Source organism: Trachypithecus francoisi, unplaced genomic scaffold (assembly GCF_009764315.1).
Source record: "Trachypithecus francoisi isolate TF-2019V2 unplaced genomic scaffold, Tfra_2.0 Lachesis_group10, whole genome shotgun sequence".
Lineage (NCBI taxonomy): Eukaryota > Metazoa > Chordata > Mammalia > Primates > Cercopithecidae > Trachypithecus > Trachypithecus francoisi.
Window position 1 is genome coordinate 106875586 of NW_022681455.1, and position 71369 is coordinate 106946954.

Here is a 71369-nt window from a genome sequence, read left to right on the forward strand (position 1 = left end):
CCAGCCTGTGCAGTCAGTCCCATCCAATCGGACTTGAGTTTTTCCTAGCAGCTTCCTTCCCCAGGACCAGCTCAGATGCCTCCTCCCCTAGCTAGGTTTTGCCCAGGGGACTCGACTCAGGCCACAGAGTGCAGTATGCACTGAAGGATACAGAGATGGCCTAGAGAAGAGACCCAGAGAGGCAGGAGGCAGATGGCCTGGGCTTGCCTGGTTCTGGGCCTGCTGCCACACTGCCCAGCTGAGGGCTGCTGCCAGAGCTGTGTCTGCTTGCCCCATCAAGAGGTGGGAGGGACTGACCCACCTTCCTGCCCCACAGATGGCGCAGCCTCCAACCTATTGTTTTCCAGGATGCTTCGATGGAGGGCACAAAGAATGTAGGTTCTAGAAACAGGAAGCCCTGGCTTCCGCTGGACGAAGTTTCCTCCAGACTCAGGCCTGCCCTCCAGACAGCGAGGCAGGGCCCTTGGTCCCACCCTGCCCTGCCTGGCTCACTGAGCCACCCCAAGGAAGGCCTTGCCCTCTCTGGGCCTCTACAGGCGATGGATACACAGAAGGCTTGGGCAGTGGGGTGACCAATGACTCCAGACAATGGAGGAGGAAGATGCTGCCCAAGACCTCGACCTGACTGCACCTCTCAGCCCACTCATGCACCACGAACACAGCACATGCAGTCACATCCATGTGGACGCCTTGCACACTCCATGTGTGTTCTTGCATATTCACGTGTAACCACACGATTGCCAAACACCGTGCACATGCCATGCCCATGCTAACACACTCACATGTATACACGGTCGTACTCACACACTCACAGGTGCCCCCACCATTAACCTATCTGTGGCATCACTGTCATGACAAACATGCATTGAGCACCCACTGTATACCAGAGACTATTCTATGCACTTTACATGCATCTTCTCGATGAGTCCTTTCAGCAACACTGGGAGGAAGGCAAGCCATCATTCCCATTTTACAGAAGGGAAAACTGAGGTACCAAAGACCATGTGGCTGGTCCAGGATCAGCCAGACCATAAGTAGCAGATTTGCCCCAGCACGTAACCATGGGGCACCACTTTCTCTCCACCCCTGGGAGCACCACTTCCCTAACAGCCTTTTCAGGATGTTGTGAGAGAAAAGTGAGAAACATCTGGGGAAGCACTCTGGGCAGCCTTCCTCCCTCCCAGCAGCTGCAGTAAGGTATTGTTCTCACTGTCGGGAATTCAAACCCTGTTCAATCGGCCTTTCCTGGCCAAAGAGAGGCTGCACTTAGCCCTTTCCTCACCCGGCTCCAGTGGCTGAATTCTGAGCCGCAATCACTTGCAGTTCCCCAATCGGTGGCCTCTCCTTGGCCTGACCACAGCCCACAGGAGGTGGCCCTGCCAACAGGCAGCTGCATGAGGACACGGTGCACTGAAGAGGGGGGCACCTCTCCTAAAATCCAGGGATCCTTGGGTCCCTGACTGGCATGAGGCCCCCAGTGGTGCCCTGCCTGAGCTCCTCAGTGTGGTGTGACAGGCGCTCCACCACCTGGCCTCCTCCCCAGCCAGTCCCTCTTCCCCTCTCAGTACGTCAGTGTTCCCCTACCCCTTGAAATGCCTTCTCCTTCCCTAAGAGGCCTCCTTGCCTTTGACCCTGCCATTCTGTCTGCAGAGCCCTTCCTGCACTCCGCCTTTGGCGACCTCCTGCTCATTCTTTCAGATCAGCTTGGGGATGCAGTCCTCCGGCAGTTCCCAGGCCACCTCCTCCAGGCACCCTCATCTCAGGGTGCACACCTCTGTCACCAACCCAGCCCCACCCAGTGTGTTTCGTGCATGTCTTGGTGTCTGTCTCTCCCACCAGACCGGGACACATCAAAGACAAGGACCCAGCCCAAGTCACCTCCACGTCTCCATGCCTAGCACAGGGCTAGGCAAAGCCTGGGCACCAAATGTATTTTTTAAATAACAAATGTGGCGAGTGCCTGTAATCCCAGCTACTCGGGAGGCAGAGGCAGGAGAATGGCATGAACTCGGGAGGTGGAGCTTGCAGTGAGCCAAGATCACGCCACTGCACTCCAGCCTAGGGGACAGAGCGAGACTCCATCTCAAAAAATAAATAAATAAGCCACTGCACTCCAGCCTAGGGGACAGAGCGAGACTCCATCTCAAAAAATAAATAAACAAATAAATAAGTAACAAATGAACATAAAACATTGGTGAACAATGGCAAGTTCTCAGAAGTGTGGTGCTATAGAGTGAGCATTAAACTGGGAACAGAAATGTAAGCGCTGAAATCCTGGCTCTACCCAGACGCTTTGTGACCTCAAGCAAGTTACTCAGCCTCTCTGAGCCTCAGCTCTTTCATCAGGGAAATGGGAATACAAATAGCACTTACTTCTTTCAGGGCTATTGCAAAGCATCATTACATGAGAAAATGGAGGTGGAATGCATAGACAGACAGAGTGTGGCAGAAGCTTCGCGGGGATAAGATGCTTTTCAGAACAGGAGTCTGGAAGCTGCATGGGGGCCGGCGTGTTTGATCTGAGCACTGATGGGCTGGGAGATTTGGGTTGTAGAGGGAGGAAGGAAAACGTAGGGGAGGACAGCATGGGAAAAGCTTGAAGGAGGGAAGCAAGCCTCAGATCGAATCTCAAGTATTCAGCAAGGTTCAGCAGACACACACAAGCCTGGTGTGAACCAGGCAGTGCCATACTGGGCTGTTACTGAATTCTGTAAAATGGGCAGATTCTCAACCCTCTCAAGGAACCCGTGAAGTATTAGAAATAAGAGACAGAGGCTGAGACAGGGATGACACATAGGAGGAGCTCAAGGTGGTTCTGGTGACTTTAACTCCAGCCCAGCCTCAGAGCTTGTTGCAGGACTGTCTCTTTTAATTCCCTGGATCCCCATCCCCAGCCTGGCGCAGAGCTGGGCACCAACCAGGACTGAGAGACTGGTTGATGGATTGATTGACTGATTTGAGGACTCCTTGAAGCCTCAGGGAAAAGGACCCACTGTCCATCAGAGCATACCACAGAACACAGGCACACACCCAACCCCGGACCTCGTGTCTGCCTCAACATACCAGTGTTTCATCCACTCATTCATTCACTACTCACACATTCATTCATTCATTCACTCAAAAAGTGGGCTCCTCATCCCTGCCCAATGGCTACCTTGAGCTCAGATCCAGGCACCCCAAAGTGAGCTTGGCCCAGTTCCTGCTCGGAGGAGTTCTCAGCTGGGCCTGCAGCCCTCATCACAAGCGTTCTGTTCCTTATAAATCACAGCTGTGGATAAGATCCCTCCCTGCTCCTCCTTCCTGCTCTTCCTCCTTCTGAGCCATTCTGAGACTACCTCAGGTGAGCCCTATTCTATGTTCCCTGGAGGTGAGTCTGCCCCTCAGCACAGCACAGCCAGCTGGGCAAAAGGGTTTTTCCCTTGCCCGTAACAAGCCTTGGGCCATCAGACCATCACCTGCCTTGGAACACAAAACACTCGACTCTCCCCGCCGGTCCCTCCAACCCAGGGAGCAGTGGGCTGACTGCCGGTTCTAACGAGTGCACAGTTTCAAGTTCACATTTGGGGAGCACTCAACTATTACCAGGTGCCAGGCATAAGCACCCAAATAGGATACAATCCCGCTGGGAAAGGAGAGGAAGGTTGTGAATGAGGTCTGTATAAAGTGCCCTGGGAGCTCAGAATAGGGAGTGGAGCATAGAGAGAATGAGATCTGTGTGGCTTTGATGGGGCTCTGTGCGCAGGTGAGGAAGGAAAGAGAAGGAAACACACAAGGTGGAACAGCATGGGCAAAGTCCTGAGGCATGAGGCTGCAAGGCTTCACCATGACCGTGCCTGCCGAAGCTGATGGCATCGTTTTCCTGCCCCATCTTTGGGTGTCTCACGCTGTGGGAAGGAAGGAAAGGGAAGTCTCATTTGGGGAACCCCTGCTGTGTCCCGACTCAACTACAGCAGGGCGGGAAAGCTCCCTGGGTAAGGAACTGGGCTCTGGAAACAGAAGCGTGACTTGGAATTTCCACCCCACCACTGACAAACTGAACTCAGAAAGCCTTTCACTCCCAGGCTCTGTTTTCCCATCTATATAATGGGCCTAACAGTAGTACCGCGCCCCGCCCAGGGTTGTCCTGAGGTTTGAATGAGGAGTCCCAAGCAGAGCTTAGTGCATTAGCAGCACACACAAAGGCTGTGGTCCTCAAATGTAACAACACAAACATGTTGCCTGGGGAGCTACAAACACGTAAGTCCTGGGATTCTATCACCAGCCATTCTGACCCCATCAGCCTGGAGTGGGGTCCAAGGAATCTGCATATTCAATCCCCCTCTCCCAGAATGGATGGCTTGAAGACCACACTTTGAGAAACAGCCACTCAATAAGGCTTGCTGGTCCTGTCATTTATTTTCATTGTCTCATTTCATCTTCCAGACAGCCTGCAAAGTCTAAACAGGTAACTCATTTCCCAGGTGAGGAAAGAGGCTCAGAGAGGCAAGTCAGCTGCCCAGGTCATACAGGCAGCAACGGGTCATGCTAGGATCCAAACCTGGGTCTGCAACCCTCACACCTGTACTTCCCCAAGCAGCGCTCCCTGCCGGGTCAGCCTTTATCCTGGCAGGGGCCAGGTGGTCATCCCCGGGCCTTGTCATCCCATCCCCCATCCCACTCCCACTGCCTCCACTGTTGCTTCCTCCTCTGCTGCTAATCTGGTCTCACAGACCATCCCATTTCCTGCCGGCCCACCGCCGCCTTCCTTGCTCCCAATGTCACTTCCTGGCCTTGTGCCCTCCTGTTACCTCCTTTGCCTCCAGAGAGGTTGGAGCAGAGGCTGGGCAGTGCCAGAAATCAAGCATGAAATCCTCAGGGGGACCAAGGAGGCACCAGCCTCCCTCCTATAGTCTCAACTACCTCTGCTATGGTGACCCCCATCCCCACCCCTGGGGCCCACAGCTCATGCCTGGCTCACCATTCCTTTGTTTATGGACCACAGGAACAGTAGTTTTCAGGGCAGAGTCAACTTCCTCATGGACTGGGAGTACAAAGGGAATTGGCAGATGGTGCCAGGACAGGCCCTGTCCCCATCTGCCACCAGCCCCAAGTCTGAGACCCAGCAGGAAGCAATGCGCAGGCCAGTGTGTCCCCATGGGCATGTAGACCATGAGGACAGGCGGTCAACACGGGCGGGGCTGAGGGGGATGTGGACTAGTACCCAGCGGACAGAGCACTGTCCTGGCTCATCTGCGGCCAGCCCACCCTCTGGGCAGGAGAAAGCAGAGTTAATCCTGTTGGAGAAGGAAGTGCTGAACTGTTGTTTGTTCATTCCACAATCGGCCGTTGAATGTGCTGGATCCCACTCAGAATCCCGCCCCAAGGACTGTTCTCCTTCCAGCAGGTCGCTCCTCATGCTCCAGCATCATCTGTCTTCCCGTCTGCTGGATCCTCCCTGGGGATATGAGCGTGCTGCCATAGTTTAAAAAAAAAAAAAACCCTCCCATTTCTCTGCTCCCATTCACTGTAAGAGTTGGGGAAGGAGCTACAGTCACACATGACTCCATGTCCCCATCCCCCTTTCTCTAGCCCCTCCAATCTGTCTTGGCTATCTTTTCCTGTTGAACCTGTTCTCGTCACAGTCATTGACGACCTCATCTTCCAAATCCAAAGTGAAGTCTCAGCTCATGCTCCCCAGGCTGACGCACTGACCACTCCCTCCCTGCCCTCCTCCTCTGCCCTCTCCTGGCATTCCTCCTTCACCGCGGGACCCTTTTCTAATGGATCCCCAAATGTCAGAGGGTCCAGGCTGACCCACTGACCACTCCCTGCCCTCCTCCTCTGCCCTCTCCTGGCATTCCTCCTTCACCGGGACCCTTTTCTAATGGATCCCCAAATGTCAGAGGGTCCGAGGCCTCCCTCCTGCCAAGCTCATCCATGCCCATGGCCTCAGATGCCAGCCATAAGCTCATGGGTTCCAAACCTCGACTCCAGGCTGGACTCACCCATCTCCCGCCCCAACCTGACACCTCTACCTGGGTATCTAATGAGCATCTCAAACTCAACCTGCCTGAGACAGAGGAATCACTATCCCCTCCTCCTCCAAAAATATCCTTCCATCTCACTCCCCATCTCGTGCTCTGATTTACTAAATGGCCCTGGGTCCCGTCTTTCTCAGGGCCTCTGCTTGCCCAGCTTTATAATAAAACAAGTTTGGGACTTCCCAACCATTCACCCATGGAAAAACAGAAGCAAGTCTTCAAAGGACAGATTCCCAGGGTCTGCCCTAGGAGATTCCAAATCAGCTGATCTGGGGTGAGCCCAGTCCTCCGTAATTTTGAGAAGCTCCTCCTATGTCTCTCCTGGTCAGCAGAATCTTGGCCCCTCCCTTTCCCCAGCCTCTTGGTTCTGCTGGGCTCTGATCCAGCCTCAGCGTCACTGTCTTCCACGCCCCTCTTTGACTCTCGTTTATGTCAAAAGCCTTGTGAGGATGAGGCTGTGATTATCCCCATTTTACAGATGAGGAAACTGTGGCTCCAGGATGACACGACTGGCCTAAGGTCACATCAGAAGCAGAGCTGGGTCACTTGACTCCACCCAATATCCCTAAATGAAAATGTCCCCTACAGACCAAGGCTGGTGCCTTAGAGCTGGAGTCCATGCCCACCCCGACCGGGAGAAGCCAACCTGGTCCTCCAGAGCCAAGAGCTGCTGTCCTTTCCATCTCCTGAAGCCTCCTATCACCTTGAAAGTCCATTCCCACAAAGACATCATGGGGTCACCACAGAAAATCAAATTCCGGGGCTAGGCTGACCCCAACTAGATTTTTGGCTCTGTTACACCCCAGCTGGGTAGACAAGCACCTTAAACCCGCTGAGCCTCAACTTCTCAGGCTATAAAATGGGGGTGATGACACCTGCCTGCAGCATCCCAAGGCAGGTTAAATGTGATGCTGCACCCACGGGTCCCCACAGTCAGGCTCTTGGCAGGTGCTGGGCTCAGAGTCCCAGAACCCCAGGCATTGGGGTTCAAGTGGGGTGCCCCAGGCGGGGTCCAGGGCCAGCCCTCTGTGGAGACAGCCATCCGGGGCCGAGGCGGCCGCCCACTGGGGGACCTGCCTATCTGCAGCCAGCCCAGCCCTCACAAAGGAACAATAACAGGAAACCATCCCGGGGGGAAGTGGGCCAGGGCCAGCTGGAAAACCTGAAGGGGAGGCAGCCAGACCTCCCTCACCAGCGGGGTGTGGCTCCCCTCCAGAGACGGTTGGCTGACGGGCTCCACAGAGTTCCACTCACGCTCAGCCCTGGACGGACAGGCAGTCCAACGGAACAGAAACATCCCTCAGCCCACAGGCACGGTGAGTGGGGGCTCCCACACTCCCCTCCACCCCAGACCCACCACCCTGCGCCCAAGATGGGAGGGTCCTCAGCTTCCCCATCTGTAGAATGGGCACCGTCCCGCTCCCAGGGCAGAGAGGCTCCTCAAGGGCATGCTGGGCCTCCTTGAGGCTCAGAGCAGGGCCGGGGAAGGTACACCCAGAAGTGGTGCCAAGGGCACAAATGGCCATCTTGGGGCTGAGGGGGGAAGGGCAAGGGCTCGGCTCTCCCACAACTGCACTCTCCAACTCAAAAAGGCCCACTGGCCTTCCTCCGTGCCAGGCTCAGAGAAGGCAGGATTCTGCCCCAGTTGCCCAGCATGCCAGGGCAGAGGACTGGCACCCAGGCCTTGGCCTCCCCTCCGTGCCCTTACCCTTACTGGAGAGGATTTACAAAGGCCTGACACCACCCTCCTCAGCCCCCCACCCATACGCCACTAAAGCTCTATGCTGGGATCTGGGGAGGGGCCCTGAAAGGGGAGTTCAGAGCCTCAGCCCCTCTCTATCAAGCCAGTGCTCCCATTTCAGGATAAGCAAGCTGAGCACTGGCTCTGGGCACCTGAGGTCCTGCCTTTCCCTGCCCAAACACCATCAGGGCCCGCTATGTGTCGAGGGAGCTGTAGTCTGGACAGCGGCCCACCATTCCTCCCCCAGGCACCCTTTCAAAGGCTAGGGCCCAAGAGCCCCAAGGCCCTCACAGCTCAGGAAGTGCCCTGGAAGCAGGAGGTCTGGGCCAAGAGCCTGGCCTGGAGACTGCTGCCCTGGGTACAGATCCCAGCTCTGCCATTTGCTCTGGGGTGACCTTGGGAAGGTTACCCAGAGTTTCCAAACCACAGTGGGGAACAAGGGATGATGTGGAGTTCATTATTTTACCATTAACAACTCCACAAGGTAGATATATTATTTCTTTATATTTCAGTGAAAGCAACTGAGCTTTGGAAACATAGGAGCCGGTGTGGGGATTTGAACCAGGATCTCGTACTCCAAAGCCCAGGTTCTTTCCCCAGATCTCAAGTGTCTCGTCTGTGAAATGGGGAGACAGTGTTTCCTCAGTCAATTAAGTGAGGTGATCTAAATCCCTGGTGCTGGGAATGGCACATAACATGGGATCTTTAAGGAATAGTGGCTGGATTTGCCAGCTAGCCCAGAGCCGATCCTGGCTGTGAATGTCATAAAGGTTTCGACCCTTGGGGTATGGTAACACCCCATCAGGGAGGGGTCCTCAGGTACCCAGCAGGTACGAGGAAGGGGGTGCAAGTGAGAGGACATTGCGAGCACCTCTGGGCACCTACTTCATGCCAGGCTCCCTCCCCAGCGTGGACGTTTCTCATGTGTGATGGGCAGATAGGATTCTGACCAGAGAGGAAGGCCATTCCCAGGGAGGCAGCTCTGAGGAGTTGAGGGTGTACCTGGAAGGCTTTTTCGCCACAGGCCACTGGAGCCAGGGCCAGGAGCCCTGGTCCATCCTCAGGTGGTGGGGAGCCTGGGACTCTCCTCTGCCTGCCCTGGAGGGCAGCGAGTATCCTCCAAGGGGCCCAAGAGCTGCGGAGTCCCTGAGCAGCCCTACCAATTTCAGCTTACGGTGAGGATCCGTAGGGGAGGTGTACTGGCCTGGAAGGGGTTAAGCTGCCCGCCTGCAGCCTCAGTCTGAGCTATTGTGTTGCTAAACAAGGGCCGGACATGAGGGCAGGAAGCCAGAGGGGGCCACACATTTTCTGCAAAGTTGGATGATTCACTGCTGACTCGGGGACACCCAGGGGACACAGCGGACACCGTCCCAGGAAGAATCTTGGGCCTTTTTGCCCACATGGACCCATGCCTGTTCCCTGCATCCTCTCTCTGCATCCCCTCAGTCACGCTGAAGCGACTAGAATTCCCATTTGACAGATGGGACCACCAAGGCTGAGGGAAGCTGTGCAGCCAGTCCAGGGTCACATAACCAACACAAGGTAGAAGCAGGGTGTGAGTGCGGTCCCTTCTGACCCACAGTCCATGCCACACTCCACAGTGAAGCTCAGAGAGGGGAAAAGCAGAGCACGCCAGGTCACAGAGGCAGGCACAGGGACAAGCCAGGAGCCCAGTGATACCAGGGGAAGGAATGTTCTAGGAGGCAGGTTCTCCCTCAAGAGCTTCACCTCTGGCTGAGGAGATACTAAAAAGTCTATCCTGATCCAGGTTTGAGCTAGTGTTAAGTGGGTAAATCATGGAGGGCTTGCTGGAGGAAGAGTGGGAATCCCAGGTGGTAGGAGGCCTTGGGCAGCCCCTCTGCAGCCTGGGCCTCAGTCTTCCCATCTCTTGAGAGTAGGGGATGGTCCCTAAACTAATTCAGGGACTTCCAGATTGTCTGCCTTGGACCACAGCAAAACAGTCAGATCCTGGCAGGTCCAGATACTGGAAGGAGGAGGAAGTGGGACCCAGGGGCAGGCGAGGCGGGTGGTGAATGAGATTTCCTTCTGCAGAGGAACAGAAAGAGTAGGAGGTGGGCCCAGAGTAGAGCCAGGAAATGAGGTTAAGTGTAAGTCATCCAGTCAAAACCACACCCACCAGGCTGGAGAGGGCGGGTAGATAGGAGTCAAGACACCCACACCCTTACTGGGCACCTACTGTGTGCCAGGCTTTACACTCATGATCTCATTTAATCGTCCTCCCCAGGGAAGCGGCTACTGTTGCCTCCATTACAGATAAGGAAGCTGAGGCTCAGCAATCAAGAGATGAACCCAAGGTCACACAGCTCCCGAGCAGCTGGGCAGGTTCAAATAGGCAGGTGCAGGGGCCTCATTCTGTTCCCCACACTGCCCTCACAGTCCCAGACAAAGTCAGGAAGCCCAAAGGAGGCTGGAAGCCTCCTTAGCATGGGAAGTTTGGAGCTGTCCCTTTAGAAGGCAAGGGGATAGACTAGATGACCCAGAGCCCAGAGATTCCAGCACAAATTTGTTTCACATCACAAAATAGGTCTGGCCAACTGATACCCTCTACCTTCATTCAGTGCGAATGAACTTGAACTCAGCCCCTGAATCCTCAACACAGTCTATGAGGATCCTCAATACAGTCTTTGGGTGATTGATTTGTGATGTCTGCCATAGGTGTGGAAAGGGGCATGTGGCAAGCTGAATTCTGCTCTGCCAGCCCTGTCTTAAGAGGTGCCCTGCTCAGGGGTGTTTGCATACTCACTGGGGACTCTTTTTTTTTTTTTTTTTTTTTTTTTGAGACAGAGTTCTGCTCCTGTTGTCCAGGCTGGAGCGCAATCGCACGATCTCGGCTCACTGCAACCTCTGCCTCCCAGATTCAAGCGATTCTCCTGCCTCAATCTCCCAAGTAGCTAAGATTACAGGCATGTGCTACCATGCCCAGCTAATTTTGTATTTTTAGTAGAGATGGGGTTTCACCGTGTTGGCCAGGCTGGTTTTGAACTCCTGACCTCAGGTTATCCTCTGGCCTCGGCCTCCCAAAGTGATGGGATTTACAGGTGTGAGCCACCACACCCGGCCAGGGACTCTTAAGAAGGATAATTTTGTTGTCCCTAAAGGATCAAAACCCTATCGGTGGTCTTTTGGGCAGTCCCATGGCAGCCCATCCCATGCGCCATCAGAGGAGCTATCTGGGAGCAAGGAAGAGCTTCTTTGAGTTATACCAACAATGGTACCTACTCTGACCACCCTACATGTTGTCTGAAAATATACAGATTTGTTTCTAAATCCTGTGAGTGGGGAGGGAGTGAGTGGCAAGACCAGAACTGGAGCTGGCACCAGGCTGACAGGCAGCACGTCCAGGTCTGGGGCCTTGAGTTCATGCACCCAGGTATGGCATGAAGTGGACTCTTAGGCCCAGAACCTGCCTGGGCAGAGATAGGCCAGGAGGCAGAGGCTGTGCTGGTGGCAGGTGGCAATCAGAAGACCTCATGGAGTAGGCAGTCTGGGGCTTGAGAAGAAGTAAAGCGTTAACGCAGGAGACAGCAAAGAAGGGCATTCCAGGCAGAAGGAACAGCCTGGGCAAAAAGCCTGCTGCTGAGAGGAAGGGCACTGTGCATTTCAGAAACTTCTAGCTCTCCTCGAGGCTGGAAGGGACAGGGAAGTGGAGGAGAGGAGAGCTGGCAGGGTGGGCAGGGGACAATCATGCTAGGCCTTAAGGGCTGACTGAGGAGTTAGACATCCTCCAGCAGGGAGTGAGGAGGCTATTGGCAGAACCTAATGGGAGGGGAGCAGGTCTGGGACCCACAGGAGCCTATCTCAGGGCCAAACTGAGCCACAAACCAGGAGGAAGCAGAAGGGGCCAGGTCATAGCTGCCTGGCCAAATCCCATTCCCGAGCTTCCCAGGGCCTCACCCTTCATCTTCCCAATGTCTGTGGCTGCCAAGACCCGGCTTTAAATGCCTGAGCTCAAGCAGACCATTTGAGAGTCCCCGGAGAGTTTGGGGGTCACTGGGTCCCAGCCCTGTCCCGAACTGAGATTTGAGCTGTGGAATGGGAAAGCAGTGGGGAGAGCTGCCGAGGGCCACACACGGAGCTGGGTCTTCAGCGCCCCCACTCCAGCAGGCACACCTCCTGTATGTTCTAGGCCGGCTCCTCCCAGTGCCCTGCCCCTCATCCCTGACCCCAGGCCTCTGGGCTGGAGTCCAGAGCCTGCAGGAGGCTGGGCCGGGATCCTAGCTGAAAGTGGGTGTGCTGGGGGTCAGGGAGGAGAGCAGACAGGCCTGCAAAGAGGAGCCCTGCAGGAGTTGGCCTGGGCAGTTGCCTGTGGCCAGGGGTGTGCACTCACGAAGGCATGTTTGAGAGTGTCACAGGTCCATGAGGCCTCCAGATGTCATGTGTGTGTTCTGGACCTGGAGCCTTCCTCTGCCCCAACCCTGAGGCCCTCCAGCCTATTGAAAAACCCCCTTCTGCAAAGCCCAGACTTGGCCCCTGGAATCGAAGGCTTGAGTGGGGCTCTGGTCAGGTCAAGGGGCGGGGATCTTCCTGGTGCTCAGGCACAGGACCAGCCCAGGGGCTGAGGGCTGGACCAGCCCACTGAGGGGCTTCCATCTGGGTCCAGACTTCCTGTGTCCTATTTAGCTACAAAGCCAGGGGTCCCAGGGAGTCCCAAGAAGAGCAGCTCTAGCCCCTCCCCTCCCCTCCCCTGCCCTCCCTTCCCTTCCTCTTCTCTTGTATCCCTAGCCTCTCTTTTTGACACTGTAACTCACACAGAGCTGAGCCAATCTCACAGCCCCTTGGAGGCAGAACCCCAGATAGATGGATGCCCACAAAGGGAAAGGGACCAAAGGGAGCTTTGTGTGATGTCCCGCGGTGGGTCAGTGAGAGGCAGGACTCACTCCTGGGACTGTGGTCCTCAGACCCATCAGGGCCCTCCCAGTCTGTATGCTCCCACAGCCTCCTCTAGTTGTCCATCAAAGCGCATGTCACAATTTCAAACTGCGTTTTTCACCACATGACTGGCATCCCTCTCTCCCATGGAAGTGGAGCCTGTGTTTACTCCAGCATGGAATTAAGTGCTTAGCACATAGTAGATGCTCAATAAATATTTGCTGCATGACTGCATAACCCCAGGACTCTAGAGAGGGCTTCAGAGAAGTGGTGACATGTGTCGTAAATCCAGGCAGAGGAGAGAGGACAGCAAGTGCAACCAAGCCTGGTGGAGTGGGGAGCTTCCCAGAGAGTAAACGTCCTGTGGGCCGGAGTTATGCCTGGAGGCTCACCAGGCACCTGCAGATCCAGACAGGCAGCCGGAGAGGAGCAGAAAGAGTCACAGGAGCCCCATCCTTTTCTCAGGCTGCCCAGGTGACTCAGCCTTCGGAGGACCCCTCAGTCCCCAGGCCTGGCCTCAGTGTCTGGGTTCTGATCCCAATGGCCCCACCCACGGTGGATATAGATATAGATACCTGGACCCAAGAGGCCTCTGAGGTCCTAGCCTCCCATGGGAGCATGGTGGAGCCCAGTTTCCCCTATTCTCCAAGGCTCCCCTGCTGCTTATCCTGGGCTCCATGCCCACTCACCAGGGGACTCGGGCCACTGACTCCATCCTCTCATTTTGGGTCCTCCAGACCTCCCCAGACTGATGGAGGGTACAGACGGCCCATCCTCCTCCAGTTGGAACTGCCCCCAAACCCTCTCACATGGCTCCGGGGACAGCAGCATCAACAAGCATCCTGGATGCCTGGGACACGAGCAGGTACCTGGCCTCGGCGTGCTCAGCACCTACACCTGAGTTGCCAAGCGTGGCCCCTCCCTGCTCAACGCTGTGATCAGGCAGTTGCTGGGCTGCTCAGCTGGGAATTTCTGAACATGGAAATCACTTCCAAAATCCTCAGAGCCTCTGAATGTCTGGGGTGCCCCAAATCTACCTGGCAACAGCTTGAGTCTCTCTGGAAACTGCTGAGAATAACCAAGAGACGTGACTCTTACCTGCCGAAAGGAAACAGGCTAAAATGAAAACAGGGCTATGACCACATCTCCAGAGGCTGCACCCAAGAGAAATTCAGTTTTCAGCTGTGGCTGCAGCAGATCTGACTGGCCCAGTTTCCTCTGCATCAGGATGGGGAGGAACAACTGTCTGACAAGACCCTTCCCTGCAGCCCCCATTGGTTAGCCTTTTTTTTTTTTTTTGGAGACGAAGTCTTGCTCTGTTGCCTGTCACCCAGGCTGGAGTGCAGTGGCAGGATCTCAACTCACTGCAACCCCCGCCTCCCAGGTTCAAGTGATTCTCGTGCCTCAGCCCCTCAAGTAACTGGCACTATAGGCACACACCACCATGCCAGGCTAATTTTTGTATTTTTTAGTAGAGGCAGGGTTTCACCATGTTGCCCAGGCTGGTCTCAGACTCCTGACCTCAAGTGATCCACCCAAAGTTAGTTGGCCAAATTTCTAACACAAAGGGCAAAAGACACAAATGAATGTGGCTTTTCAGTTGGGAAGGTCCCACAGGTGTCTCTGAGATTGAGTATAGAAGGAGCCTAGGATTTAGAAAAAGATCGATCTGGTGAGGGTTCCAGATCCACCATTCATGAGTTGTTTGTCTCTGAGCCTCAGTTTTCTCATCTGAGAAATGGGAATGATAAGTCCTACATCCTGGGGATAGTGTGAAAATTAAATGCGCTGGCATGGATAAAGACCAAGCACTGAGAATAGTTGATTATTATTACATGAGAATGTCCCCACAGAGATAGACAGTGGGTGGCATGATGCAAAAAGCACGATTTTGGGGGAAAGACAGCCTAAGTTCAAATCCTGGCTCCACTTCCTGCGGCTATGGGACCTGAGATAACTTACTCTACATCTCTGAGCCCCCATTTCTTTACCTGCAAAATGGGAATACAGATAACTACCTAGAAGGGTTGTTGCAAGGTTTAAATACAATAACGTGTGCCTCAGGGGGGTGCTCAGGGATGTCAGCCCTCCCCCACTGTCCCAGTCGAGAAAGAACTGTCTTGGGAGGGTGTTCAAGGCTCTGGTATGGGAGTGCAAATGGGATTATGTGATCCCCGGCTCCCAAATGCCCCCAATCCAAGGTCCTGCCCCTCACCAACAGTTGACTGATGAGAGCTGAGCACCCAGACCTCCCTCTGTCCTGGCAAATGACACATAAGTGCTGTGGGGTGACTCTGCGAGAGCCAGTCCCAGCCCTGCCGGAGGGCAGGAGCTTGAGGGTGGCCCATGTGCTCCAAGGGACTTCTCTCCAGAGCTAGCAGCAGGGCCCCTGCTGGACACAGAACAGAATCCAAGGGGTTTTTCTGCACCTTCAGAGAACACTTTGTTATGTGGGGACAGGCAAAGCCCACTGAGGAGTTAATGTCCCCCCAGGAGCCATGTGGTCCCAGCCTGTGATTGGTGGACTCTGCCTTGCTGAAGTCTGGTGTAGGTATAGCCATGCATCTTTTTTTTTTTTTTCCAAATCAAAGAAGGAACTTTGTTGTATTCTGAATGTGTTAGTTTTGACCCCCTTCACCCTGAAATTTTCTTTTTTTAAAAATTTTATTTATTTATTTTGATTACTATACTTTAAGTTCTAGGGTACATGTGCACAATGTGCAGTTTTGTTACATATGTATACATGTGCCATGTTGGTGTGCTGCACCCGTTAACTCGTCGTTTACATTAGGTGTATCTCCTAATGCCATCCCTCCTCCCTCCCCCGAGCCCACAGCAGGCCCGGGTGTGTGATATGCATCTTAATGACTGGGATACGTGCTGAAAAACGAGTTCAGGTGATTTTGCTCTTGTGCAAACATCATAGAGTGTGCTTACACAAACAAATCTGGATCGTATAACCTGCTGCACACCTGGGCTGTATGGTACAGTCTATTGCTGTTAGGCTCCATACCTGTGCAGCATGGTACTGTACTAAATGCTGTAGCCAATTTTAACACGACAGCAAGTATTCATGTATCTAAACATATCTAAATACAGGCAAGATACAGTAAAAATCCCATGTAAAAGATAAAAAAGGAACCTGTAATCCCAGCACTTTGGGAGGCCAACGCAGGAGGATCACTTGAGGCAGAAGTTCAAGACCAGCTTGGGCAACATAGTCAGACCCCCCCCGCCCCCCAACCATCTCTACAACAAATTTAAAAATTAGCCAGATGTGCTGGCATGTACCTCCTCGCGGGGCTGAGATAGGAGAATTGCTTGAGCCCAGGAGTTTGAGGCTGCAGTGAGCCACACACACATTCATATTCCACTCCACACACATTCACACCACACTCCAGCCTGGGTGACAGAGGGAGACTCAATCTAAAAAAAAAAAAAAAAAGATAAAAAACGGTACACCTCTCTATGGTACTTACCATGAGTGGAGCTTCCAGGACTAGAAATTCCTCTGGGTGAGTCAGGAATTGAGTGGCCTAGGACATCACTTCACCCTACCGTAGACTTAATGAACACTGTACCCTAAGCTTCACTAAATTTACTTAAAACTATTTTTCTCTCATCAATAAGAAATTAACTTTAGTTTACTATTAGGGTAGGGCAAAAGTAATTGCTATTTTTACCATTAAAAAAAAAAAAAAGCCACCGGGTGCAGTGGCTCATGCCTGTAATCCCAGCACTTTGGGAGGCTGATGCGGGTGAATCGCCTGAGGTCAGGAGTTTGAGACCAACCTGGCCAACACGGTGAAACCCCGTTTCTACTAAAAATACCAAAAAAAAAAAAAAAAAAAATTAGCCAGGCGTGGTGTCAGGTGTCTGTAAACACAGCTACTTGGGAGACTGAGCCAGGAGAATGACTTGCACCTGGGAGGCAAAGGTTGCAGGGAGCTGAGATCGCACCACTGCACTCCAGAACAAAACTTGTCTCAAAGGAAAAATAATAAATAAATAAGGCAAATTGTGTGCCACCCTAATATAACATTTCTTATAAAGTTGGTCTACATTGGCATCACCCCAAACACACAAGTAATGACTTGTGCTACGACGTCACAATGGCTGCGGTGTCACTAGGGCAGAGGAGTTTTTAGCTCCATTAAAACCTTAGGGGACCACAGTTGTATGTGCAGTCCATTGTTGACCAAAAAGTCATTTTGCAGCACACGACTATATTTATCCATTTGACTGCTGGCTGCGGTCAGCCCTAGGGATCACTAACCTGTCCCAACAGGCCCCAGGAAAGAGAAAACCACATTCCCATTCACTGTATTAGAGATAGGGTTCCCAGCAGGAACCAGAGCGAACCCTGGGAGGCCAATTGAAGAGATTTTATGGAGGGACTGCTACAGAGAGGTGGGCTGCCTTAAGGAAACCAACCACTGCCTGCACAGAGGCAGGCTCGGATGTTGAGGTACCCAGAGACCAGCAACGGCGCTTCTGCCTGGAATTCCCTTCCCTTTCCTGGCAGTCTATGGCTGGCACTCAGATGTGGGCTGAAACGTCAGCTCTCCTAGAGGCCTTCCTGGCCTCACAGGCCCAGTCAGCTGCCCCCTCACTCTGCAGCACCTCCCATTGTAATTCCCTGAACATCTCTGATCGCCAACTGATAGGTTTCCTCATTGACTTACTTATTTTCCTGTTGTTCCCATTATTGCACACTCCCCAAGAGCAGGCTCCATCTGTCTCACTCACTGAGGCACCCCCATTGCCTAGCATGGAGCCCATCATGCAGTAGGCACCCAGCACCTATCAGCTCAGAGCCTAGGCGCTCACCCTGTTCTGTTTGCCCTGAGAACTCTCCCTCTCCCTGTTTCTCGTTTTCACTTCTGTCTGTTTTACTTTGTCATCTTTGAGTCACTTCTCATTTGAGGGAGGAAGAAAGAATCAAGACTTGCACTTCCTTTCTGGACAAAGAAGGAAATGAGCCACAGGGTCTGGACCCAGGGAGGCTGGGGTAGGGGTCATGCCTGCCGCCTCTCCTGAGTCAGGGACCAGCTTCTTGGCCAGGACTCCCAATCTGCCCCCTTTCTTCTCTAAGCCTTTGCTCACCACCTTCCTCCTGCCTAGAGCATCCTTCAAGGGCCTCAAGTCTCTTCCAGGTTGACCCCCTCATTTATGGCTGAGGAAACTGAGGCCCAAAGGGGTCAGGGCATCCCCCAGGCATATGGCACCTGCATTCTGGGGCCTATCCCCACCCTGGGAGTCCACTTCCTCCAGGGCCAGAGACAGGAACCAGAAGGCAGGGGCCATCGATACTAAAATCAGTGGGTCCAGAGGTCAGCTGGCCCAGCACAGACACCCTCAGCCCTCACTGAGGTCAGCCCGGCGCCAGCAAATCAGGGGAAATGTTACTAGAGTTTACAAACCTCTTGTGATGTACAGAGTCCAGCCTCTCCCTGTGGCCAGGAAGGGGACAGTCAAGGGAGGAGGCCATCCCATCCAGCACCTTGTAGATCCTTGTGTGCCTCCAGATGTGAGCCCTGGTTCCCTCTCCCACCCACCTGTTCTTCCTCTACATCATCCCAGGAGCTGCAAGTCAGTAACACAGGGACCCCGGAGGGTGGAGAGACAGTCAGGGCTGAGAGAACATGCTAATGGCCAAGGTCACAGCCTGCACTCCTCATGGGGCAGTAGAGAAAACCCCTGTTCCTGGAATTCAGAATGAAGCCAGGCCTTGATCTCTGGTTAACCCACATCCGTACCCTACAGACCTGCCTTCGAGACTGTGCATCCTGTGCAACTGTACAGGGCTTGCATTTCAAAGGGCCTCATGCTTGGTTTAATGTTCTGTCTCCTTCTTAAAATTCTTTTGCACTGGGCCACACAAATTATGAAGCCATCCATATGAACCCAGACCCTCAACTCACCACCCCACCCACCCCTGCTCTTCTGACAGCAAAGCTGACCACTCACTGTAAGATCTGGAGTGAAGGGCTGGCCCTCAGGGTTAAGAGAATTAGATTTTCCTAAGACCCTTCTGAAGACAGAATCAATGCAAAGTTGTCAAAGGGGCTTTCAGGCAGGAGGACGTCTGCCGAGAGGAGGCTTTAAATCCTACCCCATAGCAGCTGCTGGGACAAGGGAAGGCAGGAGGAAAGGACTTGAACTTCTGAGCCAGACAACCTTGGTTCAAATCCTGGCTGTGCTCCTTACAGTTTAGGTAATTTCAGGAATGTTCCGAAACCTCTCTGTACCTCTTCTGCAAAATGAGGGTTATAATTACACCAACCTGGAGGATGATGGGGACTATTAAATAGATAAGACATATAAAGTGCTTGAAACAGTGCCAGGCAAAAAATAAGTGCTTGATAAAGATTAGCTATCAGACACCTGGGTTCCCATCTGAGTCCCACCAGTTACTACAATGTGAACTTAACATCTGTGTGCCTCAGTTTCCTCATTTGAACAATGAGGATAACCTGACCACCCAATGCCTGGGGACTTAGGAGCTGCCATTGGCATCAGCCTCCCACCCTGTTCCTGGAGACCTTCCCCACAGGCCCTCCTGTGGGCTCGCATATCCCCTGCACTTGCTTCCATCCTAGCACAAGACTCGCATGTAGAAATGGTTTCCACATCTGTTTTCACCCTCCCTGTTCGGAGTTCATCAAGGCATGAAGGGGGTCTGGTTCTTCTGGTGTCAGCAGACAGTGAAGGATGAAGGAGTGAATAGATAAAGGGAGTTCGGTTCCCTATGGGAGCTGCTCACACCCTTAGGCAGTGGCCACTACATGCGGGAGATGGGTCAGAGTGGTGGAAGAAATTATAGGGAAAGGACGCAAACCTTCTTGAAAGGTCAGAAGGTTTTGCATAACTTCGGGGAAGAATAAGCAGAAGGCAGCTGTTCTACCCTGAGGCAGAGGGTGAGAAGTAGGTACAAGGAAGTGTAGGGAAATATATCTTAAATGGGCTTGTTTATTCATGTTGTCCTAAAACCTACCTTTGCTCATCCGAGTGCCTGACTGCTCCCTGAAAGGGGGAACGATAATGTTAATTACCCGCAGATTACGTTTGCCCCAAGCTTTTAGCATTATAGCTAGCTGCTCTCATGCAAAATATCTGTGTCTAAGTACTCCTTTCATCTGTCACTTGGCCAGAGTCTGAAGGTGTCTCCTCTTTCCCCAGATCTGTTCCTCCTGGGAAGATGCAGAGGCTCATGATGCTGGTCGCCACATCGGGCGCCTGCCTGGGCCTGTTGGCAGCGGCAGCAGCAGCAGCAGCAGCAGCGGGTGCTAACCCTGCCCAACGGGACACCCCCAGCCTGCTGCCCACCCACCGGCGCCAAAAGAGAGACTGGATTTGGAACCAGATGCACATTGATGAAGAGAAAAACACCTCACTGCCCCATCATGTAGGCAAGGTAAGGTTCAAGCCCCAGGACAGGAGAAGCCATCAGCAGCTGGCCCATAGTGACAGTGGTGGTGGTGATGGCAATGGTGGCAAAGGTGGTAATAGATATTGTGGTGGTTGTAGGAGTGGAGATGATAAGGGTGAAGGTGGTAACAATAGTGGTAGAAGTCGTGGTGGTGGAAGTAGTGGTGGTAATGGTGGCAGTGGTGGTGGTAGTGATAGTGATGGTGGTGAGGATGGGAAAGGGCAAGGTGGTGGTGATGATGGTGATGGTGGTGATGATAAAGGTGGTGGTTGTGATGGCTGTGATGGTGGTGGTGGTGATAAAGGGGTAGGTGGTGGTTGTGATGGTTGTGATGATGGTGGTGGTGGTGATAAAGGGGTAGGTGGTGGTTGTGATGATGGTGATGTGATGATAAAGGGGTAAGTGGTGGTTTTGATGGTTGTGATGATGGTGATGGTGGTGATAAAGGGGTAGGTGGTGGTTGTGATGATGGTGATGGTGGTGATGAAATATAAATGTTGATGGTGGTGATGATGGAAGTGATGATGATAGTGATGGTGATGGTGGTGAGGATGGGGAAGGACAAGGTGGCAGTGGTGGTGATGGTAGTGATGGTAAAGGGGCAGGTGGTGGTTGTGATAGTGGTGATGATGGTGGTGGTGGTGATAAAGGGGTAGGTGGTGGTGGTGATGATGGTGATGGTAGTGATGATAAAGGGGTAGGTGGTGGTTGTAATGGTGATGATGACGGTAGTGATGATGGAAGTGATGATAGTGATGGTGATGGTGGTGAGGATGGGGAAGGAAAAGGTGGCAGTGGTGGTGATGGTAGTGATGGTAAGGGGGCAGGTGGTGGTTGTGATGGTGGTGATGATGGTGGTGGTAATGGTGATGGTAGTGGTGAAGGATAAGTGTTGATGGAGATGGTGGTGGTGATGATGGTAGTGACAAAAGATAAGTGTTGATAGTGGTGATAATGGAGGTGACGGTGATGGTGGTGGAGCTGGTGGTGAACTTTATGGTTCAATTTCTCCCAGACCTTGGTCTGTAAACTAGATATCACTAACAGAAGGGCCATCCAGTGCCCAAGCTGAGGAGACTCGTCTGGCCTGGGGGTTCAAGGTTTAGGACAGGACCAGCCAACTCTGCCATGAAATTTTCCCATTTGAAAGATCAGAAAAGAACTGTGCAGCCTTCCACAAAATTGTGCTGAAGATGAAGTTAACCATCCAGGCCATATTTTTGTCAACTCCGGTCTAAGCCTTTGGACCTCCTCAAAAAGCCCTTCTCTCAGGCTATCCCTGGTTCCCTGTGACCCCACATAGCTCCCCATATTCCACATCACCCATAATGAGGTACCTGACCCAAGCCTGCCCTCCAGGGCAGGACCTCAGACTCTGATCCTCACTTTGTCCTCCTTTAAAACGTGTCTATCCCAAGCCCATCCTCCTAGAGCTCAGAGCATGTCTGAGTGACTGCTGAATTGCCTCACCATGTCAAATTGTCATTGATGTCAAAGCCATCCAGTCTAATTGAAAGGAATGGTCCTAGTAGTGGAATTTCACACACAATGACAGGTAGATGGACTGTGTGCTTTCAGAGTTTTCAATGAGGAGGAAAGTTTCTTTTGGGTGCATTAAAATCTCACTTTGTCAGCTTCTTGGAATCTAAATGATAGGTGCAAAAAAGAACATGTCAATGTACTGAAGAAAGGAAGGATCATTCCAAGCACTGGACTGGGTGCCAGAAAGATAACAACAGTGAGCTAAGGCAGACATGGTCCCCACCCTCATGGAGATGGCAGTCTAGAGCAGGGATCAGCAAACTACCCCCTGCGGGCCCAATCCAGCCCACTGCCTGGACTTGCAAATACAGTTTTATCGGAACACAGCCACATTTATTCGTTTACAGTTTGCCCACAGCTGCTTTCATGCTACAATGGCAAAGTTGAGTGGTGGTGACAAAGATCAAATGACCCATAAGTCTGCAAATATTTGCTCCCTGCCCTTTACAGAAACAGTTTACCCATCCTGGTCTAGAGGGGCAGCATACTTCAGACAAAGAATCCCACAAATGGTGTGGGGGTGCCCTCTGGCTATAGATAAACAGACTGGAGAGGAACTTTTGATGGGAAGGCCCAGTCTGGCCATGGCACCAGAAATGCCCCAGCAGAGCTTGGTCTGTGGACCCGGTATAGGGCCATCCCATGCTCAGGCTGAGAAGGCCGGCGTGACCTCAGGGTTCAGGGTTTAGGGCAGGGCCAACCATGGCTGCCATGAAGTTTTCCCATTTGGGAAATTAGGAAAGATCTCTGCAGCATTTGACAAAATTGGATGGGAATGGGGCCAGCTGGGGAATCTCCACTCGGAGCCCCACCCACAGCCAGCTGGCTGTGCCCATGGCTCCCAACAATAACTGGGATCTTGAAGTCCTCCAGCATGGCCACTCAGAGGGGGAGACACTTGCCCAGGGTCACACAAGGAGACCAGCACAGAGCCCCAGGGAGAACGCAGCCATAGGAAAACCAGCATTCCTGACTCTCAACACAAATGTGAGCTCTGTGTCATAGAGGAAAATGTCGTCAATCCACCTGCATCCTTCCTGGTGGGATAATTGTGCCTTGAATCAGCCTCTAAAAAGAATGTCTGACCTCAAGGAAAATCTGTGGAGTGAGTCAGGGAAAGTCCATAGAAAGTGGGGGCAACCTTTCAAGGGCTTGCCCACGGGTCTCCAGCAGCAGGAAGAACGCCAGGCCTGCTGTCATTTGCCAACAGCGTTCACTTGGCCCTGGAATGGGGCTGGATCTCCGAGGAAGCACGAGGGGTCATCACACTGGGAAGAAACAAGGGTGTCTGGAAAAGGCAAGGACAGGGCTCCAAGGATCACCTCCAGCTCCTGAGGATGTCATCCGGGGAAGGAAGTCCCTGTTTATCAAGGTCAGAGCCTGGAGCCTTTGTTTACAGACGTGACTGAACAATGGGAGCAAGTCCTGAGCTGCCTTCTGAACCCACAAATATGGGTTTTTGGCATTGAGATGTTATGTTTAAATACAGTGATCTTAGAAAACAGGGGTGGGAGGAGTGGAGGCTCCCAGAAACCCATAACCCTCATCTAATCATGAGAAAAACAGCAGACAAATTCCAACAGAGGGGCATCCTGCAAAATACCTGACTCGTACTCCTCAAAACTGTCAAGGTCATCAGAAACCAATGAAAGTCTAAGAAACTATCACAGCCATGAGGTGCTTAAAGAAACATGACAACTCAGTGGAATGTGGTATCCAGCGTGGAATCCTGGAATAGACAAAAGATATTAGGTAAAAAAAAAAAAAAAACTAAGGAACTCTGCATAAACTATGCCCTCTGGTAAATAATAATGCATCCATATTGGTCCATTAATTGTAACAAATGCACCACACTCATGTAAGACGTTCATACTCCGGGAAAAAGAGGAGCAGGCATCTGGGAACTCTCTGCCCTAGTTTCTCAATTTTTCTGTAAATCTGGAACTGTTCTAAAAAATAAAGCCTAGGGAAGAAAAATTGAAGGGAAGTAAAACAGAAACTGGATACTTACATGAAATTGTATGCAGAACTCCAATCACACAGATCCAAGCTGATTTCCTCCCTCCATCCTCACTGCCCTGGTGGGTCCTAACACATTTACCCAGAGCCCAGTTGGGAGACCACCATCTTATCCTCACCTTGAGCAATTCACACAGGGCCCCAGACTGTCCCCTTCTCTTTGAGTCTCCACTGTCCTCACAGGTCACCGGTTACAGAACTGAGGCACAGCTTCTTGCCTCTCGTCCAGCTGTTCATCATGCATCCCAGCCACTGGGCCTTAGTACCTCCTCATGAACCCACCTGCCCCCTGCACGCCACAGCCCTGCTCCAAGATGCTTGCCGCTGCCCACCTCTCTCCCACCCTGCCCAACCAAGGGGGCGATCCTTACTCCCTGTCTCCACTTCCTCCCCTTCTAGACTTTTCCCTAGGCTGCATCATCTAACTTCCCACCCTGTCACTGCCCTCACTGAGGGCTCCAATGACTGCACTGCTGCTAAACCCTGGAGACACTTTCCAGACCTTATGGGATGTGACCATACCCTTCTGGAATCTCCCTCTTCTTTCTTGACACCCCAGCCTCTTTGAGTTCTCTGGAGGAGTCCAGCCCTTTTTTTTTTTTTTTTTTTGGGTCAGAGTCTTGCTCGGTCACCCAGGCTGGAGTGCAGTTGCATGATCTTGACTCACAGCAGCCTCTGCCTCTGGGGCTCAAATGATCCTCCTTGCTCAGCCTCCCAAGTAGCTGGGACTACAGGCGTGTGCCACCACAGCCAGCTAATTTTTTTTTTTTTTGTATTTTTAATGGAGATGGGGTTTCACCATGTTGGCCAGGCTGGTCTCAAACTCCTGACCTCAAGTGATCCACCCACCTTGGACTCCCAAAGTGCTGGGATTACAGGCGTGAGCCACCGCACCCACCCGAGCCCAGCCTTTCTAAGAGTCCTCACCAGATGCCTTCATGTAAAATCCCTTGCTCTATTTGACCTTAAATCATGTGAGGCAGACTCAGTAGCATATGCCTGTAATCCCAGCATTCTGAGAGACCAAGGCAGGAGAACTGCTTGAGCCCAGGAGTTTGAGAACAGCCTGGACAACATAGTGAGACCCCATCTCTACAAAAAAATACAAAAATTAGCCAAGCTTGGTGGTGCACACCTGTAGTCCCACCTACTCCAGAGGCTGAGGCAGAAGGATCGATTGAGCTCAGGAAGGGGAGGTTGTAGTGAGCCAACACTGTACCACTGTACTCCAACCTGGACTACAGAGTGAAACCCTGTCTCAAAAAAATAAAAAGAGGTTGGGCGTGGTGGCTCACACCTGTAATCACAGTACTTTGGGAGGCTGAGGCGGGCAGATCACTTGAGGTCAGGAGTTTGAGACCAGCATGGCCAACATGGTGAAATTCCGTCTCTACTAAAAATAGAAAAATTAGCCAGGTGTGGTGGCACGTGCCTGTAATTTCAGCTACTGAGGAGGCTGAGGCAAAATAATCATTTGAACCCAGGAGGTGGAGATTGCAGTGAGCCAAGATTGTGCCACTGCAGTCCAGCCTGGGCAACAGAGCTAAACTCCATCTCAAAAAAAAAAAAAAAAAAAGCAATGTTGCACTTCCTCAGCGTGCTGGCCTCTGAGGCTGCAAACCTAGGTCCTGCGAGCCAAATGGGATCTGTGCCCTCGGTACTCCTAGTGGGAGCCTGGCCCCTCCCAGGCACCAGGGTATATTTTTTAATTGAATAGAATTATATTTTGGGGACATACTAATCTTCTATGAGAGTATCATTGTATATGCATAAAATACTATTCTACGGGAACTATACTGTTCCTAATATTTTCTGTTTCTGTGATTCTTTAAATGGAATGTTTAGCAATTCTAGCCTTCTAAGATCCTCTAATCTGTGGCTCTATTATTAATAATTATTAACTAGCATTTATTGAGCCCTGTTTCATGTAAGATGCTTTACATATATTATTTTCCAAATCTTATTCCTTGGGACATGAACAGTACATGTTACACAGAAAAAAGGTTCTGTGGCCTGAGAAGTATGGAAAATCCTGAGTTACACAAAGTTCACTGGAGTTCTTTCCTGCAGAGCTGTACATTGTAAATCTCCAGGAAGAGAATATTTTATATACCATTTCCTGTACTGGGCCCAGGGGTGTGCTGATAAATGTTTGACAACTGGCTATCCAGGGGAAAGGGTTCTGATTTGTAGTACTTGCCAATTTCCACAGTGTAAATACTCTCAACGTGTCTCATTTCAAGCTATCGATGTGATGTCATCGAAGGCCAAGATAAGATGGCAGAAGATACTCATGAGCGCATCATTATTTAGTATTTCCATCATACAGATACCATAAACACAGATAACCTCAAAATGTCGTCAAAGGTAGCAAAATAATTAGGAAGCGATGAATTCTGGGAATTTGTTGTTTTTCACATGATTTATTTAATTGTAAGTTTACATAATTTAACTTGTAATAATGGCTGTATTTAACAATCAGCTCACAAATATTTCTGAAAATTTAAGCTGATTCTCAAAAGCCAAGCTGATACAGTCCAGTGCCAGCACACCACTGGCTAGGACCCATCTTTGTGTGGAACAGCAAAAGAGTTCAGTGTTTCCCAGAACTCATCTTCAAAGGTGCTGTTCTACTCCTCAGGGCAAAGCAACATCAGAAGCAATATTATTTCCGTTTTACAAGTGAGGTAACTAAAACTCAGAGAGGTTAAGTGACTTCTACAGGGCAAAAATATCCTTTGCCTTCCAATGGCACCAAGTCTATTTTTCCACTCAAAAAATGTTTTCTAAGCGCCTACTCTGTTCGAGCACCATTCTAGGCATATTGGGACTCTGCCAGGCGACTCACACCATGAGAACAATTCATTGGTGACTAGTCAGAGGTTCTTTTTGGCTTTTTAAAAATTTTATTTTGGGGGTACATGTCCACGTTTGTTGCATGTATATTGCATACTGGTGGGGATTGGGCTTCTAGTGTACCCATTACCCAAATAGTGAGCATTATGGCCGATAGGTTATTTGTCAACCCTCGCCCTTATCCCAACCTCCCCTCTATTGGAATCCCCAGTGTCTATTATTTCAATTTTTATGGTCATATGTACCAATTGTTTAGCTCTTACTTATAAGTGAGAATACGTGGTGCTGGATTTGTTGCTTCTGGGTTAGTTCACTTAGGTTCATTTAGGATTATGGCCTGCAGCTCTATCCATGTTGCTGCAAAGGACATGATTTTATTCTTTTTTATGGCTCTAAACCTCATTGTCACATTTAGAGACCCTGGCCAGCACCACACACACCACATACACACATGCGCACACATGCACATGCACACTTGTGTACACATTCTCATTCACATGCTCTCACACGCAGCCGCCGCCACCCATTCCCAGTTCACGTCACCTCTTCTTTTCTAGATCAAGTCAAGTGTGAGTCGCAAGAACGCCAAGTACCTGCTCAAAGGAGAATTTGTGGACAAGGTCTTCCGGGTCGATGCAGAGACAGGAGATGTGTTTGCCATCGAGAGGCTGGACCGGGAGAACATCTCAGAGTACCACCTCACTGCTGTCATTGTGGACAAGGACACTGGTGAAAACCTGGAGACTCCTTCAAGCTTCACCATCAAAGTTCATGACGTGAATGACAACTGGCCTGTGTTCACGCGTCGGTTGTTCAATGCGTCCGTGCCTGAGTCATCGGCTGTGGGTACGTTGTATGCCCACTCTGTCCTCCTTCTTCTCCCTCCTCCCTCCCTCATCCCCAACCTGGGGGCACCTCTCACATCAGCCACTTCACTGCCTGGGATAGGAATCCAGTGAGTTCAGGGCAGTGATTGTAAGGCCTGTGTTGCAACTTTATATGATTTGAAAGAAACTCTAGTTCCTAACGAGCTCTGATCTGGCCACAGGCTGAGCTCTGACCCTAGTCCTAGACCTAGCCCTGATCCTAATCATGGACTGAGCCCTGACTACAGTCATAAACTTGGCCCTGATCCTGATCCTGGACTGAGCCCTGATCCTGATCATGGACTGAACCCTGACACTAGTCACAGACTAGGCCCTGATCCTGATCATGGACTGAGCCCTGACTCTAGTCATAGACTGAGCCCTGATCCTGATCATGGACTGAACCCTGACCCTAGTCATAGACTGAGCCCTGATTCTGATCATGGACTGAGTCCTGCCCCTAGTCATAGACCGTGCCCTGATTTTGATCATGAACTCACCCCTGGCCATCAGAGGCAAAATGTATCTCACTACTCTTTGGAACAAACTCCACCCACTGCCTCTGACTCTCAGGACTAGCACACAAAGAGTGTAGCCTTTACATGTGAAGACTGTCATGGCCTGCCACCAAGGCAAAAGGATTCGTCTCTAGGGTCCATGCAGGAGTGGTGTGGGGAACAGAGCACTAGCCCCAAGGTGTGTCACCAGCCTGGGCTCTGGGCTCACGAGGTTATTACTCTACCTCTTCAGAACCCCCCAGACTCCAGGGGGTGCCAGAAAAGAGCTTCCCTCCTCACCCCCTTAGTCCAGAGTCTCCAGCCAGGGCCCTAGGACTAGACCTTTCAGCTGAGTGTGCGATCCTGGAGTTCAAGGGGATGCGAGAAGGGATACCACCCCTTTGGAGGCACCTTTCCAGGAGAGGGAGGAGCAGCTGATTGCTGTCGTCGGTTTCTCTCCCTGACCCCAACCCTCTACCCCCTCCCTCTTTTCCCCAAGAAGCACACAAGCCACCTGATCTCTTTGACCCCTTCAAGGTTGACCTGGCCGGGCTTCCACTGCCACCAGCACTTTGCCCCCATGCAGGCTCCTCAGAAAATAAAACAGCCTTTTCTTCCCAGGACCTGGGGGAAGTGGGGACAGAGCACAGCCTGAACCCCATCTGCTGTCTTCCAGGAATGGGGTAAGGGGCCTTGCAGTCACAAGTCAGTAACCCCAGGATTCTCTCTCTGCAGGGACCTCGGTCATCTCTGTGACAGCAGTGGATGCAGACGACCCCACTGTGGGAGACCACGCCTCTGTCATGTACCAAATCCTGAAGGGGAAAGAGCATTTTGCCATCGATAATTCTGGTCTGTGTGACTAACACTCCTGGACAGTCACTGACTTGGAGGGACGAGGGGAGGTGGATACTCCAGGTGCATGTGCTAAGGGAAGTCCAGGCTGACAGGTTTCACTGCCACTGAACCACATTGTGCCATGGAAGTAGTCAGTATCATGCGTAAAGACAAGACGGCTGGTCAAGGCAGAAGGAAGCAGGCAGGTGCCCAAGACATGGACTCAAGTCCAGGGAACAAAATCAGGATCTTGTTACCCAAGAAGTGATCAAGGGGCAGCAGAGGACGCTGGCTAGCTGCTCTGGGTGCAGGTTCAGACAGATCTGGATTCCAAAGCCAGCTCTGCTATTCACCCCCTCTAGAGACCTTGGACAAATCAACTAACTTCTGCAAGCCTTAGTTCCCTCATCTAGGAAGTGAAAATGCTTATATTTATATTGTATGGTAGCTGTAAAGTTTGAGTTAGATCATATACAAAGGCAGCAAGGCCCATAGTAATTGCTCATGTGGTGACTTAACAAAAAATGTAAGGACTGACTCTTGGGAGCAAGACAGAAGTCCAGTGAAACTGTCTTTCAGAGAGATGGCAAATATATAGCACAGATGCCACTACTATGCTACAGTGCAACAAGGCAGACATCACTAATCTATCACAGCACTCTTTCCCTTTGAGCCTAGATATGGCCTCATGGTCTTTGTCAACACAATATTTCAGGTAGTAAGAACCAATACTGAACCCAACTATTGGGTCAGCTTCGGCCTCACAGTATAGGTCATGGAGGTAGTGGGTTATAGACTCACAGTTCTCAGCCCCAGTTGCACAGTGGAATCACCTGGGAAGCTCTTAAGTCAGGTTCTCTCTGGGCAGGCTCCAGGCGTCAGTATTTTCTAGAAGCTGGTAACATGGCTCCTGCTGGGACTCTTTTTGCAGGACGTATTATCACAATAACCAAAAGCTTGGACCGAGAGAAGCAGGCCAGGTACGAGATCGTGGTGGAAGCGCGAGATGCCCAGGGCCTCCGGGGGGACTCGGGCACGGCCACCGTGCTGGTCACTCTGCAAGACATCAATGACAACTTCCCCTTCTTCACCCAGAGTGAGCCCCTCCTCTAGGGCCCTGGGAAGGGAGGCTGGGATACCCCAGACTCAGTGACTTGGGGCTCTGGGAGAAGAGTTACGAATCCCTTTACCTCTCCCTCTATCCCAGGGTAGGCCTGATGCCCAAAGGAGTCCTTTGGGTGAAGGGAGGGGCCCTGTTTCCATCCCAGTACCACATTCCCAAGGCCATCCTGCTGCCCCCTGCCACAATCCCCTCATAGGCCAGAGGGAAATCCCACTCCCTGCTGGGTGCCACCACTGTACCATGTCCCACCATGAGACACAAGCAGTTTCACCAAGATCCCATGGGCTTGGGAAAATCAAAGCCCTGAGACTCAGGTCCCAGCTAGAAATTCCCACAAGCCAGTGAACATGGGGACAGCAAAGTTCTATATCCAGAGCCAGGGTTGGGCCCTGACCCCACCTACAGACTGATCCTTCCCACAAAGAATGTCTGATGAGAGCTTTTCCCATACCATGGGGCAGATGGCTCTCACTTGCAACTCCCAGTGCTGATGCTATCATTCAGTCATTCAGCTGCCCGAGAGACAGGCCAGTTGTCCTGAAGTAGCTTCCTTGTACATGGCATAAGCTCCCTGAAGGCAGGACTTGTCTCTCTTGTCCATTGATAGGTCCCCTAGCAAAGTGCTTGGCATATAATAGGTGCATAATAGCTATTTATTGGATGGAGGGATAGATGGATGGACACACAGATAGGGAAGACCCTCTTTACCTTGAGAATCCCAGGGATCTTATTATTTATGATTATTTTATTATGCCCATTTCTTGTCTCAAAATGTGTTAGAATAGCTGAAAGAGACAATTGCCTTGTCTATCTCATTAACCCAAGGCCCTTTGGGGTACTCTGTTTGCATCAGCCAAGTACACATTTGTCGTGCCTGAGGACACCCGTGTGGGCACCTCTGTGGGCTCTCTGTTTGTTGAAGACCCAGATGAGCCCCAGAACCGGATGACCAAGTATAGCATCTTGCGGGGCGACTACCAGGACGCTTTCACCATTGAGACAAACCCCACCCACAACGAGGGCATCATCAAGCCCATGAAGGTTTGTAGGCCAATGGTAACAACGTCAAACATGGGGCTTGGGGCTCTTGGCACCCACAGGTCCTGCCTGGGGGTTGCTCTTGGGCCAGAGACCATCAAAGGACCATCAAAGCTCTCAGCTGGTCATGTGTTCATGGAGACTGTGATCCAGTGTCTTAGGGCAAGTTACTCGGGAAGCAGATCTTAAGGCAAAGATTGGGTATAAATAATTTATCTGGGAGGTGACTCCAGGAAGCCCCAGGAGCAATGACCCTTTTGGGGGGTCAGTGTGGAAAATATCTCAGAGTTGCAGCAGCTGAGGGTGAGGGAGCTGGGGTATTTATACACCCACTTCCTGTAGTGTTGACCGGGCTGCTCCTGGAGGTTTTACCTCTCTGGCACTTTCTGGCCTGCCCTGTGTCCTGGCCAGTAGAAATCCATCAGCATGAAGAAAACAGTGAGTAATTGTGGTGAAATGGATGGCCACTGACAATGGATGCTGCTGACAGTCAGAGAAGCCAGATCAACTGAATCTGGAAGAGGAGGGAGAGGACCTGTTGGGGGCATAAAAAAATGCCTCTGGAATGGCCATGCAGAGGACTACAAGTCCTGGGCCTGAGTCCTTCTCTGACCCAGCCCCATGCTGGGGCCTGGAAACACCAAGGAGAGGCAGACACAGCCTCCAGTGTCAGCAAATCTCTCAGCAAATGGGGAAGACATATGCATGAACAAAAAAAGTATAGCCAGGTGTAAGTGATACACAGCAGCTCTGAATGGGGAGCAATTACCTCTGCTGGGAGGAGTTTCTGAGAGAGCATCTGATTACCTTCTGTTTGGCTTCCTGAGGGATGAGTAGGAGTTTTCTAGGCAGACAAGGGCAGGAGAAACATCTTGAGCAAAAGTATAAAGAAAAAGCATGTCTGACCGGGCCTGGTGGCTCACGCCTGTAATCCCAGCACTTTGGGAGGCCGAGGCAGGTGGATCACCTGAGGTCAGGAGTTTGAGACCAGCCTGGCCAATATGGTGAAACCCTGTCTCTATTTAAAATACCAAAATTAGCTGGGCGTGGTGGCAGGTGCCTGTAATCCCAGCTACTTAGAAGGCTGAGGTAAGAGAATCGCTTGAACCTGGGAGGCGGAAGTTGCAGTGAGCCGATATCGCGCCATTGCGCTCCGATCTGGGCACCAAGAGTGAGACTCTGTCTCAAAAACAAAGAAAAAGCCTGTCCTTAAGGACCTGTGGGTAGAACCACTAGTGATGTCCTTAAGAGCAGGACCATAGTTGATCCATTGCGTGTCCCAAATGCTGGAAACAGAGCCAGGCACAGAGCCAGGGTTGTGGGTGTGGCCATGAGGCTGCTGGGATGAAATGGGGAGCAGCTGAAGACAGACATTAGGCCCAGCCGCTGTCTTGATGACCTCAGAAATATCACTTGTCAAGGCCGTGGGCCCCTCATCTATAAAATGGGTGTCATCCTGGTACTACCTTGCACAGTTGCTGTGCAGATCATGTGCCACCCACGTGCTTGGCCCAGAGCAGGCACTCACCATCCTTTTTTCTTATGCAGCCTCTGGATTACGAATACATCCAACAATATAGCTTCATTGTCGAGGCCACAGATCCCACCATCGACCTCCGATACCTGAGCCCTCCCGCCGGAAATAGAGCCCAGGTCATCATAAACATCACAGATGTGGACGAGCCCCCCATCTTCCAGCAGCCTTTCTACCACTTCCAGCTGAAAGAAAACCAGAAGAAGCCTCTGATTGGCACAGTGCTGGCCATGGACCCCGACGCGGCTAGGCATAGCATTGGGTAAGGGCATTGGGTAAGCATTGTTGATGAGGATGATAAGGACAATCTGGCCTGGACGTTCCTTTGCCTGCTGGTCTGCGGCCAGGACTCAGAGAGGGGAACTGGCTTCTCCTGGCACTTAACGGGGAAAGTGACAGAGGCAAGACAAGAAGCCCAAGCTCTTGCACTTGGCAGCCTGGCATGTTGACCTGCCCAGGCTCCCCCACCTAGCATGGTCCTGGGCATCCAGAGCTACTTGTCCTCTGTCCCGCCTTGAAGGCTTGTTCTCTGCACCACAGCTCTCACCAGTCCTATGTGGTAAGATCTGACAGTCAAGAGAGCAACCAATCAGATGACACACCAGAGACATTAAAACTATATTTTTGAATCTATCTCCCCCAAACCACAAAAGTAAGAAGTGTTCATTTCATACGGTGAAACAACACAAAGATCTACCAAGAAAACATTGATAACCCCCACTCTCAGATAACTCATGTTCGTGGCCTGACCTGGTCCTATTGCTCCTTTCTTTTCATGACCACACAAATATGTGGATGCATTTGTGGTGGGTTTGTTGTTGTCTGTTTGCTTTTGGTGTTTGGTTGTTTTAAATTTTTTTTGGATCACGTCGTGCTCATTTCATCGATATTTGCTCTTCTATCGTAACTAAATTTCTCTTTTACAATATTTAGAAAAAAATTATATAGTTCCAACAGATACTTTTTAGAGCCATATAATATGCAATAGTAAGTATAAATTCAATTAAATTTAATTTTATTGCAGATGCATAGCAGATTTTGCCAGCACCATTTACTAAATATTATAATAATAAGTCATCATTTTCCCACCTTTGTTATATACTAAGTTCTCTGTATATACCTGAATCTACTTCTAATTCTCTGTCTAACCCTACCTATTGTTCTACAGCAAAGCCATTCTATTGTATTCTACTAGCTTATATAAGTCCATTCTCCTATAAAGAAATAGTTAAGACTGAGTAATTTATAAAGAAAAGAGGTTTAATTGGTTCACATTTCCACAGGCTATAAAGGAAGTATAGTGGCTTCTGCTTCTTGGGAGGCCTCAGGAAACTTATAATCCTGGGAAAGCAGGCATGTCTTACATGGCCAGAACAGGAGTAGGAAGGGAGTTGTTACACACTTTTCAACAACCTGATCTCATGATAACTCACTATCATGAGAACAGAATCTAGGAGATGGTGCTAACCCATTCATGAGAACTCTGCCCCATCTATCCACCTCCCACCAGGGCCCACCTCCAACACTGGGAATTACATTTCGACATGAGATTTGGTGGCGGGGACATAGATCCAAACCATATAGCTTTACACTAGATCTTAGATATACATAAAAGTCGTTTCCTTGTTGCTTTTTTATTTGACATAATTTTTTGTCAACTCTCATTTTTTCTTTTGTGAAATTTAAAATTTTGTATCCAGGTTTTTTTAAAACATTAGAATTCTAGTGTTGTATATTATAAACATTAGTGTTTATATATTAATTTTGGTATAGCTAATCTTTCAAGGGCATTAAGTCTTCTTATTAAGGACAAAATATGTTCTTACATTTTGGCCTCATCTCCTAAGTTTTAGGACTACTCTTTTCATGGCCATTCTATTCTAAATAGCCTGTAATTGTAATTTTTGTTTCTCCTTTGAGCCAAGAGTTTATTTAAGAGATTGACTTGATTTCTTTATTTTCATTTATAAGTCATAGGGTATTTTTTTGGTTTTGATTTAGCTTGTTCTGTGATGTGATACAATTGTATTTGTGTCCACTTCTTCCTAGAATATCTAAGTTTTGACTTTATGTATTTTAATTTTTCCACTCAGCTAACAAAGGCTTGCGACTATTTTACCTTCATTATGGCTTGTAACTTGTATCCGAATGTAATTGGCCAATTTGTTCTGCTTAAATATTTTGCCTTTAATTCTGTTTCCTGATGTTACATTTGTTAGTCCTGTTTTCATGTTATTCATATTCGCCTAATGCAAATTTTCCAACTTTTACTTTTAACTTTTCCAGGTCATTTGGCATTAAGTTGTCTCTTGAAAACAAGAATGCATTTGGCTTTGCTTTTTAATCTAAACTGAAATGCTTTGTGTTTAACCTATTTACATTTTTCATCATAATTGATATGTTTGATCTTACTGCTTTTATCTTGTTTTACATTTCTCATTTATCAAACTTAATGGCTTTTTTCTTTTCCCCCAGCTTTGCTATACAGTCTATGTTTCTTTATTTTTTTTTTTTTCTCCTAGATACTTGGATGAGGTGCATCCATTTTTATTTCTACCAGTGAGATTTACTTCCATCTACAAAATTTAAAATGTTTCCTTGGACCTATATTTTCTAGTTAAAACTATTATACATATACACACACCCATTGCTTTTCTTTTTTTTTTTTTTTTTTTTTTTTTTGAGGCGGTGTCTCGCTCTGTCGCCCGGACTGGAGTGCAGTGGCCGGATCTCAGCTCACTGCAAGCTCCGCCTCCCGGGTTCACGCCATTCTCCTGCCTCAGCCTCCCGAGTAGCTGGGACTACAGGCACCCGCCACCTCGCCCAGCTAGTTTTTTGTATTTTTAGTAGAGACGGGGTTTCACCGTGTTAGCCAGGATGGTCTCGATCTCCTGACCTCGTGATCCGCCCGTCTCGGCCTCCCAAAGTGCTGGGATACCCATTGCTTTTCTATGTATGATAAACAAATCAATAGTTTGTTTTAATTCTTCCCATACCAGGTGTTTACCTTATATTGAGATGTTTAGTTAGATACAGTAAGTTTTCAAAAAAAAATTCAGGACACAAATATCTTAGTTCTTTGCCTTTTTTTGGATGGCAGGGACAGGTTCTTCCTCTGTCACCCAGGCTAGAGTGCAGTGGCACAACTATAGCTCACTACAGCCTTGAATATCTAGGCTCAAGCAACCCTCCCACCTCGGCCTCTGAGTATCTGGGACTACAGGCACACACCACCACACCAGGCTAATTTTTTTGTTTTGTTTTATTTTTGTTTGTTTTTTTGTGGGGTTTTTTTTTGGTGAGACAGGGTCTCACTCTATCACCTGGGCTGGTCTTGAACTCCTGGCCTCAAGCAAACCTCCAGCTTCAGCCCCTCCCAAAGCACTCAAATTATAGGTGTGAGCCACCATGCCCAACCTTGCCTTCTAATAACACCTAGATATATTCATATAATCCTTAGATTATAAACACTTCCCTTCAAAAATACTGTCAATGTATTCTAGTATTTAATTTTGTGGGGGCATCTGAGGCAAATCTGATTTTTCTTTCTTCAGAAGGAAACTATTTCTTTCTGTCTGGACTCTTTTCAGTTTCTTCACAGAGCCTTGAAATGCATAAGTGTCATCAGGATATGCCTAAATATTGGTTGTTTTTTTTTTTCAGTGATGCCTGATGTCAATGACACCTTATAATCTGTAGGCTCGAAACTTTCTTCAGATCAGGAAAGTTTTCTTTTCTTTTCTTTTCTTTTTTTTTTTTTTTTTTGTTATTTCTTCTGCTCTGTTTGTTTTGGGATTTTCCTCATTGGTAGCAACTATTATTCCTATATACACGAAACATATATATTTATCTTTCAATAGATTTTTCCTGATTTCTGAAAGAAATTTTTAAATTTTTTTATTTCACAAAGTTAATTTCTTTGTAATTACTTCATATTTCTTCCAGCTCTTTTTGTATTCCTGCCTGGCTCTTGCCCAATGATATTTTCATTAATCACTAAAACAAGTCCCAGCTATGGTGTGATGTCACCTGTTCAGCTCTGAAAGTGCATCTGATGGTCTCAGGTACCACCTTCAGTCCAGTGACGGCAATGTAACTAAGATCAAAGATATTATCTTGTTCTCCTGAATCCCTCTGTGTAGGTCCACTCTTGTCTGAGTGGCAGAGTGCAATGAGCAGTGAGAGAGGGGCAGGGAGTGGGATGCAGGGGACAGATGCAGAAGAGCTTTGTCCATCATGCTGAGGAGTGTAGACTCAGCAAAGAACACTGGAAAGCCATAAAACTCTCTCCCCTGGGCAGATACTCCATCCGCAGGACCAGTGACAAGGGCCAGTTCTTCCGAGTCACAAAAAAGGGGGACATTTACAATGAGAAAGAACTGGACAGAGAAGTCTACCCCTGGTATAACCTGACTGTGGAGGCCAAAGAACTGGATTCCACTGGTGAGTGGCCGCATCTGCCAGGGCACCTGGGTTCTTTTCCTTTTCCTTCATTCTTCCAGCTGGCATAATCAGTCATTTGGGGTCTCCAGGGGTATTAGAAGTGCCTGCTGAAGCAGCCGCTGGTTGGGATGCTATAGAGCTTCCATGCCTAAGTGTGGTCCTTGAACCAGTAGTATCAACATCCCCTGAGATCTTGTTGGAAGTGCATCTCAAGCCTCACCCCCCAAACTGAATCAGAATCTCATGCATGTCACAGTTTGAAAAGTACTGTCATGAAACAGGCTGCGCAGATGTCTCTGTGACGAGCATCACCCAAGGCACCTATTCAGCATAAAGCTCTACTCCATCCTGCAGGTTCTGGTCCAGTGAGCCAGAGATGTGCATTTAACAAGGGTCCCATGATTCTTAGTATCATGGCTGTTTGGGAAATGTTCCTTCAGAGGGTGTTTGTGCACCAGTTAATAGGTAGAATTCAAAATGTTGAAGCAGCTTCCAACTTTGAGATTGTGAGGTTCTCCAGAAATTGTGTAATTTTTGCCAGAGGGAGGGGCAAGAGTTGGAGTTTTGCATCCTTTATCTATATGAGAAAATCACAATCACCCTCCAGGAGAATTCTTAATACTCCACTTTACCTAGGAGCCCACTAGGCCAAGGATCCCTAGAGCCTGCCAGGCCCACCCAGACGCACTTCTGCCAACACAGCTGCTGCCCCAAACTGTAATGGACTCCTGCATGTTTGGCCAGATCAGTCTTTGCTTCTTTCTCCTCCACATAATCCCATTAATAGAATCTTTAACTTCAATCGTTTAAAATGTGGAAAATACAGAAAAAGAGAAGAAAATACTCCTCCCACCAATGCCACCATGCAGAGACAGTTACTGTTAGTACATTCTTGTATTTTTATGTTTTTTCTATACATATTTTTATACTTACGTGAGATTGTAATGTTTGTGTAATATAATATATTCCGCATTTTTACTTAACCTTATTCCAGAACTACTTTCTCATGGTGCTAATTTTTTTTTTTTTTTAAGGGAGAGACAGGGTCTCACTCTGTTGCCCAGGATGAAGTGCAGTGGCACGATCACAGCTCGCTGTAGTCTCTAATTCCTGAGTTCAAATGATCCTTCCCACTCAGCCTCCTGAGTAGCTGGGACTACAGGCATGCACCACCTTACCCAGGAAATGTCTTAGTTTTTTGTAGAGATGGGGTCTCACTATGTTTCCCAGGCTTGTCTCCAACTCTGGGCCTCAAGTAATCCTCCCTTCTGGGCCTCTCAAAGTGTGAAATTACAGGGATGAGCCACAGCACCTGGCCTTAAAGTTTTTTAAATTATATTTTTAAGATGTAATTTACATAGTCATTGTCAGTGGCCATACATTTCATTCTTTTCCAGTGGCCTAATTTACTGACCAATCTCACTTAGGTTGTTTACCTTTTCAATTCTTTTATGATTAATTTATTATGTTTTAGGTATTTAATCAAATAATTAAATTTTTAATTTTAGAAATTCAATTATAATATTTTTAATGCATTTAGGTGGTTTACCTTTTTGATTCTCATAATCAAAGTAATACCTCAGTAAATCTTATGGATAAAGATTTAACACCTCCCCCCCACCAAACTCCTTTCATCCAGAACACCATCCCGGGCCTCTGTTCCACAGCTTCCTCCTGCAAAAAGTGGCCTCCATAGGGCGGCCCTCCTTCCACACATCTTCCACCCCCAGGGACAGCATCAGCTGAGCCCATAATGGTGACAGTCTTCTCCCCTGCAGGAACCCCCACAGGAAAAGAATCCATTGTGCAAGTCCACATTGAAGTTTTGGATGAGAATGACAATGCCCCGGAGTTTGCCCAGCCCTACCAGCCCAAAGTGTGTGAGAATGCTGCCCATGGCCAGGTGAGTCTGGTTCAGGTGGGAGGGGAAGGCAGCACCACCCTGGGGCAGGCTGAGGGGCAGAACTGCTCAACAGAGCCAGCAAGAGTTCCCCTGTACAATAGCCTTGAGGAAAATAACATTATGCCCATTTTACAGATGGAGAAACTGAGGCTCAGAGAGAATGTATGGGGAGTAGATTGGCAGGGCAGGGGAGTAGAAAGAGTGGCTTTATGAAGAACTAAATAGGTGAGTGTTGCAGGTGGGAAACAGCCATGGTCAGGTCTAAACCCAAAGGCTCCGTCACTAAACCTCAGACCACCCCACCACCATCACTGACTATCTCCTGTCTTCCACACTCCAGCTGGTCCTGCAGATCTCCGCAATAGACAAGGACATAACACCACGAAATGTAAAGTTCAAATTCACCCTGAATACTGAGAACAACTTTACCCTCACGGATAATCACGGTAGGCATCAAAGTAATCAGTTCAGACAGGCCTGATGGCCCATGCCTGTAGTCCCAGCTACTCAGGAGGCTGAGGCAGGAAGACTGCTTGAGCTCAGGAGTTTGAGGCTGCAGTGAGCTATGATCATATCACTGCACTCCAGCCTGGGCAATGGAGCGAGACCCTGTCTCCAAAGAAAGAACAAATGCAGTCAGTTGGCACTAACAGGGTCGGGGTGAGGTTGAGTCTTGAGGCACCAAGGTCAAAGACCAGGCCAGCAAATTGAGGGCAGGCTCCCACTGGGATTTTCAAATCATTAGATATTTTGTACAGTTCCTGCCACATACATTGTACAATTGGTCTGTGCAATGATCAGAGAGACTCCATCCAAACTCCCAAGTCCACATCACCTGCAAGGAGCCAGCAAGGAGTGCAGAACAGATGTGGGGATGCAGGCCGTCAGCTCCATTGAAGAACTAGCCAAGGAGTACCCTCCCACACTAGAGGCTCTCTGCATCAGCAAAATTACAAATTAAACATGGAACTTTGAGGTCACTCCCAAAGAGTAAAAACTGGAAATATGAAGTCCTAAATCCCAAGGATACAGTGAGCTTTGTTTTAATTCAGCTACAATGACTACTCAGGATTAGCAGGGTGGCCGTGTGATGTCATTAGCAGCCAATCGGAGCTTCTGAGGAGTAGGTGCCAACTTGAGTGATGATGCCGAGTTGACTTCATTCCAGCCACAAGTAGGCAAGCTTCCACGGCCTCTGAAATTTCCTCAGAAAAATAGAGAAAATTCCCCTTGAGTTTAAACAGAGTGATCCTTCACCCAGCAAGGGATGGAATTCCTGCCTGTCCCTAATGGGCAAAACTATGGTGGATGAGGATGGCTGTATTGCAGCAGCCCATTGCTACCTTTGAGGAAGATTGGGGAGTGGGGTCCCTGAGAGCTGGAGGCAGACTTGAGGGATCAGCCACAGACCAGTCCTTAAGGAGACTCCTGTGGGATGGAGAAGGTGGCCCTGATGTGTTGACAAGTCAATGACAGACCATTCAACACCCAGTTGTCATTAGAAGTAAATAATGTGGCAAAAATGTCTCCCCCTCCCAATGTCCACCTCAGTCTCATCTCAGAGTGGGGATCTGCAATACAGTAGAAAGATTCAGTACCACCCCAAAGACACCCATATACAATAGGAGGCAAGCCTGCCGGTGTCAAATTCACTTATATCATGAACAACCTGCATGTCAAAATCTCTAGTTTCTCCCATAAGCGTCAATGACATATAGTTTATTTGAAATATAATAGACTTAATGCTGAAATGTAATTATAAATAATGAAATATAGTTGGCTTTCATTCAAAATCTAAAAGATGGATTCCTGGGCTTTTCAATCCAGTGTGTGGAGCCTGTGTAGCTACGTAAACCCTGGAGCAGACAGTCCCTGGATCCTTCTCTGATCATTGACATTACAACCTCCTGACACCCTGCAAAAGGCAGATCATCCGGCCTCTGCCCAGAACCACTGAATAAGAAGTGTGTGTGATCATAGGGTCTGAAAATCAGCGTGTTTTAAAAGCTCCCTGGGGGATTCTTGGGTACAGGAAATCACTGATTGGATCTGGGAAGATGGGCGGGGCCAATATTTGGACAAAAGCATTTCCCAGCTCCAAACTGCCTAGGAAACCCACAATTCTATATGTAATCATTTACTCTGTGCCCCAAGGGACATGGCCATTGTTTTTACTGTTTTCAACAATGTAACAATGGATTTTCAGAGATAGCAGAACCTGCCTTAGAAGTTAACCTAATGCTAAAGGACTTTTTAAAACTTTATTTTTCCCCGTTGCTTGTCAAAGCTTGAAACAGTGCATTAATTAATAGAGCTGAAAGAGAAAACCTGATACCGGAGTGGGGTTAGAGAAGAGGAAGGGGACAGGCATCAGTTGCTCACAAATACAGAAAGCAAAGGATTTTACCTTCTTTTACCAAGGCATTCTTGGAGATTGGGTCAAAGCAGCTGCCCCAAAATATCCCCTCTATGGAGGAACAGGCCTGCACTCAGATGGCTGAAACAAGAGGTGCTGGGTGCAAAGGGCAGAAAAGCAGCCCAGGCAGCACGCAGGCTGGTGCAGTCAGGGAAGGCTTCCTGGAGGAGCCAAGTTTCCCCATCTGTGCAGATGGCAAAGCCTGACTCCGAGGCCTTGGTGTTTCCAGATAACACGGCCAACATCACAGTCAAGTACGGGCAGTTTGACCGGGAGCATACCAAGGTCCACTTCCTACCCGTGGTCATCTCAGACAATGGCATGCCAAGCCGCACGGGCACCAGCACACTGACCGTGGCCGTGTGCAAGTGCAACGAGCAGGGCGAGTTCACCTTCTGCGAGGATATGGCCGCCCAGGTGGGCGTGAGCATCCAGGCAGTGGTAGCCATCTTACTCTGCATCCTCACCATCACAGGTCAGTGCTGGGCAGGGTGGGAAGGAGACACAGTGGGTGGAAAGGGATGGAAGGTGTTACAGGGAGGGGAAGCTTCACAGGAGAAGTAGAGGCCAGGGTATCAGGCCCAACCCTGCCTCCAATCTGCGATGCAGCCCTCGACCAGTTCATGTGCAGGATATAGGATGTGAGCTCCATCCACCTGGGTGCTCACAGTGGGGGATGAGCCAGGGAGGAGGAGGGGGCCAGGCTCAGGACTCCTCCCCCACTCATCAGGCCGGTATCACTTTAAAATAACTTATACATAACAGTCACTCCTTCCACTTAGATGTTTTCAGCATTTACTGTGTGCCAGGCATTGTTCTGGGTATGTATTTACATAAAACCTATTTTTGAAAAAGGAAAAAGGATCCAGTTCTAAAATGGAAAGTTTAAAAACTTCTAATTTAGATTGTCTCCACGTGCTTTCTTTCTTTTTATAGAATTCCTCCGGCCTTGATACTTGATATTGTTTTCTTGTTTGGGCCTTGGAAATTTTAGGAGCATTGTAGACCTTAGTTTGGATTCCCCAGGGAGCAACCCTGGGATGAGGATTGGGGTGAAAGTGGTTTATCTGGGAGGTGGTTTATTTCCCTGGATACCTCCTAAGGCAGAGGGGGGGTGAAGCTGGGAAGGGAGGCGGCCAGCGAAGGTGGAATGTTCCCATGATGAGGAACTGGAGCCTCCTCCCACAAGGATGCCGGGAGGCAGCGTGGGGCCACCCCCCAGCATCTTCCCACGGCGGGAGAGGAGTGATGTACTGTATCCTGCATTTCACTCGTCATGAGATGTGGCAGGGGCTGATCCTCCAGAGGAAGCCCTCAGGTGATTGGAGATCGCTCTGGAACTCAAGGCAAGGCCTGGATACAGCCACAGGGCACCTGCAATATGGACTCCAGGCCACTCCTGCCTGTAGCTCCCGGAGAGCGCCCTCGATATGCCCCCCTTCTGGGGCTTCTCCAGCAGAGATTTCTCCTTTATTAATAATTAATGATGATGATGGCATCCCCACCACAGATAGAATTGTATTTAACCTCACAACCATCTTCCCAAATATAAACAGAGCAGGGAAGTCATCATTTCCATTTTACAGACAGGGAAACTGAGGCTGTGGGGCAGGGCTGCCTCCCAGGGCATCCCAGCTTTACTTATGTATGTAGTAGTTTGTTCAGTAACTCAAAGCTAGAAGGCCTGAGCCTAATTTTAGAAACTCTCTGCACTTTACGGTCCACCCCTCCTCAGGGATCCAAGACCCTCACATAGCCACACCCCTCAGAGATTCCCACAGGCTGGACATCCGTACCTGCCCATGGGTGTGGGGGAAAGGCAGGGATGGGAGTGTCGGAGGAGGTGGGGATGGGGATGCGGGGGCGCGGCGGGGACGGGGTGTGGGGGGGATGACTGGGATGGGTATGTGGGGGAACGGTGGGGATGGAGTTTCAGGGGAAGTGGGGGGCCAAAGGGATGGGAATGCGGGGAGGGGGGCGCGAGGGAGTTGCAGGGGGCGGTGAGGATGCGATGTTGGGGGGCGGCCGGGATGGGGGCATGGGGGTGTGGCAGGGATGGGGGCATGAGGGGGCGGCGGGGATGGGGGCACGATGGGCGGTGGGGATGGGGGCATGGGGGACCGCCCCGGCCCCCAGCCTTGTCTGACTCTGCCGCTCGGCTCCCTGGCCGCAGTGATCACCCTGCTCATCTTCCTGCGGCGGCGGCTCCGGAAGCAGGCCCGCGCGCACGGCAAGAGCGTGCCGGAGATCCACGAGCAGCTGGTCACCTACGACGAGGAGGGCGGCGGCGAGATGGACACCACCAGCTACGACGTGTCAGTGCTCAACTCGGTGCGCCGCGGTGGGGCCAAGCCCCCGCGGCCGGCCCTGGACGCCCGGCCGTCCCTCTACGCGCAGGTGCAGAAGCCGCCGCGACACGCGTCCGGGGCACACGGGGGGCCCGGGGAGATGGCAGCCATGATCGAGGTGAAGAAGGACGAGGCGGACCACGACGGCGATGGCCCCCCCTACGACACGCTGCACATCTACGGCTACGAGGGCTCGGAGTCCATAGCCGAGTCCCTCAGCTCCCTGGGCACCGACTCGTCCGACTCTGACGTAGATTACGACTTCCTTAACGACTGGGGACCCAGGTTTAAGATGCTGGCTGAGCTGTACGGCTCGGACCCCCGGGAGGAGCTGCTGTATTAGGTGGCTGAGGCCACTCTGGGCCTGGGGGCCCAAACCCCCTGCAGCCCAGGCCAGTCAGACTGCTAGGCACCACAGCCTCCAAAAATGGCACTGACTCCCCAGCCCAGCACCCCTTCCTCGTGGGTCCCAGAGACCTCATCAGCCTTGGGATAGCAAACTCCAGGTTCCTGAAATATCCGGGAACATATGTCAGTGATGACTACTCTCAAATGCTGGCAAATCCAGGCTGGTGTTCTGTCTGGGCTCAGACATCCACATAACCCTGTCACCCACAGACCGCCATCTAACTCAAAGACTTCCTCTGGCTCCCTAAGGCTGCAAAGCAAAACAGCCTGTGTTCAACTGCTGGAGGGTCTTTTTCTAGGGTCCCTGAATGCCGTGGTAAGGCTGGTGAGGTCCTGGTCCCTATCTGCCTGGAGGCAAAGGCCTAGACGGCTTGACTTGTGGGGCAGGATTCTCTGCAGCCCATTCCCAAGGGAGACTGACCGTCCATCATGCCCTCTCTCAGGAGCCCTGGCCCTGCTCCAACTCCTTCATACTCCACTCCAAGTGCCCCACCACTCCCCAGCCCCTCTCCAGGCCTGCCAAGAGGGAAGAAGGGGCCCCATGGCAGCTCCTGACCTTGGGTCCTGAAGTGACCTCACTGGCCTGCCATGCCAGTAACTGTGCTGTACTGAGCATTGAACCACATTCAGGGAAATGGCTTGTTGAACTTCGAAGCAACTGTGAATTTATCCTGGAGGGGCGGTGGAGATCAAGAGTGACAGATCACAGGGTGAGGACCACCTCCACACCCATCCCCTCTGGAGAAGGCCTGGAAGAGCTGAGACCTTGCTTTGAGACTCCTCAGCACCCCTCCAGTTTTGCCTGAGAAGGGGCAGATATTCCCGGAGGAGAACACCTCTCCCCCTGTCTGCCTCACCTGGTCACCAATCCATGCTCTCTTTCTTGTCTCTGTCTACTCTTTATCCCTTGGTTTAGAGGAACCCAAGATGTGGCCTTTAGCAAGACTAGCCAATGTCCAAACCCACTCATGACTGCATGACAGAGCCCAGCCATGTGCCTTTAGACCTCGCTGTTGTCACATCTCAGGGAATCGAACCTCAGGCACACCTTGCAGAAGGCAAGGCCCTGCCCTGCCCAACCTCTGTGATCAACTGTGCATCTTCTACTGGAACGTTTCACTGCAAACACACGTTGGAGAAGTGGCATCAGTCAACAGAGAGGAGCAGGGAAGGAGACATCCAGCTCACCCTTCATCATGGACCGAGGTTCCCTCTCTGGGCAAAGTCCCTCAGACTGCAAGGGATTGTAGATAACACTGACTTTTTTGTTTTAACCAATAACTAGTTTCTTATAATTATTTTTGTACTAATGATACTTACAAGTTTCTAGCTCTCACAGACATATAGAATAAGGGTTTTTGCATAATAAGCAGGTTGCTATTTAGGTTAACAATATTACTTCAGGTTTTTTAGTTGGAAAAACAATTCCTGTAACCTTCTATTTTCTATAATTGTAGTAATTGCTCTACAGATTATGACTATATATTGGCCACACTGGTGCATGACAAGTACTGTATTTTTTTATACCTAAATAAAGAAAAATCTTCAGCCTGGGCAACATAGGGAGACCCTATCTCTACCAAAAAAAAAATTAATTAGCCAGGCATGGTGGCATGCATCTATGGTCCCAGCTACTTGGGAGGCTGAGATAGGAGGATCACTTCAGCCTGGGAGGTCAAGGCTTCAGTGAGCTCTGAACACACTACTACACTCCAGCCCGGGTGACAGAGTGAGATCCTGTCTCAAAAAAAGGGAAAGAAAACCTTTGAGATTCTTCCATTTCTAGAGCTGATAGAGCACTTGTGAAACACACACACATGCACAAACATATAAACATGCATACAAGCATGCACATGCACACACAAATACACATACACACACACATGCACACACACACCACCACCACCATCATCAGAGGAACCTACAGAAGAGGGAACATTTGTAGATTCCTAGGAATATGCCAAAGCTTTTCAAAGCCTTCTATGGACAGCTCATTCCTCAACTTTTCCTTTTAAACTTTTTGTTAGCTTCTTATTGGCCCCAGTCATTTTCACTGCCTCAGGCAGCTGCAATGTTAAACAATTGCCACTGATTACTTTCAACAAATAACCTCAGAGATAAAGCTGTGTGCATTGAATGGGCACCAAGTAAGGTCAAATGAACACAGCCTTGCAAGTGGAGTCTCTTCCAGGGAACTACCAGACAAGTTGAATAATGACAGTGATCTGGGAATTGGACTTTGCAGAAGCTTCAACCCTGTTCTGATCTTTCTGTTTGTCTTTAGGCTGCTGATTTCCACCATGATTATGAAACCACTGGGTTTCAAGGCTACCATAGGTCTCGGGAGAAGGGGACGGGACTAGGGCAAGTTAAAATGCCATCAAGCTCTGCCAGGTATGGTGGCTCATGCCTGTAATCCCAACACTTTAGGAGGCTGAGGAGAGAGGATTACTTGAATATAGGAGTTTGAGACCAGCCTGGGCAACATAGTGAGACCCAGTCTCTATTTAAAAAAAAAAAGGACAATGCCATCAAGCTCACTGTTCTTACCAATATTAACCTGTTAAAAAAAAAAATAGATACACCTTGGATTGTTGCAAGTTTTTGATTAGTTTTCAGAGTTCTGAAAAAGTTGGTTTTGACAATTTTGGCCAGTATTCTCATTGCTTTTCTCGGGAAAAAGTGCTCCTTACTCAGTCATTCCTGCCAATGCCACCCCTTCCAACTGGTTTTTGAGCTGTTTTCCCACCTGTCTGAAGTACTTGCTCCCTGAACTCACAGTTGTCCAATCCCTGGAGCCCATGAAATCTGTTCACTACTTCCTTCTCCAAGAAGCCTCCTCATCCCCAAGACACCTCCAGATAAGACAATTTCTGTCCCTCCAACCTTCAAGGGGGCCTGGCTCTGAGCTCTTGGCCACCCTGGTCACCTCCTCTGCTTGGACCCTGCTTACCCTAAGGTAGGAAGAATGATCTTCCTAGTGGAGGAGGGCCTATCTCTGAATTTGTACATTTTATTGTATCCCAAACCCAGTGGCCCTGGAATCTTCTGATCACACTGCACATGCCTGCTCCAGCCAACACTGGGTCCCAAGCCTACTGAAAGTGGGCAAGGGGAGCAGAGGCTCAGAGCCCTTCCCCTCCCCGAGGCCAAACCTCTGAAGCTAGCATGACCATCCTCATTTCACAGATGGCCAAGGTGACACCCAGACAGGGATGAGATGGGGCCAAAGCCACACAGGCAAGTTAGGGACAGAGTTGGGCCTAAACACTCTCCCATCCTCTCACCCACCCTCAACCATTGCCCCATGGGTCCCAGGAGAATGCGAATCTACAGACTTCCCAGACCTGGGGGGCTAGAGGCTGAACCAAGGCGTATCATCAGCGCCTGTTGGGGTTGGTCATGGGAAATGACCACTAGGGGGTGCGCTGTGTCAATAAATGCTCAGCCAGGGCTGGTGTCTTCAAGCTCCACGGCTGGGCATCCTGGCAATCAACGGACCGCAGGTTCTGGGGGTCCTGGACGTTGACAGAGAACGTGGTCTGGCCCCACAACCTGCCTGGGCTCTTGCTACGCTCCCTCTTCGCACCGGGGTCTGATCGGGTAGAGACAGCCAGAGACCTAGCCCCCACCTTCCCGAAGGAACAGGGTACCTACTGTCTCCAGCAGTCCAGCCAGCACCAAGAATCTCAGCTCTCCGAGAGCGGCTGGGCTTGGCCGCCAGATCTTTGGATTTGTGAGGGTCACAGTGCACCACACCATCCCTCCTTGCACCTGGTGGCCCTGCTGCCGTGTCCACGCCCCGTCTTCCTACTCGGCCCCGCCCTGCTTTCACCAAGCCAATCCTGGAAGGTTGATTCTGGGCCAGGAACAAAGCTGCAGTTCCTGAGCGCCCTGGTTCCAGGCGCCTCCCAGGTCAAGAATCCTTCGAATAAATCCTACTGTCTTCAAGGTGACTAGCAGATGTTCACAATCAAAACCTCAGACCACCAAGCAATCACCCTTCTAGGGATTGCTAAGGACCTCCTAGGGACCTAAGATGCACAGGGTATATCTGCCTCAGTAAGTTCAGTGTTATTTATAAGCAGAAGATTCGAAACAATATAAATGTCCAACAATAAGAGATTGGTTAGGTAAATTATGGCAAATCCACCAAACCCTACCGGGCGACCATTAAAAGTCATGTTGGGAAGTGGTGATCTTGAGCTAAATTGAAGGTCAAGGCTAAAAGCAAAACCCAATGAATTATTTACAGTCAGATCTCAATTTTTTGTAGTAGATCTCCATCTTCAGGTTATGAAATTATGAAACATTTTTATTTTCTTCTTTATTCTGTTTTCCAAATTTTCTGTAAGCAGTATATATTATTTTTATAATCAGAAAAAATGTTATCTTAATGTTGATTTCTAAGCACTTTTTTGTAACTGGAAAACAGTGAATTGATAAGCAAAATTTATCCCCAAATATCATTTTTTAACACTAAAAGTTTGTTTTTAAAAAAAGTTTTGGCCGGGCGCGGTGGCTCAAGCCTGTAATCCCAGCACTTTGGGAGGCCGAGACGGGCGGATCACGAGGTCAGGAGATCGAGACCATCCTGGCTAACACGGTGAAACCCCGTCTCTACTAAAAAATATAAAAAACTAGCCGGGCGAGGTGGCGGGCGCTTGTAGTCCCAGCTACTCAGGAGGCTGAGGCAGGAGAATGGCGTAAACCCGGGAGGCGGAGCTTGCAGTGAGCTGAGATCCGGCCACTGCACTCCAGCCTGGGTGACAGAGCGAGACTCCGTCTCAAAAAAAAAAAAAGTTTTGAGTTCACTATTAATGCAACAGAGACTTTTAAGAATTACCAGCCTGATCAACATAGTGAAACCCTGTCTCTACTAAAAATACAAAAATTAGCCAGGCATGGTGGCAGCTGCCTACAATCCCAGCTACTCAGGAGGCTGAGGCAGGAGAATCGCTTGAACCTCAGAGGCAGAGGTTGAAGTGAGCCAAGATCGCACCACTGCACTCCAGCCTGGGCGACAGAGTGAGGCTCAGCCAAAAAAAAAAAAAAAAGAATTAACTGAATTGCTTTTGAAGTCATCACCCTTGAATCCAGAAAATATATATGTTGTTAGAGGGTTGATTAATTTTGTTTGTTTGTTTGTTTGTTTGTTTGCTTACTTCTGAAAGCATTTATTTGAACTGGGTTGGTGGGAGTCTAATTCTGTTAACCTTTGGAGTTCTTTAACAGCAAAGTTCCAGCCACTTTCTGGATCAGAGCAGTTACAGTCTATGAGATGGGGGAAACCTGGTTTTCCAGCCAAGTGACTTCCATAGAATTCTGCAATGCATGGAAATATCCAACATTTCTCTTCCTCAAAGATAAGAGAAACAGCTGAGGCCTATTTCTCTCAGTCCATCCAGAGGTTATCCGGGATGTTTAGGAAATCTGTGTATGCCCCAGCACTTAGGAAGACTTCACAAAACTTTGCAATGTGCTCTTGTAGCTTAGAGCATAGAAAGCACAGTTACCTTATAATATTCCTGTATGATGGTTGCTGAGGGGATGTTTAATGTTGTTACACAGGAAGCTGTGCTGAACAAGGGTCTTTTGTTTTCAGATCGGACTCTGGGCAGGAAGTGAATCTTCACAGGGAAGGAAGCAACAAAACTCTACCTTTGGCTTTTGCTGGCTGAGCAGGGAAAGGCCTATAGACACAGGGCATTGCACAGGAACTAAAACAGCCCTCCTGGGAGCACTACAGAAAGCAGCCAATATTTTGAAAAGCATAGGGAAGAGTGAAGTCATCCAGGGCATTTGCAGACACAACACTAAGAACTTGGTGACAACAGCCCTGAAGCAAAACACCGGCATGTACTGGGCAGGGCTTGGGAGATAAGACAGGACATCTGAAGCTAAACATGGTGGAGTCCATTTCCTGGGCTTTCTGGAGCTATGCAGGGTGATAGGCTCATCCTGGCTTGCGCAAGACTCCTCATTTTAGTACTAAAAGTCCGTGTCCTGGGAAACTCCTCAGTCCCAGGCCAGGTGATTCAGAGTCAGCAGTCCTGGATGAGTCAGTGCTCTCCTACAAGCAGAGTTATGTTTCTTAATCTCCCTGAGTCACAATTTTCTCATTTGTAAATAAAATAGGGTAATATAATGCCTACTCTGAGTTTTTGTAAAATTCAAAAGAAATAAATCTTGAAAAGGTAATAGAACCAAATTTGGCACATAGCAATTATTCAATGTTAACAGGAAGGAAGGAAGGGAAGGAGGAAGAAAATGTTAAAAGATCCTTTTTTAAGGTAAAAATCATAACTCTTTACTCATATAAAATGAATATGTATCAAAGATTTTATTTTTAACTCATTAGTTTATGATAGAAGCAGTCAAATGTTACAACCCATTGCAAGGAGTATTCAGAGAATCCCACAGTAAAGCCAATAAGGAATGCTGAAATCAATTTACATACAGAAATAAAACTGGTCTATCTACAGGGTAAAGATAGACTGCATGTCATTGGACACAATCATTTGTACTCCCATGGGCAAGAATAATCTGCATTAGTCTAAGTTTTCTTCAGTTTACAGAGTTGTAAAATAGCTCAAAGACGATGAAAGGCAATAACCTAGAAAAGTGTACTGGACAAAAAAGTCAGTACTTTTTTTTTTGCCTATTTGAAAGTCTTTCATAATCTTTCCTAACAGAAGAAAAGAAAGAAGGAAGGGAGAGAGGGAGGAAGAAAAGGAGGGAGGGAAATAAGTGTGGGTCTGATAAGGTTTGGATATGGTTTGGCTGTGTGTCCCCACCCAAATCTCATGTTGATTGTAATTCCCAATGTTGGGGGAGGGATCTGGTAGGAGGCAGTTGGATCATGGGGGTGGATTTCCCTCTTGTTATTCTCATGATAGTGAGTGAGTTCTTAGGAGATCTGGTTGTTTAAATGCGTGTAGCACTTCCCCCTTCACTCTTGCTCTCCCGCTCTGCCATGTGAAGAAGGTGCTTGCTTCTGCTTCACCCTTCCACCATGATTGTAAGCTTCCTGAGGCCTCCCCAGCCATGCTTCCTGCACACCCTGAGGAACTGTGAGTCAATGAAACCTCTTTTCTTCAGAAATTAGCCAGTATCAAGTAGTTATTTATAGAAGTGTGAGAACGGACTAATACAGGGTCTTTAGTGAGAAGTTTATACCAGAACTAAATGAATCGTATGTATGGTGGGTTTATGTAAGAATGGCTAAATGCAGCAGGGTGTATTCCTTATCCACTCCTATGTAACAAATTTCACAAACTTAGCAGCTTAAAAAAAACATGCATTTATCACCTCATAGTTTCTGTGGGCTGGGAGTCCAGGAATAACGTTGCTGGGTTCTCTGTTTCAGGATCCCCTCTGAAAGCTACAATCAAAGTGTCATACACGGCCGGGCACGGTGGCTCAAGCCTGTAATCCCAGCACTTTGGGAGGCCGAGGCGGGCGGATCACGAGGTCAGGAGATCGAGACCATCCTGGCTAACACGGTGAAACCTCGTCTCTACTAAAAAAAAATACAAAAAACTAGCCGGGCGACGAGGCGGGCGCCTGTAGTCCCAGCTACTTGGGAGGCTGAGGCAGGAGAATTGCTTGAACCCGGGGGGCGGAGCTTGCAGTGAGCTGAGATCCGGCCACTGCACTCCAGCCTGGGCGACAGAGTGAGACTCTGTTTCAAAAAATAAAAAATTAAAAAAAAAAAAAGTGTCATACACAAGATCTTATCTCAAGCCTTGACTAGAGAAGGACCTACTTCCGAGATCACATAGTTGAATGAATTCAGTCCTTACAGCCCGTTGAACTGAGGACCTCCCCAACATGCTCACCTGCTTCATCAAAGTCTGCAAGAGAGAGAGAGAGTCCACTAGCAAGAGGACACTGCAGTCTTATCTAATGTAATCACTGAAGCAACATCCTGTCACATTGGTCACCTTTTCTATTATATTCATTATAAATGAGTCCCACATGCTGCCACACTCAAGTGGAGGGGATTACACAGGGCTGGAGTACCAGAGGTGGGGCTAATTCGCCGTCATCTTAGAGTTCTTCCATCACACAGAAATTCTCAGCTCACCAAATCTGGGATTCCACATCTGGCTATTCCTGAAGCTGGAGGCCTGGCATATTTTTGAGTGGCCATTTGGATCAGCTGATAAACCCAGGGTTTGTCTACTGACTGGAGGAGTAAGAACTATAAGGCTAATTGAAATGAATCTACTTAAAATAGTGACATGATTTTTCTAAAAATTACTGGAAGGTAAGGGTTGATTGAGACTTTAAAATAAAACCAAAAATTATTCTAAATGTTTCATATTTTATATAAGAAAGTTTTGATTTTTACTGCAACCATTTTCTAACTCTTAAAATAAAGGATAATTCAAGTGTTGATACCTTCCCAACATAAATATACAGGAACATAATGTACCTTCCTTGTATTTTATCTTTGATTTACACAAAGAGAATTTTTATACAAATATTCCAGGCTCATTAGTTTTCCCAAAGCCTTCTCATAATCCTTTGATATTTAAATCATTCCCTCTTTCAAGTCATTTTTTATCTTCCTTGTCAATTCTCTTTTTGTTAATTTGCCCAACTCATCTGGATCTTCCTTTGTCACTGGCTCTGTAAATTTGAGTATTTCTCCAATAATGCTTCTATCAACTTTATGAAATCCTTTGTCTTTTGCAAGATTTAAAAATTCCCTTTATAATAAGCATTCTACAGTAAGTGAAGACACACTAGCAAACATATGAGTGATGGATCAAGAGAGACAAAGTGTTAAAAATGGAGAGATGCAACTTTTAAAAATGAAATTCTTAGTTATAATCTAACAAAATAAGTACAGGACCTGTATGCTGAAAACTACAAAACACTAACGAAGGAATCAAAGAAGGCATAACTAAGTGGAGAGATATACCATGTTCATGAATTGGAAGTCTCAGAATTATTAAAATGTAAATTCTATCCAAATTGATCTATAGATTCAACCCAATCACAATCAAAATCCTAACTGGCTGTATAAATTGACAAGCTGATTCCAACATTCATATAAAAATCCAAAGAATGTACAAGATTCAAACAGCTTTGAGAAAAGGAGAAAAAAGTTAAAGGATCACATTATCTGATTCCAAGACTTCTTATAAAGCTACAGTCATCGAGTCAGTATAGTACTGGCAAAAGGAGAGTTGCATTCTATATATCTATCTGTCTATATATCTATGTGGAATATAATAAAGAGTTCAGAAATAGATCCACAAATAAGATCAATTGAATTTTGACAAAGATGAAAAAACAATTCAATAGAGAAAGGACAGAATTTTCTTTTGTTTTCTTTTTTTTCTTTTTCCTTTGAGACGGAGTCTCGCTCTGTCACCCAGGCTGGAGTGCAGTGGTCCAATCTCGGCTCACTGCAAGCTCCGCCTCCCGGGTTCAGGCCATTCTTCTGCCTCAGCTTCCTGGATAGCTGGGACTACAGGCATCCACCACCATGCCCGGCTAAATTTTTGTATTTTTAGTAGAGACGGGGTTCCACTGTGTTAGCCAGGCTGGTCTCAATCTCCTGACCTCGTGATCCGCCTGCCTCGGCCTCCCAAAGTGCTGGGATTACAGGTGTGAGCCTCCATGCCTGGCCCAAGGACAGAATTTTCAATAAACAATGCTGAAACAATTAGACACCCATATGCAGGAAAAAAAGTCTTTGACCTACATGTTCATTTTATACAAAAAATTAATTCAAAAAGAATCATAGACCTAAATGTAAAATATTAAAACTTTTAAACTTTTAAAGTAAAATGTAGGTAAAATCTTCATGACCTACAGTTAGGCAGAGTTCCTGGAGATGACATCAAGAAGTTAATTCATAAAAAGAAAAAAATTGTAAGTTGGATTTCATTAAAACTAGAAACTTTTGCTCTAAAAAGAGAAAAAGTAAACTTATAAGAATAAGAAGAAAAGCCATGGACTGTCATATACCTGACAAAGGATATACAGACTACAGGAAGTACTCTCAAACTCAACAGTAAGAAAATAAGCAACCCAAGTTAAAAATGGGCAAAATATTTGAACAGACACTTGACTAAAGAAGATATGTGGGGCCGGGCGTGGTGGCTCAAGCCTGTAATCCCAGCACTTTGGGAGGCCGAGACGGGCGGATCACGAGGTCAGGAGATCGAGACCATCCTGGCTAACCCGGTGAAACCCCGTCTCTACTAAAAAATACAAAAACTAGCCGGGCAAGGTGGCGGGCACCTGTAGTCCCAGCTACTCGGGAGGCTGAGGCAGGAGAATGGCGTAAACCCGGGAGGCAGAGCTTGCAGTGAGCTGAGATCTGGCCACTGCACTCCAGCCTGGGCGACACAGAGTGAAACTCCGTCTCAAAAAAAATAAAATAAAAAATAAAAAAAAAAAGAAGATATGTGGATGGAAAATAAGCATACATAAAGAAGATCTATGGATGGCAAATAAGCATAAGATTATCAACATCATTACTCATTAAGGAAATGCATATTGAAACCACAATGACATGGCACTACACACCTACTAGAATGGGAAAAAACTGACAACACCAAGTGTAGAGCCACTGGAGCACTCATACATTGCTGATGAGAATGCAAAATGGTAAAACCACTTTACAAAACAGTTTGGCAGTTTCTTATCAAGTTATAACAGCAAAACCAGAAACAACAAAATGTCCCTCAACTGGTGAGGAGTGCTATGGTCTGAACGTTTCTGTCCTTCCAAAATTTGTATATTGAAACCTAATCCCCAATGCAAGGGTATTTGGAAGTGGGGACCTTGGGGTGGGATTAAATTATGAAGGCAGACCCCTCATGAATAGGGTCAGTGCCTGATATGGTTTGAATGTGTACCACTTCCAAATCTCATGTTGAAATATAGTCTCCAGTGTTGGAGGTGGGGCCTGGTGTGAGGTGTTTGGACCATGGAGGTGGATTCCTCATGAATGGCTTGGCACATCCCCTTGGTGATAAGTGAGCTCTCACTCTGAGTTTATGTGAGAGCTGGTTGTTTAAAAGTATGTGGCATCCCCCCTACACACACACTTTTGCCATGTGAAGTGCCTTCTCCTGCTTTATCTTCCACCATGAATAGAAGCTTCCTGAGGCCTCCCCAGAAGTTGTACAGATGCCAGCACCATGCTTCCTGTACAGCCTGCAGAACTATGAGCCAATAAAACCTCTTTTCTTTATAAATCACTCAATCTCAAGTATTTCTTTATAGCAATGCAACAATGGACAAAGGCCAAGTGCGGCGGCTCACTCTTGTAATCCCAGCACTTTGGGAGGCGGGTGGATCACTTGAGGCCAGGAGTTTGAGACCAGCCTGGCCAACGTGGTGAGACCCTATCTCTACTAAAAATACAAAAATTATCCAGGCACGGTGGTGCACGCCTATAATCCCAGCTACTCAGTAGGCTGAGGTAGGAGAATCGCTTGAACCCAGGAAGCAGAGGTTGCAGTGAACCAAGATCACACCACTGCACTCTAGCCTGGGTGGCAGAGTGAGACTCCATCTCAAAAAAAAAAAAAAAAAAAAGAGTGGACTAACACAGTGTCCTGACAAAACAGGCCCCAGAGGATCCCCATCCACCATGTCAGAACATAGTTAGAAAGTGCTGTCTATAAACCAATAAGTGAACCCTCACCAGACACTCAATCTACCGAACCTGCTGATGCCTTTATCTTAGACTTGTCAGCCCCTGGAACTGAGAGAAATAAATTTCTGTTGTTTATAAACCATACAGTTTATGGTACTTTGTTATATAGCCCAAATGGACTAAGACAAGTGGATAAACCAGCTCTGGCACAGCCATACAATGAAACATTATCGAGCTGTGAAAAGGAAAGAAACACTGATACATGCAACAACTTGGGTGAATCTCAAGTGCATTATGCCATTTGAAAGAAGTTACACTCACAAGACTACATACTGTGTGATCCCACTTATACAATATTCTGCAAAGGCAAAACTGTAGCAACAGAGAACATATCAGGGTTTCTAAGAGTTGGGGAGAAGGGAGGACTGGACTAACAAAGAGAAGCTGCATTAGAGAGACTTTTAGGGTGATGGAGCTGTTGAATATCTTAATTGTGGTAGTGGTTACACAAGTCTATGCATTTGTCAAAATCATACATCTGTACTCAAAAAAAAAGAATGTTACCATATGTAAATTAAAAGTAAACTTTTGAAAATCATCAACAAAATTTGAAAATAATAAAAAAAATTTGATCAGGGTCTGTCTCACTTTATAAGGGATCAACTTATTGGTCACTTTACTGATGTATGATGTACAAGGTTCAGGTGCACTCTCTTACTTATTAATTTATTCTTTTTTTTTTTTTTTTTTGAGACAGAGTCTCACTCCATCACCCAGGCTAGAGTGCAGTAGCGTGATCTTGGCTCATTGCAGCCTCCACCTCCCAGGTTCAAGGGATTCTCATGTCTCGGCCTCCTGAGTAGCTGGAATTACAGGCATGCACCACCATGCCTGGCTAATTTTTATATTTTTAGTAGAGATGAGGTTTCACCATGTTTGGCCAGGCTAGTCTCAAACTGCTGGCCTCAAGTGATCCACCTGCCTTGGTCTCCCAAAGTGCTGGGATTACAGGCGTGAGCCATCACACCTGGTCTCATTCATTCTTTGTTTCTAAAACACCTGTTGAACAATGTACCAATGAAATTCCCTTGATTCTGTTCCTAACAGCTCGAGAAGCCTCCTCCTTCTCCACTATTCCAACCTGAGTTTGAGCATTCTTCATTTGCTCTGCTATGGTATTCCCACAACTTTTCAATTGGTTTTCTTATTTCTAGCCTTAATCCCCCCACCACCAGGCCTTTTCCTGAAGCTACTGAAATGATTTTTCTAAAGCGTAAATAAGATCTTACTCTCCCTTGCTTAAAACTCAACAGAACTTTTCATATCTTAGTGGCTCTCCACTAACAATCAATGGAACCCAAACTCTTTAGCCTGGCACCCAAGGCCCTACATGATAAAGCTTCTCCTTGACTTCTTAATCTCTTTATTGTTGTAGCCACCCTCATACATTCTAGTCAGACTGAATTATTAGCCTTTACTCAGACATATGATAGAGTGTGTTATTGGTCAAAATATTCACTGCCCTTCTCTGTGGGAGGATTTGTATTCCTGATGCACTGATGTCAAGCTTGGCCATGTGACTCATCCTGTCAAATAAAATGTAAGTGGAAGAGACTCATGCCACCCCAAAGCAGAAACTTTAAGGACCAATGTATGGTTCTACTATCTCTCTTCTCTCTGCCACCAGCAATGAACATATAACATGAGCTAAAAATAAACCTTCATTGTCATAAGCTACCAATATTTGGGATTTGTTTGTCACCACAACATAATTTAGCCTAAGCTGACTGAAACACTCTTAGGTTGAAAGCACCACAATTATTCACTTTGTAGTCTCTGTGCATAGTATAGACACATAACTGCATAACTGGCATTCGCTACATACTTGTTGAATAAATGAATACAATGAGTGAGTGAATAAACAAGTGACCAATGAATGAACAAGTGACCTGGGCCTTTGCACATGCTATTCTCCCTGTAAAGAGTGGCCATCCCCACTTCTTCACTTGCCTGACTCTTCCTCAAGTCAAACCTCGAAGATCTCCTCTAAGAAGACTTCCCTGCCCATCTGTCTTAGGCCTTTTGTGCTGCTATAACAAAACACACAGACTGGGTAACTTATAAACAACAGAAATGTAGTCCTCACAGTTCTGGAGGCTGGGAAGTCCAAGATCAAGGCACAGCATTCAGTGTCTAGTGAGGGCCTTCTTGCTGCATCCTCACATGGCAGAAAACAAAATGCAAAAAAGGCCTCAGCTGGTTCCTTCCAGTCTTTAATAAAGCACTAATTCATTCATGAGGACGGAGCTCTTTTGAGTTAATCACTTTCCAAAAGGCCTACCTCTTAATGCCACAACAATGGGGATTCAGTTTCAACAAATGAATTTGAGGAGACATTTAGACCATAGTACCTTCCTCCCTCCTCTGCAAGGCATTCATGTATATTGCTGCTCTTGTAATAATTGTCTCTCCCTGCTCTGACTTTAAGACCCTAAGGCAGAGCTAGGTTGGCCTCACCTTAGTGGCTCCTGTGCCCAGCACAGTGCCTGGCCCAGAGCAAGTGGATGGATGAATGAATGAAGGAGTGAGAGAGTGGGGAGTTTGCAGCTCTACCAAGTAGCCACAGGCCCTCTCCACTCCAGGCCTTTGCAAATGCTCTTCCCTCTTCCTGGAGCACCAATCCCCATCCTACTTGCCTGCCTAACCCTTCTAAATCCTTTAGCATCACCTGCCCCATCCACTGCCCATCCCTGTCACAGCTAAGTCCCTCCCTCTCCCTGTTTCCACACACTTAACATATCCCTCCAACAGAGCCCTTATCACGTAGTTGAGATCCTCTGTGGTCTGTCTCTCTCTGAGCACTCTGAGGGCACGAATTGCATCTGATTCATACTATGTCTCCATACCTAACAACAGCAAAATCATGATAGCAATAACAAAAACAACTATAATAGTAACAACCAACCAGGGCTTGTTGCAGTCAAATTAATGGATGAATTCATATTTGAATGAATTAATGAATTAATTTGAAATGGTTCTCACCTCTTCTTCCATTGTCCCTCAGAAAGGCCCAGACTCACTGGAGGATGACTTTCTGAATGTGATGGGACTCAGCTGATGGACCTTTGTTACCACAGCTGACTTCTCTCCCAGGCCCTTGCACTTATCCCTAACCTCATGTGCCACATGACCCCATAAGTGTGTGCAACAGGGCTGTAAAACTCAGCACACAGACCCCCTTCCCAAATCCACTTCCCATGTCCCCCAGTAGGCCTGCCAGAGATGTCTCAGAGCACATGACTCCAAGGAAGTGTGCATACCAGGCCCAATCGGCTTGGAGCCTCTTCTAACCTGCAACCAAAGGAGATGACTGGGAGAGCGAGGAAAGGAGAAAGGTAGGCAGTGAAGGAGGAGCAAGAAGGAGTCTGCATCTATCCTGAGGTCAACATGCATGGCTAATTGCATAATCAACTGCAGATGGGAGCCAGAACTCTGACAGTGAGACAAACACCCAAGGTCAAGACACACTAATCATCTCCTCACCATGCATTCCTCTCTAACTGACTCTTGCTCTGGAAAATCCCAAGGGAAGAAAGGAGAATGAGAGGAGGAAGGAAAAAGAAGCACTCATTCTGAACCCGTCCTGCAGGAAGGCCTCCAGGAACTTCAATCACCCAGAAGCCAACTAGGAACTAGAAACAGAAAGCTGCAGAACTGATCACGACTCATCAGAGGCCATGAGAGCAAGGAAAGAATCAGGAACTGTTGAAAATTGGAAGAGTCTGAGGAAACACAACAGCTATGAGCAATGTGGGATCCTGAATCAGATCCCGAAGCAGAAAAAGAGCACTAGAGAGAAACTGGTGAAATTTGCATAAGGTACAATAATAGCATTGTACCGGTGTTAATTTCCTGGTTTTGACCATTGTGCCATGGTTACGTAAGTTGTGAATATTAGGGGAAGCTGGGTGAAGGATATGCATGAACTTTCTAAATTATTTTTGTAATTTTTCTGTAAGTCTAAAATTATCTTTAAAAGGGTGTTTTATTTTGTCTTTTAAAGGACTTCCAGGCAGCCAGCAACATCCTGGTAAGAATGAAGTCATTCCCACCAAACCTGGTTTTGCTGAATTGGCCATGAATGTGGCTTATTTATTTAGCAATCAGGGATATTGTTCTCTGTAGAAACCTACAGTTCTTCCGTGAAGCTTGGATATCTCAAGCGGAAGGAGGAGGAGAGCTGGGAAGTGACAGGAGGAGAGAAAGGATTAATGCAGGCAGGTTGGAGTCATTTAGCACAAGGGCAGACAGGCCTACACACCTGAAGGACCTCTAGAGGCAGCCTCCTGTTCCGGCACAATCACTGGTATCTTTATGATCCAACTCCATTTTTGCAGCAAATGTTTCTGGAGCCCTGAACCACACATCAAACTAGGGACACAGTATTGAAGTCCACAGTCCTTTGGAGGGCAGGACTGAGTTCCTGCCCTCCAAAGGCTCACAAACTGGGAGGCAAGTATACACAAACACAAAAGAAAATCGTATGTGATTTCCATCATTTTGAAATGTGAGGTGTGCTATGGGACCTCAGATGAGGAAGTTACTCATTCAACCTGCAGGGAGTCAAGGTCAGAAAAGCCTCCAGAGAAGGGGATATGGGTGTTAGAGGTGTTAGAGCCCAGGAGTTGAGGTGGAGAGTGGCTAGAATAGAACCTAGAGACTGGGCAGGAACTAGATCAGAAAGGACCTTGACTATCTTGCTACAAGGCCACTAGGACTTGATTCTGCAGCAATGGAAAGTCCCTGAAGGATTCTAGCAAGGGTGTGGCTTGATTTAAGGAAGCTCGGAGGCTGCAGTGTGGAGAGGTGTCTTTTTTCAAGAGTCTGAGTTGAGGAGAGGTTATAGTGAGGCCAGACTGTGCCCTGCTTTCAGGGGCGGAATGTACACTGTGTGACAGTGAAAATGAACACAGCAATAATCCAAGCAGAGAGGCTGAGAAAACAGCTTCTTCCCCACAGGACCTAATTCATGAGCGTCCACTGCCCATCAGGCCACCCTGCCTTTCCCCGTGTGCAAAAGCTCAGCGGCTCCAGGCCAGGAGGGTTGCTTGTTCATGTACTAGACTGCCTAAAGGTGACACGATTAATGTTCTCCTTGGAATGGCTTCCCCATAGCATTTCAGGTCCATCATGGTCAGCTCAAAATGAATAGCAGAGAGACTCAGCCTCCTGGCGCCTGCCTAAAAGAAGCAGACGCAAGGGGAAGTGGAGCCCCCTCCCCGCAGCTGTCACATTGGGTTCAGGGATTCCCTGTTCCTCTGAGTGTTGTGGATGTGTGTGGGTAACATGGAGACATTCTTGAGTTCCCAATAGTCACCAGGAACTCTGGGAGAGAGCACCAGGATAGAAAGGAGAGGCACGAGCTGGGCAGGTGGCTCAAGCCTGTAATCCCAGCACTTTGGGAGGCTGAGGTGGGTGGATCACTTAAGGCCAGGAGTTTGACAGCACCCTGGCCAACATGGTGAAATACTAAAAATACAAAAATTAGCCAGGTGTAGTACTGTGCTCCTGTAATCCCAGCTACCCAGGAGGCTGAGGCAGGAGAATGACTTGAATGCGGGAGGTGGAGTTGCAGTGAGCCTAGGTCGGGACACTGCACTCCAGCATTCCAGCCTGGTCGGCAGAGCAAGACTCTGTCTCAAAAAGAGAGGGGAGGGAAGGGGAAGAAGGAGGGGAGGGGAGGGAAGGGGAAGGAGGAGGGGAGGAGGGAAGGGGGAGGAGGAGGGAAGGGGAGGGAAGGTGAGGGGCGTGTGGAAGGGAGGGGAGAGAAGGGGAGGGGAGGGGAGAGAAGGGGAGGGGAGGGGAGAGAAGGGGAAGGGGTGGGGGAGGGGAGGGGAGAGAAGGGGAGGGGAGGGGAGAGAAGGGGAGGGGTGGGGGAGGGGAGGGAAGGTGAGGGAGGGAGGGAGGCAGACATGGTTGAAAGTCCCTAGTTACACTGCACTGGCCACTTCAGCAGCAGGGACAGCAGTCTAGAGATGCTGCCAAGGAGACCCAGGTCCCAGGAAATGCATGAGGGTGACCTCGTCTGCTGGAATGACATTCTGGAAGGACAAATGACTTGTTCCAGAACACACAGCAGGTAAACGGCAGAAGGGGATTTGAACTCAGGTCTTCAAATCCTCTAGACCCAGAGCCCAAACCAGTCCAGAACATCTCTATGCTTTCTGGAATTTAAAAGAGGCAGAGGCCTCACATGGCCCCCTGCGTGCCCTCCCTATCCCCCTGCTGGCCAATGTTTCACAAGAGTACTGGGTACCTACTAGGGGCCAGGCCAGTCACTACCCCTCCTGAACCATGGCCTTTTCCCCTTTGTCCTCTGAAACGAACTGTGGAAATGTCTCTCACACACATAGGTTTTCTACAAATGCTTTTTGTACCATTTCGTTTATTTATACACCATCTTCTTCCAAAAATGCATACATAGTATAATGTTTTCTTTAACAAGTGAGTAAACAGAGGCAAAGGAAACATACATTCACCTCCACTTTTTTTTTTAATCAGGGAGTGAATCAAGCAATAGTTTAAAATATACAAAAAGAGTAAAAACTGTTTTTGGAAGAAATGAAACTATTTTTGTTACTAAGCCTGGAAAGAAAGTTCTCCCATAGACTGAATAAATATTAGTTCCTTCCCCTTTGCCCCTTCTGCCTGGAAACCCAAAGTCCTCCTCCATCTTCAAGCTGGAAGCCTAACTCTCTTGCCTCGGCTGGGCAAATGCATAAAGATAAGACACTCTTTTTAGAAAATTAAAGTATAACATACACACATTAAAATGCACAGAAGTGTACTGTTCTGTCAATTTTCACAAATAAAATGCACCTGTGTACCTCGCACCCAGATCAAGAAACAGCATTACCAGCAAGTCCCTGACTCCCAGCCACTACCTTGCCCCAAAGGTAAATACTGCTTGGACTCCAATACCATGGATCTGCTTTTCCTGCTTTGGAACTTTATATAAATGGAATCATACAGCATGTGGCTTCTTTAGCTCAACTCTGTGTTTGTAAGTCATTCGTATGTTTGCTTGTAGTTGTAATATGTTCACTTTCACTGCTGTGGAATGTTCTTGTCCTGTGACTGTACCACAATTTACTCTCCTGTAGACGTTCAGGTTCATTCATTCTTGGTCAAGAAAATAAAGATGATCACAGGTTGCACGTGGGTATTTTTAATCTGCATTAACTCTTGTTAATAATTCATGTAAGTGCTTGAGTTCAGGAGATGCCAACATTATTTTTCTAAACTTTTAAATTAGACTCAAATGCAACATCCAAAAACTGTCAGTCTGGGAACTGACATTATTTTGAAGACCGAAATCTATTTTTGTAACCAAAGATGTCTTAGTCCTGTGGCCAGGGGAGCAACAAGCAAATAGAAAAGGCATAAGAAATGTTTTTCCTTTGCTCTTGTACAAATAGACATTCAACTTGTGTAGGCAACATTTATTGAGACGTTATTGTGTGTCAGGAACTGTACTAAACACTTTGCATGTATAATTACATTCAATCCTGACAACAACCCTCTGAAATAGCTTTACTTGAATTACTCTCAATTTTCAAGCTCTGTCTGTGTCATCCCATCTTTCTCATCCTCAAGACTTACTGTGGGATCCAGTATAACCAGGCACTCAATAAATGCTTATTAAATAGAGCAATGAATGAATAACAGCAGCTACCATTTATGGAGCCCTTAGTATATACAAGGCACTGTGCCAAATGCTTACATCCGTTATCCAATTTAATCTTACCAACAAACCTGTGAGGACATAGGGACCACCTTCCGGGTTTTTGCCAGGCTCATGAGTCCCACCTTTTCTGAGAACGATGAATGCACATGTCCACAAGCTGCCATATTTGTGCTACCTGATCCCATCCTTTGGTCACAGTTAATTGGACCAGGGGTGCAGTTCTACCAATTAGATTATTTCTTGGGAATTTGGACTTGTGGTTAAAAGATGGCCAGTTAGTCCTGCCTGTGGCTAGAATTGAGGAACTGTAAACTCATTCTCAAGCTGCAGTGAAGGCTTTTTTTTTTTTTTCACAAAATAATGGAAAAAGAAGGTCTACAGGGAGAAAAAAAAATTAAGTGATTAAGCAGAGGGCCACAGAGACAAGAGGCAGAGTCTTTCCTAGGTTCCTGTCTGTTTCTCTGGTTCTCACTCCAAGGCCTCCGAAAGCCCAGACTTGAGTTCTAGTAAATTCTCCAGGTTTTGTTAAAATGGCCCAAGTTGGTTCCTACTAGTTACTACCAAAAAAATAAAAATCTAAGCCAGGGACAGTGGCTCACACCTATAATCCCAGCAACTTGGGAGGCTGAGGCAGGAGGATTGCTTGAGACAAGGAGTTCAAGACCAGCCTAGGCAGCATTGCAAGACCCTGTCTCTTAAAAACTAAATAAATCTAAATGAAGATAAGTCAATGTTATTTTTCCCATTCCACACATGACAAAATGGAGGCTCTGAAGATGTAAAGTGACTTGCCCAAGGTCACACATTCAGTGTGGCAGAGCAAAGACTTGAGCCCAAGCCCACCCAAGTCTCTGCAGCCTGAGCAGCCTCCCCTTCCACACACCAGTGTTCCTTGGTACATCTGTCCAAGCCAATGGGACATCTGTCTTCCGCCCGCCGCCCCCGCTAGTTTTTTGAGGGCTGGGGTCATGTCTGACTCACTGTAGCAGCTCCACCTAGGCTATACACCATCAGGTGTCACTTGCAAATCACCAGGGTGGAGATTTCACAGGGTTAGAAGAAACATCATGGCATGACTGATGGGAAATTAATGGGTTTTGGTGGCTGCAAATTGTAGAGGCAGAAAAGTGGAGCATGGAAGTGAGAGACTCTGTGGTGACCTTGACAGAGAAGCCAGTGAGAAATTGATTAAAGTTGGTGGCAACGGACTTTGGATCCTAGATCAGAAGAGGGACAACCATAGATTAAAGCCCTTGGTGGCAGTACTGTACGTCACTGAAAATAGAGAGCCCCAGAACCTTCCTCATGCCCACAATCTCAGCCCAGCTGACCTGACTTCGGCCTTGGCAAAGGAAGTGGTTTTGGGTCCAGGCCAAATGTGGGGGCCTGGGCTGACCCCAGAGGCTGGACTCAGAGAATCCTAAGTCCTCACTCTTCAGAGCCTGGACCATTTGATCCCCGCTGCATCCACATACCCCAACTTATCTTCCATGCAGCAGAGAGATCTTTCTAAAACAACCTGACCATGCCACCCCTCTTAAAGCCCTTATATGGCTCCCAAGGCCTTCACCCTGTCATTCAACGCCTTTTACGACCTGCCTTTCCTGTCTTTCCTCATAACACACCATTCATTCACACTCAACTTTGCTCCCAATGCTCCGAGTTACCTGTGTCCCTGGAATCACCTTGGTCCCTTGACACCTATTCCATCATTGTACACATAAGCTATTCCGTCTCCTGGAACATCTCACTCACTGCATCCCATTCATCTGATGAAATCTTGATTGAACTTTAACCTCAACTCAAGAAACACACCCTCAAAGAAACCTTTTCTGACCTCCACAGATTGGGTTAAATGTTCTTTCTTTGAGCACACATCTGGCACAGAAAATATATTGTTCTGGGATCATTTGTTTATATATCTGCTTCTTCTAACACATTGTCAGCTCCTAGAGGGCAGGGACCTTGTTTTCCATATCCTTTATTTTCCATCAGTTCACAGCAGAGTTCTTAGCCTGTAGTGACCATCAGTAAGTATGCATGGAACATATGGGTGGATAGATGCAAATGGGGTAAGTTTATGGGTGATGGGAGTTTGAATGGATAGATGAGGAGTGAGGGGATGGGAGGAAGAATAAATGCATGCATAGGAGGATGGGGAGGTGGTTAGAATAGAGAAAGGAAGGAATGAAGACAGGAAGGAAGGAAGGAAGGAAGGAAGGAAGGAAGGAAGAAGGAAGGAAGGATTGAAAGATGGGAGGAGGCCTAGGTGGATAAGTGGGAGGACAGATGGGTGAATGGATAGATAAATGGATAGGTCATAGGAGGATGGAGAAAGGATAAGTGGACCCATAGGAGGATAGATGAGTGGATGGATAGGTGGGTGGATGGATGGATCAATCAGTTTTGCCTAGGCTTAGGATTCAGTCCTTAGATTGTCTTTGTGACCTGGACTCCTCTCAGAGTTCTGCTGCCTGCCGATGACTCCTGAAATTGAACATGTGTGTAATCAAACTCATATTCTCCTTTCTCACATTTGATTCCCTTCTAGCGTTCTGTTCTTTCGTGACTAGCAACACCACCCACCTGGCTGCATCAGGTTGGCCTAACTTGTTTGGGGCAGGTTTAGGTAGAAATCTGGGTTGTGCTCCTAATTAGCTATGTGTCCTTGAGCAAGTTACTCGAGTGCCATAAACGTCACTGCTGCATGTGAAATATAAAGAAAATATTACCCACCTCCTCAGGATGTTGGAAGGATGGAATTAAATGCTGCAGGTAGCGTGACTAACTCATTGTCAGGCCTCTCTAAGGAGACGCCAGGACTGGGCTGGGGGCAGGAAAGAAAGTTCTATACCCAGTCCCTGCTCAGCCCTCAACCACTTACCCTGAAATAAGCTCTACCCTGAATACAGACCTTCAAGAAGCCCCAGAAATAAGTTGCCCCAGAAAGGTCCTTGGAGATAGGAGAGGAGAGGCTGCCTTTTATGCTTCAGCTCCTGGAGACCTAGCCCAGGGTCCTAGAAGAGAGGCTTCCCTCCTAAGGGGAGACAGAAGGGGCAGCCTGGCTGTGTTAAACCGTTCTTACATTACTATAAAGGAATATATGAGACTGGGTAATTTGTAAGGGGCTAAAGCAAAGATATTTCAAAGAAGGAAGGATGGTAGGGAGGTACGAGCTGATCAGGCTCAAGAGACCCCTCCAACATCTCCATGCCATGGGCTCTGTTTGGGATGGATGACATCATGGATCCTGTTCTTTGCAAACAGAAAAGACGTTTCTTGGGATTCCCTGTGAGCAGCTGGGGTAACATGAAGCACACTCTAGGGCAAGCCCCAAAGCCCAGCACTTGAGGACTCTCTGGGCATCTCACTGTCCTGAGATCTCACTTCCTGATTTCCCTCAGACTCCTCCCTCCAGCATCCCTACCTATCCCTGGGTCAAGCAAACACTAAACACCACTGTGCCTCCCTGGTACCCAGTAGATGTCCCTTCTGCAAATCTGACCCTACACGGAAGAAAGCCTCAAAACTATGACATACCTAGAGACATAAAGAATAGTCATGGGCATGCACAAGCCTCCCCATGAAGATGTCTGTTGCAGTGTTGTGTAGAAGTATGAAAAATGGAAACAAACTAAATGCCCAGAAATAGGGGATTGCTTAAAAAAATACGTGGAATACAACCATTTGATCCCATGCTAGGTAGCCACTAGAAGTGTGACATAGGAGAGGAGATATCAGTCAGCTAGCTCACTCCATTTACGGACACTTGTAGAGTTACACAAGTAAAAAGAAAGGAAAACAGGAAACCTCAATATTCACAATGACTGGTTTTTCTTTTCTTCTTTCTCCTTTTGGTGTTTTCCAAGTGCCCTACACTAATATATATTTGTGGATGGATACATAGACACACAGAGATTGGTAGACACGCTGTCATAAGCCAGCTCCCGGAAGCTATACCCAACACCACTGGAAAACAGTCCTGGGTTCCAGTCTGAGGAGCAAGCCAGATTTGCCAGGCCAGTGATGCACAAATAGGGGAGTGGAGGGGAATGACCTCTTTAGGGCTAGGACCCTCCGCAAGGACTCATTCAAAGTGTGCCACACACACTTACCCCCAGCCCCCTCACCCCCACCACAACACACACACACACACACACACACACACACAGTCTTGCCAAAGGGGGCAGCTTACAGCTAAAACCATTCAACAACTAGAATATCCATCCTGGAATGGTCAGCTGGTGTCCTCAGAGAGATCAAGGTTATATCATGGGTACAGCCCTCGCTTGGGAGTCATAAAGCCTCCAATCCTAGCTCTTTGACCCTAGCCTATCCCCTCCTTTCTCTGATCCTTCATTTGCTCATTCATAAAATAAATGCATGAGGTTGGACAAAGAGTCTCTCAGGTCTCCTTCTTCCGTTCTCTGACAATTGTTTCCCTTTATTCTAGCCTCATCCCTTACTCAGAGCTGATGCCCCCGTGACAGCCCCAGGCTGCAGGAGGGGTGGGGTAAGCAGTGCAGGGAGCAGAGCTCAGAACGAACAGTTACCAGAGGAGGCTGGGAGATGCCCTCAGGCACCCAAACCCTAGACCATGAAGCTTCCCTGCCTGGCCCCAGGGAAGCCCAAGACGTGATGACTGGCAGGACTGGGGTGGAGTGAGGTTTGTTTTCTCCGCTGCAGCCTGCTCTGCCCCATCCTCCCTGCAGGGCCAGTCCCTGGCCAACTTTCCCTTCCACACCACCCCCATGGCTTCACTGCTTCCCCAAGGTTTAGCATCAACATGTTCAGCCCTTTGTCACCATGCTTTATTTTTGAGAACCACTTTCCGGCCAGTGATAAGCCTTTGAGTTTTGAAACAAACCCAGCTTTTGACTCCCCTTGCCTCCTAAGCCCCATTTCCTCATCAACAGTAGTGGTTCAGAGAGTATCATCAACAACACAGTTCATCAATTCCTGGAGCAAATTCACTGAGTGCTCACTCTGTGCAGACCCCTGCAGCACTACCCAGACACTGCCCTCCTGGCGCTCCCAGGCAAGTGGCAGAGGTTAAATAACTAACTTCTCCATGCTGGTGAGCACCCCAACAGAGTAGGGGTGCAATCACTGGGAGCAATATCCTAATGAGGACATGGAGGTTCTGAGATATGGGCTGGGATTCATCCAAGGCCCCAAAGCAGGGTGGGGACAGAGCAGGTCCTGGAAGCCTGGAATCCCGGCCTGAGCCAGGCATCCCCTCGGGGCAGGCTTCCACCTGCCAGGGCTGAGCTCTATGCCCTGAGGTTTGGGCAGAGGGGAACGGGGGCACAGGGAGGGTGAGGGGATGAAGGAAACAGGCCTGCTGGTGGCTCCGAGGGAAGGTTTTGGACAGGCCTAGCTGGCATCCCAAAACTCACCTGCCAGCAACCGCGAGCGGGAAACCCTGCCAGGCTCGCCTGCCCCTTCCAGCGGCTCAGCCACGCTGGGTCCCCCTCTCCATCCCACCCTTTGCCCTTTGCCCGCGACAGGGGTCCCCTGCTCAAATGCCCAGTCTAGCCTTGGTCCAACCTGTCTGGCTGTCTTCCCTGACACCTCGTTTGTCTACCCTTCTCTGCACGTGTCAGTGGCTCCCCACTTGCGTCCGTGTGTCATTCCCTACACACGCGTGTGTGTCCTTTTCACACGTCTGGCTGGAGCGCCGGCCTCCCGCATTTCCCGGCCTCCTCGCCACCCTGCCCCGCCTGCCGCTGTGTGGGTGTCGGGCTGGCTGTGCGCAGAGGGGCGCGGCTCGGCCCTCCCCCGCACCCGCGTCCCCCCATCTCTGAGTGACCCGGGCCGCGGCGCCGCGGTGCTGAGGCCCGGGAGCCGCGCCGCCGCCGAGGGAGGCCAGAGCCGGTGACGGTGGCGTGGGCGGCGGCGCGGGGACGACCGGCGGCCGGGCGGGGCTGCGGCAGGGCAGGGACAGGGGCAGGGCCAGGGCCGGGGCCTGGGAAGCCGCCGCCGCCGCTGCCTCGGCCGGGGATCGCGGGCAGCGAGTCGGCCCGGCTCGCCCGGCCCCGCCTGGCCCGCCCCGCCCCGCCCCTGCGAGCCCAGCAGGCCGAGGCGTAGCGGCGCGCCCCCCGCGACGCCGAGCCGGAGCCCGAGCCCGAGCGCAGTGGCCTCCGAGCGGGAACCTGACTGGGAGCCGGAGCCGGAGCGGGAACCGGAGCTGGAGCCGAAGCTGGAGCCGGCACTGCGGCGCACGGAGCGGAGCGCTGCAGCCAAGCCGAGTAAGGGGCGTGGGGCCGGGCAGCGCGGGGGAGGGGCGGGCGGGGGTCCCGGCCCCGTTCCCCCTAGCTCTGCGGCGGTACCGGCGAACGACACACCCGGGGGCGCGCCGCGCTGAGCCTCGGTGCGCGGGGCGGGCGGATGCGCGGTCCGGAACGGAACCGCAGCGCGCTCGGAAGGGAATGGGATCCCCGGTCTCCCGCAGACCCTCGACCCTGGGCTGGCCACCGGGATCTGCGCGAGCCGAGGCTGACCCTCAGCGCGCCTTCGGACCGGAGAAAGGGAGGTATCCAGGGTTTCTGCCTGACTCGTGTCCCCGACGAGCATCCACCCCGTTTGAGGAACCCAAGACAGCCTCCCCAGCTCCTTGCCCTCGGTTTTGGGGACCCCTGAGCAACCCAACCGAGAAGGGAAAACTAGGGCGCACTCTTGGCCGGGGTGGGAGAGGAAAGGGATTGGGGCTTCGCGGAGTTTGGAGTTTGAACCCACCCCCACCCCTTTGAGCTAGGAAGTTTGTCGCCTGGGGTATGCCCCTGTCTCCGTGCCTCTGTCTCAGCACCGAGCGTGGGAGAGAGAGCGCGCCCTCCGCACCTTCTTCCCCTTTGGGGCAGACTTTCTTGCGCAGTCAGAGGGACCCGAGGCTGAGTACGAGGCGACAGCTCAGGCTGGCTGCGCAGCGCTGAGTGGCACCGCCGCGGCTCCCCAGGGGCAGGGCCCACCCCACCCCCCCACCCCCCCCCCCCCCCCCCGGCTGACTCGCGTTGCCCTTCCTCTCTCCCCATCGGGTTCCGCGGTCTGGAGGCTGGAGAGCGTGAGGACCAGGGGCTACCCTCTCCATCTCGGGCGGGTGCCGGCGTGGGTGGCCGGGCGCAGGCTGGGAAAGGGAGGGCACAAGTAACTGGTGCGAGAGGTAGGGGTTCAGGGATCCTTAGTCTTGAGCCATGATTTCCGATGGGCAGCTGCTGAGAGCATGCTGCTCTGGATTCACTCCTCAAACATCATAACTGCTCTCCTGGAAAGGGAGACTTCACCACCCTGTACCTCAGTTTCCTCATCTGAAAGTAAGCAGGAGTCTGTTGTGAGCGGGATGTTTAAGGACTTTGGAACCAGAAGGTGGGCTTGGCTGACTTCCTGGCTGCACAACCTTAAGCAAGACAGGAACCTCTCTAAGCCTCAGTTTCCCCATCTGGAACATGGGAAAGGTGAATTGGGAGCATTAAATGAGATGATGCTGGTGGGGCTATGTAGCCTGGTGTCTGGCACGCAGCCTGTGGTCAACTGTGGTGGGCTACAGGTGTCATGAGGTGTCCAGCACCAGTAGATACTGAGATTGAGTGCCTCTGAATCTGAAGTGGTGCTTCCAGCCCCCTCCAAGGAGGCCTTTGAATTCCCCAAGTTGTTGACATGTAATTGCAAAGCAAAACTTGCTCCTTAGGGCCCACCCTTTCTCAGACACTCCCTCCTCCAAGTTTCTCTGCCACCCAGTCTAGTTCTCCCGTGCTTCCCCCCATCTGTCTCCAGGGTGAAAAGACTGCATCTGACTGTAAGGTGCACCCTTTTCCTCCTTGCCATTGGCTGGTGTCTGCTGCCCCAGAGAGGGGCACCCGCCCATTGCTTGAGTTCTGTACAAGCGAATTTACACGCCTCCCTCCACTCCCAGGTGGAGGATTGCTTTCCCTGAGGAGCCATCAGGCTGTTGGGTGGCTTGGACACACCAATAGTGACGGTTCAGACAGGCAGCAAGAAGCACCAGGGAGACAGCCTACAGGTCTGAGGGTCCCAGCCTTGATTCCTCGAAGACTGTGATGTATTCATCCAGGCGACTGGGCCA

At 49.1% G+C, this 71369-nt stretch overlaps 2 protein-coding genes across 3 annotated transcripts in view; both read left to right on the plus strand.

Annotated features, from left to right (window-relative positions):
• The first annotated feature begins 7128 nt into the window (after positions 1 to 7128).
• CDH5 (cadherin 5) lies at positions 7129 to 45471 on the plus strand. The gene is made up of 12 exons (XM_033218675.1): positions 7129 to 7336; positions 19834 to 20068; positions 27058 to 27346; positions 28599 to 28715; positions 29632 to 29796; positions 30677 to 30864; positions 32410 to 32657; positions 36696 to 36838; positions 38617 to 38741; positions 39082 to 39187; positions 41387 to 41632; positions 43331 to 45471. Exons 2-12 carry the CDS (start codon positions 19853 to 19855, stop codon positions 43846 to 43848), a joined length of 2361 nt encoding a protein of 786 aa, XP_033074566.1. The 5' UTR covers positions 7129 to 7336; positions 19834 to 19852; the 3' UTR covers positions 43849 to 45471.
• Positions 45472 to 69408: 23937 nt separating this feature from the next.
• Positions 69409 to 71369, plus strand: part of BEAN1 (brain expressed associated with NEDD4 1) — a 73490-nt gene continuing 71529 nt past the window's right edge. For both annotated transcript variants that reach the window (XM_033218678.1, XM_033218677.1), the window contains exon 1: positions 69409 to 69540. The gene's annotated coding sequence lies outside the window, so the exon portion shown is untranslated. The remainder of the gene's footprint in view (positions 69541 to 71369) is intronic.

What these genes read in the sequence shown, in the direction of transcription:
- CDH5 (XM_033218675.1), top strand. Translation starts at nt 19,853, where the DNA reads ATGCAGAGGCTCATGATGCTGGTCGCCACATCGGGCGCCTGCCTGGGC. An exon ending in TGCCCCATCATGTAGGCAAG is followed by an intron (nt 20,069 to 27,057) that starts GTAAGGTTCAAG and finishes CTTCTTTTCTAG; the next exon opens with ATCAAGTCAAGTGTGAGTCG. An exon ending in GCCTGAGTCATCGGCTGTGG is followed by an intron (nt 27,347 to 28,598) that starts GTACGTTGTATG and finishes CTCTCTCTGCAG; the next exon opens with GGACCTCGGTCATCTCTGTG.